General features: G+C 31.5%; 7 protein-coding genes across 15 annotated transcripts in view; 3 read left to right on the top strand and 4 right to left on the bottom strand.

The window, feature by feature from the left end:
* Positions 1–5,151, bottom strand: part of LOC123230015 (probable magnesium transporter NIPA6) — a 5,227-nt gene extending 76 nt beyond the window's left edge. Inside the window, exons 1-10 of one of the 3 annotated variants that reach the window (XR_006505000.1) lie at positions 4,650–5,138; positions 4,332–4,388; positions 4,140–4,230; positions 3,750–3,910; positions 3,542–3,669; positions 2,555–2,692; positions 1,719–1,811; positions 1,522–1,639; positions 319–647; positions 1–160 (exon numbers count right to left, since the gene is read on the bottom strand). The exon at positions 1–160 is cut by the window's left edge and continues 76 nt beyond it. Coding sequence is in view for 1 of the 3 variants with exons in the window: in XM_044656107.1 (XP_044512042.1) it covers positions 517–647; positions 1,522–1,639; positions 1,719–1,811; positions 2,555–2,692; positions 3,542–3,669; positions 3,750–3,910; positions 4,140–4,230; positions 4,332–4,388; positions 4,650–4,878 (1,146 nt within the window). In the remaining 2 variants the exon portion in view is untranslated. Of the gene's footprint in view, positions 648–1,521; positions 1,640–1,718; positions 1,812–2,554; positions 2,693–3,541; positions 3,670–3,749; positions 3,911–4,139; positions 4,231–4,331; positions 4,389–4,649 lie in introns of all 3 variants that reach the window. The other 2 variants (XM_044656107.1, XR_006505001.1) reach the window with 2 other exon arrangements.
* A 2,966-nt stretch (positions 5,152–8,117) lies between these two features.
* On the bottom strand, positions 8,118–10,596 carry LOC123230064 (GDSL esterase/lipase At1g29670-like). Its single transcript, XM_044656164.1, has 4 exons — positions 10,204–10,596; positions 9,102–9,320; positions 8,514–8,769; positions 8,118–8,421 (listed from the first exon to the last, which is right to left on the bottom strand). The coding sequence occupies exons 1-4, from the start codon at positions 10,573–10,575 to the stop codon at positions 8,189–8,191; spliced, it is 1,080 nt and encodes a 359-aa protein (XP_044512099.1). The 5' UTR covers positions 10,576–10,596; the 3' UTR covers positions 8,118–8,188.
* A 13,386-nt stretch (positions 10,597–23,982) lies between these two features.
* LOC123228927 lies at positions 23,983–27,043 on the top strand. 4 transcript variants are annotated; one of them, XR_006504763.1, is made up of 2 exons: positions 23,983–24,428; positions 26,514–27,043. XR_006504763.1 is itself a non-coding variant. In XM_044654432.1 (2 exons), the coding sequence occupies exon 2, from the start codon at positions 26,576–26,578 to the stop codon at positions 26,876–26,878; it is 303 nt and encodes a 100-aa protein (XP_044510367.1). In that variant the 5' UTR covers positions 24,053–24,425; positions 26,512–26,575; the 3' UTR covers positions 26,879–27,043. The 4 variants fall into 4 exon arrangements, 3 of the variants coding, with proteins under 3 accessions (XP_044510367.1, XP_044510366.1, XP_044510365.1); XM_044654432.1 differs by having other exon boundaries at positions 24,053–24,425; positions 26,512–27,043; XM_044654431.1 differs by having other exon boundaries at positions 24,053–24,425; positions 26,508–27,043.
* A 1,025-nt stretch (positions 27,044–28,068) lies between these two features.
* Positions 28,069–30,552, top strand: LOC123228585 (probable arabinosyltransferase ARAD1). The gene is made up of 3 exons (XM_044653993.1): positions 28,069–28,762; positions 29,488–29,741; positions 29,903–30,552. Exons 1-3 carry the CDS (start codon positions 28,147–28,149, stop codon positions 30,452–30,454), a joined length of 1,422 nt encoding a protein of 473 aa, XP_044509928.1. The 5' UTR covers positions 28,069–28,146; the 3' UTR covers positions 30,455–30,552.
* Positions 30,553–31,072: 520 nt separating this feature from the next.
* On the bottom strand, positions 31,073–40,949 carry LOC123229187 (putative 1-phosphatidylinositol-3-phosphate 5-kinase FAB1D). Of its 3 annotated transcripts, XM_044654829.1 has the most exons (14): positions 40,733–40,948; positions 39,596–39,655; positions 39,359–39,499; positions 39,223–39,256; positions 38,438–39,133; positions 37,875–38,019; positions 37,457–37,801; positions 35,871–36,764; positions 35,235–35,569; positions 34,741–34,867; positions 34,450–34,605; positions 32,388–33,896; positions 32,026–32,292; positions 31,073–31,641 (listed from the first exon to the last, which is right to left on the bottom strand). In XM_044654829.1, the coding sequence occupies exons 2-14, from the start codon at positions 39,597–39,599 to the stop codon at positions 31,333–31,335; spliced, it is 4,962 nt and encodes a 1,653-aa protein (XP_044510764.1). In that variant the 5' UTR covers positions 39,600–39,655; positions 40,733–40,948; the 3' UTR covers positions 31,073–31,332. The 3 variants fall into 3 exon arrangements, with proteins under 3 accessions (XP_044510764.1, XP_044510762.1, XP_044510763.1); XM_044654827.1 differs by having other exon boundaries at positions 39,359–39,655; positions 40,733–40,949; XM_044654828.1 differs by having other exon boundaries at positions 37,457–37,798; positions 39,359–39,655; positions 40,733–40,949.
* A 19,738-nt stretch (positions 40,950–60,687) lies between these two features.
* LOC123230071 (protein EPIDERMAL PATTERNING FACTOR 2) lies at positions 60,688–62,082 on the bottom strand. 2 transcript variants are annotated; one of them, XM_044656174.1, is made up of 4 exons: positions 61,672–62,082; positions 61,403–61,557; positions 61,143–61,222; positions 60,688–61,054 (listed from the first exon to the last, which is right to left on the bottom strand). In XM_044656174.1, exons 2-4 carry the CDS (start codon positions 61,503–61,505, stop codon positions 60,860–60,862), a joined length of 378 nt encoding a protein of 125 aa, XP_044512109.1. In that variant the 5' UTR covers positions 61,506–61,557; positions 61,672–62,082; the 3' UTR covers positions 60,688–60,859. The 2 variants fall into 2 exon arrangements, with proteins under 2 accessions (XP_044512109.1, XP_044512108.1); XM_044656173.1 differs by lacking the exon at positions 61,672–62,082 and having other exon boundaries at positions 61,403–61,639.
* A 3,001-nt stretch (positions 62,083–65,083) lies between these two features.
* On the top strand, positions 65,084–67,143 carry LOC123228881 (transcription termination factor MTERF4, chloroplastic). Its single transcript, XM_044654371.1, has one exon. The coding sequence runs from the start codon at positions 65,363–65,365 to the stop codon at positions 66,863–66,865; it is 1,503 nt and encodes a 500-aa protein (XP_044510306.1). The 5' UTR covers positions 65,084–65,362; the 3' UTR covers positions 66,866–67,143.
* Positions 67,144–71,619: the final 4,476 nt, after the last annotated feature.

Genomic DNA, 71,619 nt, shown 5'->3' with positions numbered 1-71,619 from the left:
CCCAACCTGGAAGAATTACACCAGCAGTAGCAAGAAGCTGAGATTTAAAACAGAAAAACCTATAGAACCTCTCTAATTGGAAGCAAAGAAACAGAACTATTCTTACATTTGCTTAATTGGTGATGATTTAGATCACTTTGTACACAGAACACAGATCGACCTGCAGCAGAAATTGACTCGGAAGAAATAAAAAATTGAGCATGGTTATAATCTACTCTTGTAATGCAAAGCTACAGCCAAAATGTTTTGAACTCTATAATACAAAAAGGTGTGGCAAAAAACTGATATTTCATAGACTATAATAAAAGAAATTATTACCGTGGAAACAAGGCCCGCAGTGTATTGAGCTTCAAGGTGTTTGAGGAATCAAACAGTCTCCTGAAACTAAAAATGCCTTCGGTAATTCTACATTGAGAAAATACAATAACGCCTGCTGGTTTTCTTCTTGTGGGCTTTACACTCTTCAGCAAGTTACAAAGAAAGAAAAAATATGGGTATGCCAAGAAATCATCCATCTTATTTGAAATGATCATGTATAAGAATTGTGTCAAAATCTGGAAATAGGTTATCATCGACTTTCTGCTTCCAGGTTTCACCTTTTGCATTGATAAGCCATGATACTTGAGGGGATAGAGATGAATATATATCTGCATGTATTTGAAACAGCCACAAATTATTCAAAGAAAATCTTCCTATGGAAATAAAAATAATTTACCCGTGTCTCATCTGCATAATAAATGAGAAAGCTTTCGAAAACATAGAAAAGAGGGCTGTATGGACATCTCTGACTGTAAATCGCTTTGGTTTCTAAATTGTGACTGATTAAGCTAGGATAACATGCTAACAACTTATTATTTTAAATGTAGGGGTATAAATGGGTCATGCCTGTTGGTAATTTGCTAGGGTACAAATCATTTACTGAGACCATGACAAGGAGATTGTAATGTGCACATAAATATTTTAACAACATGACATGCACGATTGAGAACAACATGGTATCATGCTTTTGTGAGATAGGAATTTCAGACTGTCAGGCCATATTTGAGGATTAAAAGGTCCATTTAACAATTCTACAGTAGTCTAACTCAGAGGGTTAAGAAGGATATCCTACAATGAATTATATACAAAGAGATGTCCTAAATGTGCAACAGTGTTCATTTATATAAACTCTATGAGCAGAAATCAGCAAATGATGCTAATAGAAGAGAATTAGAGTTAGGTGAGTTAGAAGTATGATTCAGAAAAATATGTGGAAAAATATTCAACTTTAAAGAATAAAATAATGATGCTTTGACAAAGCACATGAACAAATCATGATTTTCGAAGAGAATTTTGGTATTAACATGTTACTCAATAAACACTACTTGCTTGGACTCCTTAAATTTTTGGGAAAAATATATTAGTCAAGCCTGTTGTAATGTGTAATTAGTAAGTGGTGAACATCAGGCCAACACAAGCAGTGACAAGCTCACGCAAAGTTGAGAGATGTAAAGTGTTTTCTAAGAGTTACAATGTGCAAACCTGCAACAGGAAGTGGGTCAGGTTCTCTTTGACTATGCAAAACCACAGTACCAGAAAGAACAGTGATGAATCCACAAAGTACAGAAACAATGCTGCTAGCACTCTGGCCAGACCAATCCTACAAATGATAGAAGACAGGTTATGCCACAACTTTGAATAGAAAAGCAAAGAGTTCCAGCTCAGGAATCATAGATTACCTTGAACATTATGGCACTAGCCAGGATAGTAAATGATGTAAACAGAGCATAGTAGATTGGAGAAACGATTGCTGTGTTGAATGTGTCCAAAGCCTGGGTTAGTGATATACATTATTTTCAAAATCCAGGCTAAACAGCAACAAAACAAAGTATTTGTCAAAAGATGCAACCGACATATTGTAAATCTTGCATATCTGATCTTCTTAATCACCTTCAATCACTTGTTTATCATATTCCCGCTATTATGTCTATATAACAGTGCCTGTTATATGAGCTTTAAATGAAAATGCAAAGGTGGGATAAAGCAACTGTCTTTGTTGTATCACAGACTCATCCCAAAGTTCAAGATAAGAATCCAGTGGAGCATATGGTATGCCCACATAATACTGTCTGTTATGAAAGGGATAAATCCTAATGCACTCAAAAAGATATTAACCAAAGGCCAGTTTGAAGTACACAAGACAAATGAAAAATAATGTTCCCCGAACCCTCCATCTAAAATGCACTGATGTTTTAAATCCAAAACTTCCATTGAAGTGTTAGTTCACTAGAATGCATCTTTGGATATCAAACACTGGTAAAACAGTTGAACAGTACACAATGAAATCATAAATTGCGGAAACCAAATCTTAAAATCCTTAAGATTCTAGTTGTGATAAATCAGGAAAAGATGTAGGCGACCAAAAGAGGAGAAATAATATTTTAGATAATGTTAACAGGGTAGAATTTTATTGCTATCTAGAAAATGTGTTTATCTGTGCTTTGGTGAATATAACATATCACACAAAAATATAGAAAGAGTGAGACAGAGAGGGAAAGAAACAGTTGTTGTAAACCTTGTTCAAATAATTCAACTGAATGATTATACATGTAACTGAAACCATAAGAAATATCCATGTCTGGAAGTGTCCCAATTGATTTGAACCCTCAAGCGTGAGTTCTATTGCAATGCCTATGGCTTTAATACTCATAACCTGCAAAAAGAGTGCAACATGTCATATTTCAAAGCTGTCCTCCTCCTTTAAATGCATCAAAAGAGGGAAAAAAAAATTTGGCCTGAAATACCACAGAAAAATGATTAGAGCGGTTACATAATACACACACACACACACACACAAAAAAATATATGTACATATAAAATATAATTTTATTGTGTGTACACACACTATTTCAGAACTTCACAATAGCAATTTTGAAATTGCATTTCGTTTCAGATCAGGCCTTGTAAACATGCTTCTTCTAATCTGTTAGGACCCATGCATATGTCACTGGTAAGAAGGGAAAGATTAGTAGTATAGATGGCACAAGCTCAGGGCAAGGGAGCACACAGATGTCATTTAAACAAGGAAGGCAGGAAAGCAACATGACAAGAATTGAGAATGGTTGTTAGAGAAAGAGGAGGATAAAGCTGAAGGGGGAAGAAAAGGAAGGGCTGAGAATCAAGAAAGAAATCAGTGGAAGGAAAGTGATGGCCTCTTGAATGCCAAGCTTTGGGAGGGGGTTTTAATTCCCTTTGTCTTGTTGGATGTAACAGACTTGAATATTCAGTACACACAATCATCACTAATCAATACAAATCATTATAACAACTTCATTTATTCCATGTTCATTGAACTGTTTGGTTGAGGAACTATGAGTTGCAGGTTAACGACAAAACAACCAGGAAGGAGGGAGAGCTGAATTGCGGTGTTGAGTTGAGGAGAAGTAGAATTGCAGCATGGAGTGCAGGTGCCTAACATATCCCAATCAAACTGTGCATTTGAAATCACTTTTTCACCTTCATATATACCATAGATCATAGATTCAGGGACATGAAACCTAACTGTTAATGACCCGATTACAGAACATATGCCAAGGTAAACCAATATGTTTGTCTGTCCATAGCGTGGTTCACAGTACAAGATCAGCACCAATGCAACAGCTATTGTTGAGGCCACATATAAGAGAAAAGCTGGAGCAAGAACATAAAACAATCAACTTAGAATGATTTAAAAGATACAATGAAAAAGCAATGATTCTTCAGCAGTTAACCTGGTTGGGTGGCCAACTCCCAGACCTGCTCCACCGAAGTCAGACTCTGTTCGCTAGGGGCATGAAGCACAATCAGTACAGACCCTTCTATGCACAAAATGCATCCAAGAATACCCATTTTCTTCAATTTCTCATTCAAGAAGAAGTGTGCTAAAATAGCACTGTAAATGAAATGAACACAATCAAAACCACAAAGTTGATTCATATAAAACACAATATTCCCTACTTTGGTTGCTCCATATACTAACATTTTGATAATCAAATTTTAATTCAGAAGACCAAAAATAGCTAGATCACTAGAAATGCATCTAAACTGAAGTCCATTTGAAATGTGATCCAATTCAACCAAACAAGCCTCACCAAGATCTTAAGTATAAAAATCAAAGTCACCTGACAATTATACTCAGTGCTCCAAGTGGTGTTACAAGCACAGCGGGAGCATAAATGTAAGCCACTAAATTAGCAAATTCCCCAACAATCACTGCCATAAGAGTAACAAGTCCCCAATTGAAATCTCATCCAAACATTCCATAAATCATAAAGACACAAAGCGATCAATATCACTAAAAATGTAATACTTACTAGTAACCATGCCAACCCACCAAAGTGGCTCTAGCAAATAGCCATATCCACCAGTACCTTGAAGTTACAAACCAAGAAATCCACCATTACAATAACTTCAAATAAGTAAAATTGACTTCAGATCCCAACGGACTTCAAAAACATTCTTTAAATTCCATACGAAGGATTTGCAAATTTACTTGATGCTACAAATCCTATTTCCTTAGCATTTATAAAACTCAAATAAAGAAAACATTTTCCCTCAAAATTCTAAACACTACACTAAATGAACATTAAATCTATACAAATAAACTGAGCAAAACAAAAATATAAACTTACTAGCGCGAGCACCAGAAGCGCCGGCTCGTTGGAGGCCGATCTTCTTAATGATGAAGCTGGAGCCAATAAAGGCACCGGAGGCAACTGCAAGGATGAACCCTTTCAAGTTATCAGTGGAAGTAGAAGAGGCAGAGAGCGTCGGTTCTGAAGTCAACCAAGACGGATCCATGACCCATTTCACAGTGATGGCTGGTGAAGTCGAGATCATGTCAAGTGAAACAAGTAACATATAACTTGATTAAGCAGTGAACTCAAGTTTTGCATGAAAAGTAACTGCTTGGAGATGTTGATCGAGATTACAGAGAGACTGTCATGAATTTTTTTTTTTCCTGGAAAGTATTGTTCATCTACCAGTCAACGGTTGCTTTGGACGTCATACTTTTATTGTTATCATAATGCAAATTGTCGTTGAGTGATTGTCCTAGGCGTCTCAGTGGCTGCTTTAACGGCAAGGTAGAATACATGCCAGGGCGGACCAGCAATTTTACCAAGGGTAGGGATCACAATTTTGGTTCAAATTAAGAGTTTTTTTATTGTAATAGATTCTTGGGGAAAAAAGGAAAGGGATGAAAAATAATCGTATAATTGAAAAAGAAAATACATGTCTCCTTTCTACTTTGCCCTGCTCTCCTCTTCATCTCTGTCCTTCTATATTAGTACTTTCACTTAAAATAATAACATAACCTTATAATTATAAATTATTTATGTTCTTTAAATATATTTATATTTATATTTATATTATATATATTAAAATGGTTAATATATGATATTTGTGATATTTTAAATAGTATATTGATTTTACTTTTATTTATTTTGTTTTATATATATATATATATATATATAATATATATATATATATTGTGTTTAAACAGTGTGGGAGGAGATTTTTTTTTTTTACAGAGATGGGGATAGAGATTGGATGGGAAAGAGACTTTTCTTTACAGAGAAGAGACGTGAAATCCTTTTCATCTCAGTTTTAGGGACCGATTGAGGATGAGGATTGATATCCTTTGTAGGGAAAAAAACGAAATTGAGATCCTCTCCTTGTATCGCCCTATTGCCATCACTAACTGAGAGAGGCTTTGTGACTCTACCATTATTAAAGGTGGATATAAATTGAACTGAACTCAAACACTTTTTGAGTCCAGTTCGATTCAATTTCGTTGAGCTGAAGTTAAAAGTAGTTCAAGTTCAATTCAAATAAAAAATAATTTATTAGAGTTTAACTTAAATTTAGGACTTAAATTTATAATTCAAATTCATAGTTCATTCATAAAACGATATTATTTTATTTAATAATAAATAAATTGATATTGTTTTAACAATTACTCGACCAAATTTCAATTGAATCATGAGCTAAATTGAAAACTAATCAAGCCATCCGTCTGGTTTGTAAGTTACATCAAATCGAACTTTTTCTAACTAAAATTTAGTTTAGTTTAAAAATGAGTTGATTCTTTTAACTCGAGCTTAGCTTGAATTCAATCAAAACACATTCAAGTCAACCAACATTATGTTAAAATAGCTTGTGAGACCAAACTAGGGTAGTTTAGGTCCAACCTTAGTCATTGTTTATTAATTAACTAGTGAAAACTTTTTAAAAACCCTTGATCTTGTGTAAAGAAATAATTTAATATTAAGAAAATGAAAGAAAATAATGTAATAACACATGTAATTTTTTATATGGGAAACTCTGTTTATTGTTGATTATTTTAATATGAAAGCAAGTTAAAATGATATATCTAAAGGTCTTCAGTTTCACAATTTTTAATCTTGATATATTTTTAAAGCACTCAATTATATTTTCATTTTGAATTGTATAAAAATTTGGGTAATTTGATATATACAAAATATTAATTCTTATTTTGAATATAAATTGAGTATGTTGTGAAAATCTTATACGCTTTTTTTTTTTTTTTGTATGAAAATATGGATCTAAAATCTTAATTTTTATTTTAAATATAATTTGAGTAATTTTAAGGGATAATAAAATAATTAATTATAAGATACAACTACAAACAATATATAAATTAGATAGTCAGAATCTACATACATACATACATATATAACATTTAATAAAAAAGAAACAATAGATAAAGATATTTTAAAAAATAATAAAACTATAGATATATATATATAAAAATAATATATTATTATGTGATTAAATAGTTATAAATAAAATAATACCTAATAATATAGTAAAATATTATTGTTTGTATATATAATTATATACCTTGTTTGTATCTATAATTTTATTATTTTTTCATTAAGTTAACGAATTCAGACTTGAACAATCAATAGGGTTTGAAACTTCATTATGAGCAAGATTATATTTGTTAGGTTTTTAAACCCACTGAAGAAAATAATACTAATGAAATCTCTAATTATCAATTGATATATGTAAGTTAAACTATGGGTGTAAGGAGATTCGATAAAAGATTCTGATGTTTACAATGATGTGAATCAAATATTAAAACAATAAAAAAGAAGTTCAGCCTAGTAGTAGGAAGACTTACGTTGACAAGATAGTTTTAACATATGTTACAAGATATGTTGAAAATGATGTGTAAAAGGGAGTGTATAAGGTAATTATCTAGGTAACTTGCTTGCCTCCCCTTTCTTCCTATTAATCCTTTATATATATATATATATAACTAAGAGAATGTGTTTCATTTAAATATAAATATTTAATGTTCTTATTTTAAATATGACTATGATAATTTATTCATATTTTAAATAAACTAAAATAGAATTGGGAAGGAGGAGATTAAATTTTCATCTTTATAAAATGGACTACTCCAAGTCTATTTATTTATGTTCATTGCTAGAATAATGTTAGGTAGGAACGAGCTAAAATGATGTCTAATTGTTGGTTAGTGTCTTGCCAAGGTTTCGCTATGTTGGGTTGGGTCCAATTTTAGTTGATTGAGGTAGTTGGTTGCCAGCCATTAATGGGATAAATTAACTTATTTTTATCAAGCGAATTAAAAGCCTTGGTTGCAGCAATGATCTTGTTTACATACAGCTTCTGTTGGATGCAGCCCATCGAAGAAGAATACATCTTGTCCCCGTTATCACATACCTTGCCATCTTTTTTGCTTTTACCTGCTTCCAGTTCGCAACAAGCATTTCTCTCGACTTCAAACCCTATACGCCATTATCAAATGATAATTTCGAGTTCATTAATAATTAGTTCATATATTTATGAGAAAGACACGCATTTAAAAGACGTTATAATTGACTCTATGTTAAGCTAATTATATTTGTCTTTTAAACAAGTCTTTGTAAAGGTATATTAGAGGTGTCAATTGAGTCGTCGAATAACATACATTTTGCACATGAAGATTAGTAGTCATTAACTTCCTTTGAATTTGGGGTGGAAAATGACGAAACTGTTATGGGATTTATATATATTGTGTGTAGCTACAACAGTAGGCAGCAATATATATGGAAGCCAGAATCATCAAATGAGTTAAATTTTGAAGTGCATTATAAATCAGAAACATCTGCTACAACACAATGAATGAGAGTGGAGAGATCTAGAGTTGGGCTAGTGTTCTGATATTAATGGGATAAACTTCATCTCTATTATAAGAACCAAAAGCCTTTTTAGCTATTTGAATATTCACAGCCTCTGTTGGATGCAACCCATCAAAGAAAACATGAATGTTTCTTTCTGCACAAACTTGTCCTCCTCTTTTGCACAAAATCCCATTTCCACCTTCATTCACTGATAAAACTTCACAGCAAGCATTCCTTGTGTCCTTAAATCCTGTAAAAACATTAGTCGAATCAATTAACACATTTTTTTAAAATTAAATATTATCAGTTTTTTTCTGACAACGTCTGTATTTTTCATTTTACCATTGGAGACAGGATCCCTGATGATATCCCTGATAATCTTGTAGGAGTTAACGAAAACAAGAGTGGAGCCAGGCATTTGGGGCCTTATAAAATCAACTGTTAATCTCAACCGAGCATTGAAGAGGTGAGCCGCCTGATTTAAAACCTGTATGCAGTCGTCCTCACCCATCGGCTGAGATGCCCTAGCCACTGGGTTGCAACCAAGTGGATTTACTGACATTAACACGAACTTTCGGCCTCCTAAAGTGTATAACTTCTGTATCAACACAGGATTGTTTTCTGCATTTAGTTTATAATATCTTCAAAGAAAAATTACCAAATTTTCTACTATACACACACGAAAATCAAACATAAAATACAATTAATACATATATAAAATGAATACAGTTAAGGCATATATGTAGGGTGCAACGAGACGTGCCGAGCTGAATATTGTCTGACTTGAACTCAGTTTGATGGAGAAGGCGTAGGGCTCCAGCTTTAAGCTCGAACTCAGTTAGCTCAAGTTTTGCTAGCTAGAGCTCGATCTCAAGAGTGAAAGTGATCAAGGAGTCGACTAAAAAAAATAATTTAACACAAAAAATGTACCTTGAGTTGCTGAGACAATGACTTGATAAGATTATTAGTGAAGGCTTCAACACTAACATTGGCGTTGGCCTGTCTCATGAAGTAGTTGAATGAGTAATCGTTCCCTCCACTTCCCACAACAAACAAATAATTCTGTAGAAAATCCCTGTGAGTTTTTAAATCTGGCAATGTCACCTCCTCAAAGTTCTTGATTTGTTCATTTAGACTCACCACTTTGCCCTGAAAAACGCAGTAATACCCGTGATATTATTAAGTTGTCACCAAATAACCTAAACTATTAAATAAACATCAACATCACTGATACTTAAGTCTTCAGTTTTCTCGTAGTCTTAATACAGAAGAGCAATTATATGCTTATGCACTTTTTACAAATGAGTGTATATATAATATATCATTATGTGATTTAGTGTCATTTTATTCAAAATCATTCAATCATATGATAACATATTATGTGTGTACTATTTGTATATAAAAAAATGTGTATACATATTTTTATTGAATACAGAAACTAGGCACGTGAACATAGACATATTGCAGCTTCAAAACCAGTATAATTTATTATGATGAGAGGCCAAAAGAATTATTCCCGCCCAAGGTCTTAGTGTCATCCTGTCATCGTCTGAGCACAACGAAGTAAGATGTCAATAGAAGCAAGCACAACGAAGCAAGACGTTGACGGAAGCGAGTGCAGCCCATCTTCCTTCTTCGATTCGTCGTGCGTTGGAGGAAGGCAAGATCTGTCGCCCTTCCTTCTTTTTTGGTCGCTGATAGAAGATAGTGGAAAGGCCGACTCTGGTCATCGAAGAAGATACTGGAAAAAATGCAAACTCTGGGGGGGAAATGGACATTTTTCAAACTTTTGGTGGAAAAAAATATTAAATTTTTAAACTAAAAAAGTAAAATGTGATATAATTTTTAGTTTTTTTTTAATATTTTTAGCTAAATGACATTTTTATCTTTAATTCTAACTAAGAATTATAACTGGAGTGTGAATATTTGAGTTTTTAAAACTTCGTGGTTGGGAATTGGGAATACACTAAACCTTGGGTGGGGATAAGTCTTTTGGCCATGATAAAATGATGAATTTATTTTTTTCCCTTACCGCAATTGAGCCTGTATCATTTAATATACCAGAGCCACCAGAAGCATAGTTAACACCATGAACAATATTTCTTCCCTTGGTTGAAGGGTCATAAAATACTGGAATCAGACGAGGAAGCTGAAGCTCCTCTCCGAGAAGATCAATCACATTCTTCCCATTTGTAAATCGACCGGAAGGTCCAACGGGAAAGTCGACGCCATAGGGTGAGAAGTTTGCCTTGGCAAGTGTGAGGAGGAAGTTGTTGTTGCCATTGTCAACAAGAGAGCTTCCAAACACAAACATTCCTTCGATTTGGGAGGCATAAACAATGTTGCATAGAAAGAAAATGGCTAAGCACAAAAGGAGAAATTTTGTAGGAATTTCTTTTGTCATTGTTTAGGAAAGATTGAGCTTAATTGTAGTTTGGTAACAAATGTTTGGTTACATTTATATGTAGAAAGATTTTGTGCATTGAATGGCTCTTTCTCTTCCACACCTACTCCTGACAGAAGATTATTAATGCCATCTACTTGGTTTGTTGTCACTTTTGAATCGATAAGAACTTATTATAGAGGTATTAAATAAATCCCATGTAGCTACATTGTTATAATTGGTCTTAATTTATTTTTCCTTCATTTGGGTTGGTTTGATATATGTTCCTTTTATTTGTTCATTAAATGTTGTTAGGTTTGAATATGGCCAAAGGACTATGTCCCACCAAAAGTATCCTCTTATTTCAAATTCATATCCCTTAACTTTGAAAATTTTATTTATTCACCTATAGACAATTAAAATTAACGGAACTCTCCCCTAAATCCTAAAACTAACAATTTCTCCTATAGGTCAAGTTTAAAAAAATGATATTTTCCTCCCTAAGATTTAGTTTTCAAACTCTGGCACCATTGTCGGTGGCTTCTCCCTCCGATGATCTCTCTCCTTTTAGCTGAATGTCTGATCGGTGTCGAATGAAGTTAGGGAGACAAAAAGCTTCATCGGGAAAATGAAGCTCATTGAATTCCCACAAGAAGACATATGGGAAAATGAAAAGTTTTGTCTCTCAATGAAGCTCTTCGTCTTTCCAGATAAAATTTTCGTCGGTCAACATTCCAGAGGAGGGGAAAGAGACCGTCGGAGTATCGTGATGTGTTGAGGAATTTTCGTCCCAGAAAATGGCTTCGGATTTGACACTGAGAATTAAAAACTAAACCCTAAGAAAAAAAATGTCATTTTTTAAAAATTAACTTAAAAGGTAAACTTTTAGTTTTTAAAGTTTTGGGGAAGAGGAAGAAATAAGATTAAATTTTAATTTATTTTTAATATCACAGATGAAAGAATAATTTTATCCTTGAAATTAATAGGCTTAACCTATATAGGTGGGTGTTTAGAATTTTCATAATTAAAAGGTCAAAATTTGGAATAAGAGGATACTTTGGATGAGAAATAGTACTTTGGCGTTTTAATATTTATTAGATTCAGGATTCCTATTTTTTCAGTCTTCAATTGTGAATTTTCAAGTCTTAATGTTGAAATGACATATTGCTAACTTCGTTTCTTGTGTCACGCTACAAATATTTAATTAGCCAATCTGCCTGTCAATCGTTAAAAGTATTAGATCAATACATATATTATTATACGGATACAGCAAGGATAAAATAATCAAGCAAGAAAATCCGTCAATCTTGAGTCGTGACAGCAACTGTAACAATTTTGTCAAGATCCATTACAATAGTGAAATTACATTGTGACCCTCCTACTTTCGTTTCTTTACATTTCATACTTTTAACATTGCCATTGAAACAAAACATCATTTCTTCCACGTTTTCCTTGATACTTAACATCCTGACCTAAATTAGACTTTCTTTTTCTTGCTTTCTCCTTCACTAAATTGCATTATATTTATTTCCCTGCTTAAGCTAGATTTTCATGAATCATTTAGTAAGCAGAGGAATCTACTTAACTTTTATTAAATCCTCAAAATACTTTTAACTGGGTTTTCAAGAGTCAAGCTCTAAACTCTAAATATGATGCATGGATACTATTACTCATAACTGTATACTTGAGAATCTCTAAAATCTCATATCAATCTCTCTTGAATATTGTAATCTTGTTTGGTCATCAAAGAATCATTTTGGATTCTAAAACCGAGATAACCTTCTATATTCTTATTTATTCGGATGAAAATATTCTTTATACTAAAACTGAATACTATGTCAATCAGATTAGATTGAGATAGGGATTTGACATCTTGATCATGTGAATATCGCTAGACAATCCAAACACCTACACTACTACAAATTGTCAAACTAAATTAGACTTTATTACTAGCAAATGTACCATACTACGAGTACTCTATCCTACTATGAATTATTGTGCCCTACAATGGGTAGTGTAGAGAATATAAACTTAGCCTTAGACTAACATACATGCATCTTGAGCTATTAAAACAGCTCAGACTTGTAATAGCTTTCACCCTAACTTATATCTCATGCCCTAAATATCATTTCTTTCTCAGACACGTTTGGTACTACTGCGTACCTTAAAGGTTTGTACTATCTTTTGGAACTGATTTCAATCACTTAACTCACGATCGTACAAACAGTTTAATGATGAAGATCACGTTCTACTATCATCAGAAACGTGCTTATCTAAATTTTAAATATCATCTGCAACGTATACTTTCTTATTCATGATCACACATCGCAATTAGCTAGCACTATTCATCATTTATCAGGTGTGTGGGCGTGCACCACCATCATACATGATCATACATCTTTCAATACTTAACCACTTCATGCACCATGCACAACTGATCATTTTGCCCTTCTTAACTTATATATGGGGGTACACTCTTGATTTGCATGGTTGTAAAAAACATAAAATAGCAAAAATACCTTTAATGCATACTTGTGAGCGTGACAGTTAAGACAAAGGTTGATTGAGTGAGAAATTTGTGATTGTAGAGTCAACTGAAAACTTAGCCAATGTGGTTTTTGTTTAGCTAAGATCAAAATTTTAGAAAAGAAAATACTTCAATAAAAACATGACTTCCCGGTTTCAATAACGCATCTAATGTCAAAGATGACTAAAAGTTACAAGATGACTAAATGTAGTGCAAAATTATAAGATGACTAAAAGTTATATTAGTTTGTTACATTTAAATATTAAAAACATTAAGATACAATTAAAAGATTGGAACAGTAAAAAATATATGTAATTCCATATATCTTATAACCCTAGTTAGTAAATTTAAGAATGAGAAAAAAATGATATAAAAATTGTATAGATATAATACAATAAATAGTAAAAATTACGGTTATAAAAAAAGAGTCGTAAAATTTGAATATGAAAAAAAATACAAATTATGTATATGTGAGTTTAATATGAAACATCGTCAATAATACTAATATAAAAATACGATAATATCAATTATAATTTTAAGACTTTTCATAAATATTCTAGTTAACAATTTAAATGTAAAATATTTAATTAATTATTAAACCTAATATAACATAATATATAATCAAGATTCAATTATCATAAAAAATTATCAAGACAGATTAAAGATTTGAATGACAAAAAAATTAAGTTTTTTATTTTATATAATTATGATATTATGATAATTAATAAAAAAATATAAGAGACATTTTTATATTTTAAAAAATTATAAAAAAAGAAAAATATCAAAAAATATATATATATATTTAATACGAGAAACATATAAAATACGTATTTAATATATTTTACTTTAAAAAATTTAAATAATATATTTAAAATATAAATTAAACATAAATAATTCGGGTTTTTGCTCTCAAAGCTTATAACATTTATTTGTAGGTTGATTGATTAAGCTAGGGTTATGTGGGCTAGCAGAAGATGCCTCAAATTATTCAACCAAACACTTTTACTAGCAGACCTATAGATACAGCTAGCATTAATTGTAATTAATTAATTGTCTCCTGATCACCATCACTGTGCATGCACGCCCCTTAAACATTAAGTTGGTTGGCTCCCTCTATATATAGGCTTAAGCTTCAACTTTAATTGTATTTAATTAAGATTGAAACCAAGTGCATGAACAATAGGAAGCCAATGGTATTTATTTTGTAATAATATATAGATTTCCGAAGCCGACGGTGCATGCAATTTTTTCTTTCTATATAACGTTAGATTGAACCTATATGTAACATATTATAATATAAATAAGGCCAAATCACTATGTCCCACCCAAGGTTTGTTACAATCTTCACTTTCTACTTGCTAATTATTAAAAATTTAAATATCCACACTTCTGTTAAATTTTATCATTATTATCAGGGATAAAATTATTATTTATTAAAATATTTAAAAAAATTAAAAATTTATCACATTTTTCTCCTCTCACAAGTTTAAAAACTAACAAATTTTTTCTCATATAAAATTTGAAAAATCAATATTTTTCTCTAGGGTTTTTTCAATCACCACTACTAGCAACAACAACATTCTCCCTCCCTCCCAGCTTTTCTCTCAATCCTGCTCCATTTTCAGCATTTACTAACTGAGAAAAGAGACTGATGAAAAAAGGTTTTCTCAGTTGGTGACTATTAGAAATGGAGTGGGACTAAGAGAGAAGCTAGGGGGAGGTGGGGGGAGCTGTCTTTGCTTGCCAGCAGTGGTGGCTGAATGTGTTAATTTTGCAAACTTTTGGTAAGAAAAAATTTGTTAGTTTTATAACTTGGGAGAAAAATATAATAAATTTTGATAAATAACAATTTCACTCGTAATAATAACAGTGAAATTGAATGACGAGTGAATATTTAGATTTTTGATAGTTAGTAGTTGGGAAATGGGTTTGCATCAAACCTTGGGTGGGACAAAATAATTTGGCCTATAAATAAATTGTAACGTCACACATGAATATTATATTTATATAGAATAAAAGTACATAACAAACCCCAGAGATTCTTCCGTCTATCAATTTAACCGGATATTGTTTCATGTATGGACAGTATGGTCCCTAAAACTAACATGCATTATAGAGCTTCAAATGTTTGGAATTGTTAAAGAAACATGCAGATAAAGTAATCTAACTGTAATCCAATCTGATCGCCATTTCCGTCCTTCATGCTTTGAACCAATAAAATCTGAATTTCAGTTTCTTCCTCATTTTCTGCTGCTGAAGGGAAGAAGCTGCCAACTGAACTGATTCCCATTACATTGGCAATGGTGCTTGAGTTGAGGTAAAGTAGGTGCCCTTATTTATGAAGATATTAAGGAGTACTTTCACTGTCGACTGCATGGCCACCCACAAGCACGCAGGAGCAATTTCAATGTGGGTTCTTCTGTATCTGTAGCTTCTGAATCCCTTTGAATCTTTGTTTATAGGTTTCAGGTTAGAATTTTGACCTGGCAGAGATTCAGCCTCCCATAAATTTCTTGCTGAAAATGTTGCAGGGACGTTATTGCATGTCTTGGAAACGAACAGATAATTAAAATTGAGTTGATACGAATTTACTTATCCTCTGGCTTATGTTAACACTCCATTTTAATGACACATTTAACGTATAATGTCATCAATCAATTCGTCTAAACTAACTCACTTCTATTTTTTATATTAGAACAATTCTCTATCCAAACTTCCCCATTTCAATACAATTCATTAATTACATAAACGGAAAAAAGTATTTATACTCACTTAAAAGTATATAATTATATATATATATTTAATATATATTATTATATGATTAAATAATTTTGATTTAAAAATATAGTAATATTTAATTACGTACTAATAGACATAAGTATATATGTATTTATATATTTAAAATGAGTATATATAATATTGTTATTATCATTGAATATTTTTACAAAAAATTTAATTTATATCAACCCAATATGATTTAAAACTAAATCATATTATATCTAGACTAATACGAAATCAATCTGAATTATTCAAATATTTAGAAAAATATTATTATTGGAAGATTTCTTAGGAGCAAATTGAAAAAATGTTAAAGGACATATATCAATATTAGTTGAAATCCTTATATATTACATATAGATATATTTCCATATAGTTGTAGTTACTATGATTTTTTTTATATTCATTTAAAATTTTTATTTTATTTTAGTGCAATAGTTATGAGATTTGGTAACTAAAATTATTGATAAATTCTAATAAGTTTTGGTATGTAATTTTTAGGGCATTTATGAAAAATCAAAATGTTATGTTGCATATCTTGTTAATAGTAGATTTGTGTAATTTGGGAAAAAAATTAAAATAATATAAACAATCAAAAGAATGGAAAAGGTGGACAATTTTGGGTTGAGCTCGGTTTTGTTAGCTCAACCCAAACATAGTTTAAATTGAGTTAAAGTTGAAAGATTTCAGTACAATTTTAATTTGAGTAAAATTAAGGTTGAGGGTCTTTGATCTGAACACAAATTGGCATGATATAAATACAATCCGATGACATAAATTATCAAGTTTAGCTCTAAGAGAGTTTTTTTTTTTTTTAATAACTTCTAGAATTTTTTCTATTTCTTAAAAGTATGTTTAGAAGGATCTTTAAAAATTTCCAGGAGTATTTTAGGGTGTTCAAAATTATTCGAAAACCAAACTAAACCGGTATCCTAACCGTAGACCAATCCAAAAAATAGGATAACTATAAAACCGGTTTGGTTATCGAGTTGAATATTATGTAAACCAAAATTTCAGTTCGGTTTTTGGTATATTAGAATTTGAAAACCAATTACTCGAACTAAACCGATTTTTAAATTATATAAATAATAAAAAAATATCTTATATTAAACATGTATTAAATAAAAGAAACTATATATGTATATATATATTTGTATATTAAAAATAAATACATATAATATTACTCTATTATAAATAGATAAATAATTAAGTTAATGATACATTAAAAGTTTGTTTGGTTAGATTTATCTCAGTGAAAAAAGCTTAATTAATGTTATAAGTGTTTTTGAACCTTTCTTTAAATTATTTGGTTACATCTCAAAAGTGCTTATTAAATTATTTTAAATAAATAATTTTTTCATCCCATAAGCTCCCTTTGACATATCCTTGTGTTAAAACTACCTTAAGTGAATTAATGTTAGAAGACTCCTATATTTTTCTAACCAAAGAACTATCAAATATTTCCCCAAAAATCCACGTATACAATAAACTCTATTCTAATATGCTCTTTTTTTCATATAAGTCTACTTAGAGTTCATTTGTACGGCCAAAAAGACTTATCCTCTCTTAAAGATTAGGATATTTATAGCTTTTCGAAAATGTAAATACTCACTCAATATCCAACTTATGTTAAAATTTTTTGTTAGTTATAAAGTAAAAATATATTTAACTAGTAATATTAAAAAAATATAAAATTTTATTTTTTTTCTATCTTAAATTTGAAAACTGACAATTTTCTTTTAATTTACTTTTTTCTCCTACCATATAAGGTTTTCATATTTTATCAATAACAATTGCCCCCCTCAAATTTTAGAACATTACAATTACATCCCCACAAAATGTATTTTTTCTTTTTTCAACGACTGTTTTTTTCAACGATTTACTCCAGTGTATTATCTCAGTACCCTCTTTTTCTCCAATGGTTTTTTTTTTTTTAATGTGGAAACCACACAAAAATTGACCGATTTTGTGTCATCATTGACCTCTCCTTCGATGATTGATAACATCGCGTTGTGCATGAGATGGGAGGGATCTTCTCATCGACACTTAGTCTACTGTCAACTCATGACAACGAATTGACTTTTCGTTGAATTAAAGAGTTGTTATGCATGAAGACAAATTGGCTTTTCATCTTTGTGCATGATGAAACCACACCAGAAAGATTTCATGGCTGAAAAATGTAGGAAAGAAAAATAAACCTTAGGAGGGGAACTTGCAACTTTTCAAAACTTAGAATGGGGGAAAACTGTGAGTTTATAAAACTAAGGTGGGAAAATGAGATAAAATTTTACTTTTTTAAAGTTTACTAGTTACATGACAATTATACTTTTGGTACTAACATATTTGATTAACTTTAACAATTGATAGATGGACATTTAGACTTTTGAAAAGTTGCAGATATCAATTTACCAATGTACTAAACCTTAGGTGGGAATAAGTCTTTTGGGCTAAGGAAAATTATTATTGAGATGTTCAAAAGGTTGTATTACTCTTGATTATTGAGAAAAAGAGAGGAACAATCATACACTTTCTAGTAATTCCAAGACACAACCTTATATCCATTTTTAAAGGTGTTAACGATAATAACCTTAAAATTTTTAATGATCCATGTGTTATGTTTATGGTGCGTCGGTAACTAGTAGTGTATTAAAAATTTTAAAATCATAGAATAACAAAAACCTAAGTTAGGATACCCATGTTATACATATATTTCATGCACATGCATTGACAGACACATAAGGTGTTTACAAAATTATACCTATGTTAGATAGCTCATTCGTTCTTTATGTGGCTAAAGAATAACACTACCACCCTGGGATGTGATGTCTTGGTATCCATGCGAAATACAAACTCTAGAGGCTTGTTCAATCACAAGAGGTTGATAGGGTTCTGTGATTGAATGCCTATGTGAAAGGAGAAAGGGCAACTAGGGTTTTAGTAAAATAAAAGTGCATATATTTTTTTCTTGAAAAGCATCCTTATATAGTGTCTTGACAACTTGAACGGCCAGGTCCTTAACATGGAATGGACTTTCCATTCCTCACGATGACGCATGGTCAACAAAAAGCCCAGTCTATTTGTGGTCTCACCCTTATCCCTAAACACTCGATTATTACTAAATAGTTCTCACCTCTGAGTTTAAATCAACTTTTATATGTGTGAGATTTATAAGCTCTCTATTGAGTTGATAATTTCTAAATTCGGGTTAAATATGAACACAGACCAAGATTGATCTTTAGCAAGACATTATAACCACCTAGTCCATAAAGTGTCAATAGACATATTTTAAGCCTTTACAACATTACTATTACATGCAATTCAACCCTTTTGTTAATTAATATCTCTCGAGGGTGAGACATAAAAGTGTATCTATCTTAGTAGCTCATCGATATGAACTGATACACATCAATGACTAGTATGGATCAGGCTACGACCTAATTCCACTATGGTCACAAATTCAAGCAGTCATGAATGTCTTTCAGTATTCTCATGTGAAATATTTTCTCCTCTATTTAGGAGTGACAAAATTTTTACTAATCAATTATAGCTTTTATGTACCTCATGATATGATCAATTACTATCTTTTATGGTTATCCCAATTACGATAGTACGTAAGATAATGTCAAACCACATTGGCCTTTACACAAGACGGTCTAACAACCTTAAGTCAAAGGATCACATGCACTTACATTGTTTAGATAATTTATTCCATAAAAATTGGAGCAAATATTCATATGGATATCCTTTAATTAGGTCAATTCAATGAAAATGTTCACAATACACACTCATGTGTTGTTCCAACCTATCTATAAACAGTCTCAACACATGAGAATTGTTGTCATATTTCGATGGAGTTGCTTAACACTATGATAATCTCATTATCATTACTAATGCCCTTGGTCATAGTAATGTCGGGATTACGAACATTTTTAAAATGACTACTTAATGTGTGTATAAAGTTTTTATAATTAGTTATCTGATCTCCTTATTACAGTTCTACTATTCTAAATGTATATTATTGATGCGATTATATAATTAATATACATATGAATTGAATAATAATAAATCTTTTTATCAATAATAATATAAAATGACAATTACAAATGTCAAATGTGATTGGTTATAGGGCATTTACCCTAATAGCATGGATCTTTGGAATTATTATTTAGTGGTAGGAACAAAATAATAGCATGATGAAGTGGGGAGAGATTCTCTCTTTTGCCATCTACTGTACAATTATCCATGATAAAGAAGACAATTCTATTCGAACATCTATCAAACCACTTAAGTCATTCCATAAAAAACAAACAGGCCACACATGCATTTGAATTTGCTCAATACTTGTATATAGTTGAGATATCATGGTTAACATTCTTAAGGTATCTTGGATTAAGAAACTTACTAATGATCCAAAACGAAGGTTTGTCAAATCAATCACTATTACAACAAATAACAATTGTTGTAAACATCTCTTTATTTAGCTTTTGACCCCTCAACTGCATTGTTGCAAGAGAGATATAGACTTGCATGCAATAAAATAAGTCAATTTCATCCATAATATCCTTTTGAGCCTAATTCATCTGTTATTAATGGTAAAATAGCTTCAATTTTCTCAAACTGAACCACCTTTCTCAAAATAGTAGAAGGATTGAAATGTGTGTCATTATTTGAACTTTTCCAATCATCGATTTTGAAATTTCAAATGAGATAGCTTCAAGATAGAGTTTCATTAGAAAAATATTTCCTTTCTATTTTAGCATTTCACCACTCATATTGGCATGTTCTTAATGACGTACAAACCATTCACAGGGGACAAACTCCATTGATGGTTACTTTACCATCTTTGAACACTCTGCATTTAGGTTCAACAATATTCTTTATGAGGAAGTTGGTTGATCATTTAAATGTCTTAGATGTTGCTTTTGATAATCTAAGACCATGAGTATCTTTCAACCATTTCATAAGATTTTTTTTTCTTCTAGTTGAGGCTTGATTCTTTCATTTTGAACAACTCAGTTTGAATACTTTTGATCAGTTGAGTTGTGTATTAACTTTGGGTGGCATGGTTGATTTGCTTTAGGAAGAAGGAAAAGTATCACTAAATTTGTTTGAAGATTGCATGGGTTATGTTATATACAATGTATTTGTAGAATTTACTATCGGTAAACGGGTTCGGGTATCTTATGAAATTTTGAGGAACCAGAATAAAAACCGGAACTAACGGGTTCCTAAAAATAAGAATTGAAACTTGAAATCTATAATTTGGTTCTAGATAGAATCTAAACTTATAGGTTTCGGTTTCTACCCAAAACCTGTACTATATTAAATATTATAAAATTTTGAGTACCTTATTGTCAGCAGAATACATCAAACTAATTTTTTTTTACTGTGAACAAGCATATAAATTCATTTATTTGAGAGTTAATTTTTTCTTGTTGTTGCCAGCAATTGATGCATAGCAATGTTATGAATTAGATCCAAGTAGTAGTTATAATTTCAATAGAGATCCAGTTCTTTTTCTTGTTTGGGTGAATTTCATTTTATGCAAATTTATAAAAACCTGTCCCAAGAAAGAACTTCATATGAAAACATGGCTTCGAATAGCCTCAAAGAAGATGATGAAAGAGAAAAAATAATCTCCACTTCATTATACATTTTCCGATTATCGATCGATAATCTAGATAGGTTTTTTCCAAAAACAAGATAAAGACCGGGAATACAATTTCAACACGTGATAGAGATTTCAAACAACCTCACTTAACAACCTGCAAGTTATCGTCGTAAGTTCTTCTGTTTAGTCCAGGATAATAGCATGCCAATAATAGCAGTAAAAGACTTAAGGTTTATATAAAATGAAGTTTCTTAGTATTAATAAATCATAATTAATTATCGAAGAGCAAACAAACATAAGATTACTAATTTAAAGACCTTTATTAGGATGATGTTCATTGAAATTAAAATCAAACTATCTAAAATAATTTAGTACTTACAAGGTTTCCTTTACATGATATTTATTTATAAAAAAGGTTTCCTTTACAAAATTATTTATTCTTATAATCATAATCCAAAAATCATAAACTATGCTAAATGGACACTTAATCTCTGAAAGTTGTTCGACCAAAGTATATGGTTATACCAGTAGGGCAACTTTCCTGAACATAAGAAATAGGTTATTGGATGTTTGGATGTGCCTCCAATATGTGGTCCTATTAATATCGTTTGGATTTCAATAACCTCTTCATGAGGCTCTTCCCACTCTTTAATTTTCCAGTCTGTTGCCTAGCAAGGCATGGTTTATTCAAGAATTCTCTCAAATACCCTCGTCCGATGTGGTCTTCAATTGCATTCTTTAGAGTTCGACACTAATTTGTGTGGTGCCTAATGTTCAGGCCGCAAGAATATACCTACATTGTCAGACATTGTATCGATGTGTTCGATTGGAGTGACTAAGAGGGTATAGTCGCTATATACCAGATAAGTAGAGCAAGATTCTTTATAGCCTCCTCTGCGCTACTCTTGAAGCTTTTCTATCCGCCCCCATTATCTTTTCTCTAAACCTCTATTTGTTCTCAATCTTTGAGGGGTGTTGGTTGAGGCTTTTAAGCTTGCATTTTTTAAGACAACTGTGGAAATCTCTATCTACAGATGCCCTTTGAACATTTTAAAGGAATGAGCTAATCATGTTCACTCTTCAGCTTGTAGTTCCTTCCAAAACTCTATGTGTGGGCAGACTCTACTTACGATCAGTGCTTAGATTAATTCCTCTAGGATGTATGCCACTTTGGGGAGCTCAACATTGAAGCGCTCCAGATAGGATTTTAAGGTTTCATCTTGTTCTTTTCTCATGTTTCCCAGATGACTTACTGGCATGGAGAACCTCCTGGTCACCTAGAACTATTAGAGGGATTGCACACATAATTGTTTTTAAAATGTGATGGAACCAATAGGTAGCTTCTGTCTTTTGGCTCCTCTAATGAGTGTAGCTGTTAAACAGTGGCATCTATCTAGCTCATAGACTTGGTGGACCTCCATGATGTCATTAAAACCATCCAAGTGATCATGTCTTGTTCTATCAAACGTGACTATGGATGGTGCCTTAAAGTCGCTTGGTAGGGTAGAAGGCGCACTATTGGAGATAATGGAGATTCTTTGACTCTGATATTTGGCTGATCCTCTTCACAGGATATTAAGAGGTTTGTTTGAGCCCTATAACAGGATGCACCCTAAGTTGTTTTCAACCACTTTCTTCGAAGTGGTCATACAAGTTGGGTAATTGGATATGGTCACTTGGGCAACCCAATTTGTCAAATACACAAAATAATTCAATTAAAGTTTGAAAAGTAAACACATATTTATTTATAAAATAAGCATAAATTCATGTCTGATTATATCTTTTAATATATTTTGTGTGTATATATTTTTTTTACTAAATGTTTTTTATTTTAAGAAAATTGTGGGTACCATTTTATTCTGACATGATCTTGAGTTTTCTTACAATTTGTTGATTTCCTTTCCCATTTTGGAGACCAACAACAACTCTGTTAAAATCTTTCCTGAGATGAGAGTATTGGCTTCTGTCTCCAAACCCTGAATTTTCTCTCTATATACTTTTTTATTTGTATCTTCCACCGTGGTAAACTAAGTAATTTACACGAGTAAATGATAATTAGACAAACTGTAAAATAATTTTATACATGTCTAATGTTTAATTATGAAGGAGACAAATTGGATTTGGACATATACAATAATCAACTCAATAACTGTAATTTCTTAAACTGTGTAGTGTAGGTTTTCAATAACTGTAACTGAAAAACCTTTTAAAAAGTTAGATTGGATTAGATCGGACAATTCAATCAATTAGATAAAGTAAAAACTCGGATTTGATCCTATTAACAGAAAAATGAAATTAAAAAAAAAAAAACATAATAACCCAAAATCCCATTGATCAATTTTGTCAAACAAAATTTTATGATTATAAATTACGGTCAATTCAATTGGTCCAATTTTATGATTATAAATTGTTTGTTATTATTTTGATCATTGGCAAAATGGTCTGATCATCGATTAAACTGAACTATCCTCTTTAGCATGTTAACATTCAAAATGGATTTAAAAAAAAAAAAAAAACATGGCTAAAAACTTATTTCAAACGAAAAGGCCAAAATATAGTTTACAGTTTCACTGTTAGACTGTAAGTTTGTAACCTGCCAAGTCCATGTCCAACTCCAACACCAATTTATTTCTTCAACCCGTTAATGTAGGTAAAATCCCACCATCACCACTCATGAAAATCCAAATCCAATTCAAAGCGTAACCCAATTTAGAATACGAATAACCACCTGAACTCCAAGTTTTGCGCGTGCGTGTGACCACCACTTACTAGTCCTTGTTTGCAGATTCTGATCCCCCTTTACACTCTTCTTCTCCCACATTACATACATTACATATGTACATACATATATAAGCTTCTGTTGACACTTAGATCCTTCTCTTTTTAGTTTCACAGGAACCGAAACAATCAACGAACCCATTGACATAAGTTACAGAGGCGAACACACGAGAGTAAAAGGTTTGTTTTCGATGGATCTCAGTGTCATTTTGTTATGAATTTGATGTGGGTTGTTTTGTTTGTTTGTTGTTGCATGTGGGTTTGTGAGGATTTGTATGGTTGTGTGATTGAGTTGGGTTATTTGAGTTCTTGAAGTGAAAGCTTTGTTGGGTTTTGATGATTCTCATTGGCTTTGGTTCGTTTGCTTAATTGCGGAAAAATAGTAGTTTGAGAGATGGGTTTCTTGTTTTAATGGTGAAATGCTTATTAGGTTTCAGTCGATGTTAAGGATTAGTTGGTTGAGAATTTGATTTTAACACCCAGATGTATTAAAAGTGGAATCTTTTATCTCAAGTATAGAAATTACGCCCCTGTTATTGAGTTGGATTTGAGTTTTAGAAAGAAAAAGAACAGTTGATTAGCATTGTTGTCATCATCATCGTCTTTGTTTTTTGATCTTAAGGCCTGTTAAATTGTCAAATTTTCTGACATTCATCCTTGGAGTGCTTTTTTTTCTATTTATTTTATTGATTACATTTTTCTTGCTATCTGTAAAGATTGCTTTTGTTGAACTTTTCGTTGCTCGTAAATATAGCTGGGAAGTTTAGCTTGGAATGTTGTAGCTTTCAAGGAGTTTGTCCTATATTTTCTGGATGTGAAGTATTTACGTTAAATAGGTTAGTATGTGTTAAATATCAAGGTGGGTGGCTTGCTTCTAAATTTTCAATCTAGACCACTTATATTTGAAGTCCGATGCTGAGTATTCATTACTTATTACCTTAGTATAATGGAAAAATATTGCTTCATTCTTGTCAAGATATTTAGCAAAGAGGGATAGTTTGTTTGTTAACATAGTATGCACTCTCAAGTTTTGGAAATGGAGGTAGTAGGTCATGAGGATGCTTGGCTTTGAGTAAATAAGATATATCCCTTTCATTTGATGTTTCTTTTAAGAAATGAGAATTATGTAGCTAGGATTTTAGTTTATTTGAAATGGAGTTTCCTGGATTTCTTGTGTTTCATGTTTAAGCTTATTCTTAAATATAGATTTCATGTCTTGTTTGTTGATATAAGGATAGGAGTAGCTAATCTATTCTGTAACTCGCACTGAAGAAAGTATTCTTGTAACTGTGAGCCCAACTTTTTAATAAGGGATAGATTGGTTATTTTGACACAAAATTATTTCTCACTGTTGATGGAACCTCTGTTGTCAAAGTTCAGAATCCAGTTTTTCTTGCCCTGTGGGAAGACTCTCAAAATTTATTCCTGTCTTTGGCTATGTTCTCGTATGATCTTTTCTGGTGCAGGTGATTCTTTATATTACTCTTAATGAGAGAGAGTTTTTATTATATTTTATTCTTTATGTGATAATGATTTCACATGATAATGATCCACCTAAGTGTCTTGGCATACGGCTGCAAACTTAAGAATTAATGAAATAAATGCCTACATAAATAGTAGAAGTTTATAATAATCCTTAAGATTGATTGTATTTCAGGTTTGTCTGAAAATTTTAAAATGAAGAATGTCCCATTTGATTGAACTTTCTATCAGAAAAAAAAATGTAGTTTTGGATTTTGAATTAATGTTGAAATTGTTGTTGTAGCCTTCACGCTTAGGTTTTGGCTGAAGTTTTAAAGGAAAATGATAGAAAATAATAATATTAAAGTTTAGGTATATAGTGTAGCAATCATCTTCAACTTGATGTATTCTTGGTAGATCCTTGGATATTTGTTGAGCATTGTAATGGAAGTCAAAAGCATTGATTTTGTGGGAGATAGATAAATGAGTTGGCCAGAGTCACAGAATATCAATAGCATTGATTGCTTTTAACTCTAGTCATGCATGCACTCACTATGCCCATCATTTCACCATTTTCTTGTGAACACTATTATAGGAAGAGCCTAAAATTGATATTAATGATTAGCATAGCAACTTCATGTTTGTTAAGTTACTTGTGATTCTACTAAAGGTTATGTTGAACTGCAGTTGGCAAACAATTTCCTAGCTTTTTAGCATCGCCAAAGTAGTCTAAATTTTGCCTTCTTTACAGTTCATGCGATGCATATTTTATCATTCTGATACTGAGTACTCTTTGTTAGATAGTGTCATCTACATTGAAGCGAAAGGGTATCTGTCATTTTTATTAGACTCCTCGGAGACTAATCATGAGTCTAGCATGTCTAGTGTGCCATAACGTCGAAAGTCCATCACACTCCTTCAGGAGTTATTCCGTTTCAAGTTCAGACAATGAAGGGAGATGTTTGGCCATAGCCAACTGCTTAGCCAGGAAAGCTCTTCCAGCTCCAAGATCAGCTTCTTCAATAGGGTCCTCATCCAAAGTCACCCCACAGCCCTGTATTCAAGGCAGCATGGGAATGGAAGGCACTCCACGGCTAGTCCGGAGTTGTGCAGTGAGAAGGGACATTGTTCGAGACTGGAATTTTGATGAGTTGGCAACAGACCGTTAATTATTATCCCTTTTCTTTTTTCTATTAAATCCAAGGTCTAAGAGGGGAGGACTCTCTTCTTTGATCTTGGAATAGTATTAGAGCTTTTGTATTATATTTTCTATTTTAGAATTTGTAATGGTTGGAATTGAACTCACTTTGAATGTGAAACATTGTTTATGTCCATATTTTTCTGCATCATTTAGAGTTCATTTGAATCAACTCATTACCCAAGTGTTGGTTTGTGTGGACCGATCTGTAATCACAGCTATCCCTTAGAAATGTTTACAGTAATTTAGCTATATAGTTTTCCAATAATTGAGCATAAATTTATATACAAATAATGATATGTCATCGCATGATTATATGATTTTGAAACAGATAATGATATATTATCATTTGTATATAAGTTTATGTTTATTATTTTGTATATAGTATTACTCATAATTTTCATATCTTATTAAGTTAATGAAAACAAATTAGTATAAATAAGTGACATTTAAACATCATTCATATTGAATAGTGAGGTGTTACAACAACAAAATGAAACCTTGAATTATTTGATGTACTAGATATGGATTTAATTACTGTGTCTTGGGATTTATCTATTTGACGAAATCGGCTGAGTATGGAATATATTAAATATAATATATGATATTATTCATTATAATACTATACATATTTAATAAAACTGTGTATATTTTTTTGAGTAGATCAAATATACATACAGATAATGTGTTATTATGTGATTGGTGATTTTGAATTAAAAGTAAAGTAATACTTAATCACATAAAAATATAACATTTATATACTTATTTTATATATTCAAAATGTATATACATAGTATTATATATAGTATTATACATTCATATTAATGCAAAATAACTGGTAAATGCATGAATTCAGTAAATTTACTATCATGTTAAGGCTGAAATTATATTAATTTGTTTTAATTATTCATGCAGAATTAATTTTTAATAAAATTATATGCATAAATAATAATATATTATTATATAATTAGATATTATTTTATTTTTAAATTTTTAATAATATAATTATATAACGAAGTATCATTATTTATGCACGAAATTATGAATAAAAACTGTGTCCATAACAATAATCTTTAATTTTTCCTTAATGATTTTGCCGGTGAATGACCTTTTCATCCCTATATTTTTTCTATCAAAAAGGACATCTTCTTCAAAAAGTAACAAATATGACCTCAATGCTACAGAACATTAAACACTCTGAGACTAGAGGGACTTGAGCTTGAAGACAAACGAACCAAAATGTGTGCGAAATCACCCACATACTCATCGTTTCCCTCGATCCCCTGTATCTTCCTCTCCTTCACTCTCCTGTCAATCTTCTCGCTTTCCTTCTTCTTCGTTGCAAACTACCCTAAACCTACCTGCAAACTCGCTGAACTCAACAGCTCTCCACAATCCTCTATCAAAGTCTTCGTCGCCGACCTCCCCAGATCCTTCAACTACGACCTCCTCAACCAATATTGGGCCTCCACGTCACCAGACGCTCGTCTTCCTTTTGACCCAGATCACCAGATCCACCATGAGCGGCTAAAGTTCCCGCCGTTTCCCGAAAACCCGTTGATTAAGCAGTACAGTGCGGAGTATTGGATCTTGGGCGACCTGGAGAGCCCAGAGAACGTGAGGGGGGACTCGTTTGCGAAGAGGGTTTTCAGGGTTGAGGAGGCTGATGTCGTTTTTGTGCCCTTTTTTGCCACGTTGAGTGCGGAGATGGAGCTGGGGAAGGAGAGGAGTTCGTTTAGGAAGAAGAGCGAGGAGAATGAAGATTATAAAAGGCAGAAGGAGGTTGTTGAGATTGTGAAAAAGTCTGAGGCTTGGAGGAGGTCTGGTGGTAGAGATCATGTGTTTGTTCTTACAGGTAAGTTCAAGTTTGGCTTTTGATGAAATTTAGATTCTTTCTTGTTGGGATTTTGAATATTGTGGTTAAAATTCTGTTTAATGATTGTTATACATATTTATGGATAAAATATTGCTAGTAAGCTCAATGTTAGTGAATAAGTAGTTCAGAAGACTCATAAGTTTTGTAAATTTTTTAAAATTTTAAAAAGAATCTATAATTATGTTCAACTTTGAGCTAAATTTTTTTGAAGAGTTAGTTGGAAAACTTTAAGGTTTTAGAAAATTTGTTGGAATCATTCTCTGTGTATTGCTTGTAGAAAAATTTTGTGGGTCAAATACACCAGCTTAGTTGGTCAAAATTCGTTAGAAATCTCCTTACAGATAGATAATTTTTGTAATTTCATTGAATTAGTCAAAAACCTCCAAGATTGTAAACTTTGTTGAAACCTTATAATGATAATTGCAAAACTTAGTGAAATTTTGTTAGGACTATCCAGAATTTGAATTTTTATTCTTTTCTTAAGGTAGTTTGTCTAGATGGAGATTCCGAAATCGTTTTATAACTTTCATAGAAATTGGAAAAATTGGAGGGTACTCAGGATAAGTAAATTGTGTCTGTGTTTTAGTTATATTTTGAAGGGATTTCAATAGAATTATGATTATGCTTATGATTGTGATAATGATGTGGTGAACAAGGTCCTGCTTTGGTATTCTGCAGCTCATGATTGAAGCATTGTTTGGCAGACCCAGTTGCAATGTGGCATGTTCGAGCTGAGATAGCCCCAGCAATTCTACTGGTAGTAGATTTTGGTGGTTGGTACAGACTTGACTCAAAGTCATCCAATGGTAGCTCATCGGAGATGATACAACACATGCAAGTTTCCTTGCTTAAAGATGTCATTGTCCCATACACGCATTTGCTTCCCAGATTGCATTTGTCAAAAAATAAGAAACGCCATATCTTTCTTTATTTTAAAGGGGCTAAACATAGGCACAGGGTCAGTCTCTAATTCATTCATATATTTTTTCATATTCTCTTTCTGATAGCTAGTAAAAATAGCGGTCATCGCTGTTCTAAGATCTAAGACAATGTGAAGTGTCAAGCATCTTTTTTGTAGCTCATGCTCTTATATCAATCAGATGCGTCTTGTATTTACAGGGAGGCTTAGTTCGGGAAAAGTTATGGGACTTGTTGATTAATAAGCCCGGAGTTGTCATGGAAGAGGGCTTCCCTAATGCCACTGGGAGGGAACAATCAATTAAAGGGATGAGATCGTCTGAATTTTGTTTGCACCCAGCTGGGGATACCCCCACATCATGCCGGCTTTTTGATGCCATTCAAAGTCTTTGTATACCTGTCATTGTTAGCGATAATATTGAGCTTCCATTTGAAGGGATGGTGGACTATTCAGAATTCTCTGTTTTTGTGGCAGTAGATGAAGCATTGAGACCAAATTGGCTTCTGGGTCATCTTAGAAGTTTTTCCCAGGAGAAGAGAGATAACTTTCGTCGCAAAATGGCTGAAATTCAATCAATTTTTGTCTATGATAGTGGTCATCCTGGTGGCATCGGGCCACTTCCCCAAAATGGTGCTGTAAATCATATTTGGAGAAAAGTTCACCAAAAAGTGCCCATGATCAAGGAAGCCATTGTACGAGATAGGAGAAGACCACCAGGTGTGTCCATTCCCTTACGTTGCCATTGTACTTAAATGTTGGTGTTTCACAGACGGTATGATTGTTTTTGACACCAGAGGGACTGTTCCCATTGTCCAATTGATTCAATTGTTAGTTCTCCTTTCTACTTAAATATTTCCCACTTTTATTTCTTACTTCATATATTAAGTAAGTTATGAATTATTCAAGTTGCTGAGCCTTATGTACCATTTCACAGAACTAGTCCATACTACTTTTCTAATGTGCTATTAAATCATTGTTTACTTACATCCGGATTGTTACACATTTTGAAATAAAATTCATACTTGTCTTTAAAAAAAATTTATATTAGTCTATGATGTTGTTTTGATAGACAGAGGAAAGCATAGTTTTATAATGCATTATTTTGGATGCAATTATTGTATTATTGGAATATTTGTAATACAATACAATTCTCGATATATAATACAAAAAAATTAGATTTTTAATACACAATATGATATATGATTCATGATTCGGCTAACTAGACATTTTGTCTAAACATGGCTTTAGATTGGTAAACTTCTAAGTCAAACACAATTGTCAACATGTCTAATTCATGACGCATTTGGCTTGAAACACGAGCTTTCCAATAATACAATAATTGCATACAAAATAATGCATACTAAAATATCTTCATGGAATATAGCTGCAACTTTTCATTGATTCTAAGAAATCACCATCTTTCAAACACTGCACACTCTACATTTTCTCGATAGACAAGAAAAAAAAAAATCTATATCAGCCGGACATGACAGACCTATTAATATAAGACTACCCTGGAAAATTCTATTTACAGTATTTCTGTGGCTGTAAAATGGATGAACTAAATAAATAAATGTAGAAACATGATACAAAAGATACAGGATGGAAGACCTATCTCGCTCCTTTCCTTTTAGGACTCCTGGGGAGATATGTCATCATTGGTGCAACAGAGTTTACACGGGTCTTGTGATTCTTCCGAGCACCAATGGTCTGGAACACTCAGGAAGTGTGTAGACATGAACTTTCTGAATCTTTTCTTGTACTCTATCGGAGAAATAACAGTGGGCAGCACATTTTTAGGAGCGAGAGAAGACTTAACCCACGTTTCTAGGTGCTTGTCCCAGGTATACTGCCTCAGATAATCTATGATACCACATACAAGCTCTTGGCGCTCACTATCTACCCCAACAAGTAAAGAATAGTCCATCACATCTATCGACTGCAAAACAAAAGCAAATCAGCGAGTTGCTTATATTACGACAACTATATGTTCAGGAAATCATAACAGGAAACAATATCAGATCTTATGGTTCACAAGGACAATATTACCTGCAGCCAATTAATTCCAGGAAATAGAGAACAGAACTTAATAAGAGGCCAAGAGAAAAAGAGCAAGGATCAGGGGAGAGGAAGAGAACAAATTGCTTCCTCTTATTACGTAATATACCACAAGAGCATCTGGCAATTTTATAACTATAATTTTTACTGTATTTTAAACTGAAATGCCAAACTATATAGTGCCTCAATTGAAAGTGGGTGATCCCATGACTAAGAAATCTACATAGATAAAAAGATCACAGTTATCATGAGCAAGTTCACTTACATTCAGGAAAGTTGTGTCATTCCAAACAGCTCGTTGCAAGATACGCTTCGCTTTATTACTAACATATAAGGGGGAGGAATTCATGTCATTGACAAAATTCTGATCCAAAAGAACATTCCCTGAACCATCAACAACTGAACTATATCGAGCATGTAGAGCCCCTTTCAGATCATACTGGCGAGAAATATTCCGACCGAAGGTAAGATTCTCCATAACCATCACATCATGTCTCGTCTCTTTCCCACTTTTTGTCTGTCTTACAGTTACCTGGAAAGACACCAAGCATTTAGATAAAGAATAAAAGAAATATAAACAACAAAAGGAAATCACCCCACAAAAAAAGAAAAATCAATTTCACAAACCTGATAAATACCAAGAACTTTGGCAAGGCAAGTTTGATTTCCTAATTCAAATGACTCATTCATGTACTTGAAGTAGTGCAGGGCAAACTTGTCAAATGAATCAAATTCAGTCTTCTTAATTTCCTTAATAATGAACCTATCATCAAGTGTTTTCGCAAAGAGGGATTTGCTCTTTCCGCCTTTGGCATCCCAGTTTCTACAACGGCTGAGAGAACCGATATAATCAATCTCAGATGGGCAGCATCGACTCCGTAGATCACGGAACTGGTTTGCATATAGACACTTGACAGAGAATTTACTCTTTCCAAGTGTTTTTGCAACCCCGAAAGAAACCTCTGGGCTAAGGATTTCAGGAGGAATCAAAGATTCCAACAAATTCAATCCATCAAAACTTGAGAAGCGTGAATCATCCGAAGAAATGCTTAGTGCAGGGTGGACTGAATCTGAATCTGTAGTCCCATTTATAGACTGTGGACATTTTATGGTGGGAATTCGTGACAGGCTATAAAAGCGTTCAGTTGTTTTGACAGGCATTTCACTATCTTTCCTATTTTCTGCACCTATTAAAGCTGCTGATACAGGTAGATCTTTCAACAAGGACAGTGCGCAAGCAATTATGCTTGAGAGTTCACCCTCATAGTCTGACACCATATAATTATCAGTTCCCAGAGGGACGTGTAGCCGTGAGCCTTCCTCAGTTATTATATGATTGAGAGCAGGCAAGTTTTCAAGAGTGTATCTACTGACATGTTCAAATTTTGGCACATATCCCTTCTGAAGATCCCTCATGTATATCTGTCGGAGTTCTGAAAATGGCATCCAGACCCACCCATTCACTTTTTCTAAGTTGGATAACCTCTCTGAGATACTGTTCTCAGATGCATTTGAATCAACTGGAGAATGACCATTTGCAGTCTCTGCAAAATTTGAAATGGTTCCATACCCTTTCAAGTTGTCAGGCAAAGGAACTTTCTCTGCTTGAAAATCATTATCACCTGAATGATTTTGAGCAGCACCATTATTTCTCACAGTAAAGTCATCACTGGTCAAACTGTTAGGTCTTAAACAACCAACAGCTGGTGTCCTAACATCCTCTGACACAATAGATGCCTTCTTATACATATCCTCATGTTCTTTGAATTCTGTCACAAGACCATCAATTGGAATTTCCTTGATAACACCTTCATTTGCTTCAGCTGATAAATCCAATTTATCTTTCATATCGCCACAACCATTGGAAAACTTGTCACCGTTTCTAGCATCATTTTCTGATCCTTCATTCCCTACAGTTGGTCCCTCCATCTTTGACTTTGATTGCTCTTGCACCACTTTCTCAGTGGCACCAGTAGTAATGACCACTGTAGGATCAGGCCAGATCAGTGAATGCAGACGCCTATCCCAAATGCATGATTCAAGCAGAATCTCCCATCGTAATCTGTTCAAACTGAGAAGTTTATGGACAGTTTCATCTGGATTCCCATTCTCAGCGACAGCATTTTGAAAATCCACCTGTTACCATATCCAACAAAAACCAAACCAAAGTACAAAACCATCTTAGTTTTTTTGTAAAAAATGGAAGAAAAGAAAATTGTTGCATTTTAAAAAAATGTGATAATACTGGAAGGGTGTAGACCAAACAATTTAAGCAATTTCCAAGCTCTTTAATTTCACAAGTAACGAAAAATTCCCCAAGTAATCATCAATCCCCAGTTTTATCTGCACAGCAGTTCTTTCTTTCTTTTATTTTTTTCCTTTTTAATGAAACAGATGCATTCAATCAGAATTAATTCTATGGCAAGCTTTCTGATTGAACAAGTTTGGCCCATACTTATATCATGTAGTAAAAAAGAATCCTACCAAAACAAATGCTCATGATAAATGGACAATGAAATGAAAAAAAATAAGGGCACTTTCAAAGATGTCTACTATGGAATCTTTAAGGTCAAAGATTGAGCTGGCATAGCTACTCATACATGTGTAACACCGCTAAACAAAAGAAAAAGCAAGCTATAAAATTCCTCAAGAGCTAAAATTCCATAAACAGGCACCAAGAGAAACTAACCTTAAAGGCAGCACATTCCTGCTTCAAAATCTCTAATACAACTGATAATTCTTTCAATGAGCCTCGGATGTTCAGCTTTGAGCCCATCAACCGAGATCCTATCTGCTTTAAAGAACTTTCAACTTCTGTGAACAGCGTCATCCCTTTGGTGTATAACTGAAAGAAAAAAATACTCACAGTTAAATAATATACTAGAAAAGAGCAAAGGTGTGAAGAAAAATAGATAAATTTCTAAACATCCAGGCATTCTCAGAAATCAAGAATTAAGGCAAAATCAGATAAGCCACATACATTCCAAACTTCTTCCTTGAGCCATTCTTTAGTGACTGAATGGCTGAACTCCAGCTTTTGTGGTGGGACAGACACAGTATAAGTTATGACTGGAGAGTAACTGAACATTGCAACCATTGGACCTAATCTGGAGTTCAACAAAATATCATGACTTATAAGTAAATCAAAATTTTAATGTAATTCTTTGCAGAATTAATATAGAGCACACAGCTTCAACAGTTAGAAAAATGCAAGCACAAGAGAGTCAATTCACTTCCCTGACACTGAATCAACATGGCACAACACCTAATTTCCCCATTGCATTGAACTGTGAAATCCTAAACCATTGCCACTATAGGCAACAAGATGGCATAGATTATTATTTTTTCATTTGGAAAGTGAAGATGCCATTGGACTAAAGGCCATGGACAATATGCCATTCCTTTCAATCAAAAAAGAAACCAGAATGCACAACAAATGTTCCATTGAATCAAAGAGGACAGAGGAATCTGTACCCAAAAAAGTACAGGAAGTCCCTGCTCACAGAATGCCCACAGCTTGAGGCACTATCAGATGAAGAATGGTGAGAAAAGCTGAGCTCCAAAAACTTTCCAAACGACAGACTACAGGCAGCAGTGCAAATCAACACTCTCTTAGTTGATTTTGAAACTCCAATCTTAGATTTACATTTACCACAGCGACTCCACATCCAAATTTTTCCTTCCACTTCTCCAGGCGAGCGTTTTCTATCAGGAAGCCGCTTCACTTGTATTGTCAGCTGCTTCTTATGATGCGCATAATAGTAAAAGTGAGCTTCAGGCAATTCACCACATGTGGCACACTGGGTTCTCTGCATAATATTGCAGTTTGTCTAAGTGCACAGTACAAGTTAACAGAACGTAAATCTTAAAAGAATTTGGCAACCTATACATGCAACCCTGTCACTCAACTGATGCAACTTGTGTGACAATACACTAAAAGGCAAAAACTATAAGTTTTCCAATTTATGGTAGGAACACTCTGCAAGAATGAGAAAATTGTCTTTCTTGAATATCACTTTTGTAATGAAACACCAGTAAACTAGATAAATCACATCTAAAATGAAAATTACACATATATAATATTCCTTAATAAAGGGAGATCTGTATAACCTGATTGAGTAAATTATCTTGAAGAAATTTTCCAAGAGGAATATCAAAATTCTTGTAGAACATGATGTGAGAAAAATGGCTTTGCTCACAAATAGTATCCCTGAAAGCATTCCGGCTGGACACCAAAACCAAAATACTCTGAGAATCCAATGCTGCACTTGCATCCTCTTCACTTTTCCCTTGATTTTCATCATTGCCATAATCTTTCCTAGTGTTCACAGAGGCTTTCTCTTTATCAGGCATAGATGGTGACTGCCCAGGTTCCTCTGTTAATATCTGTACACCAGACATAGATGGTGATTGTCCATGTTCTTCGGATAATTTCTCCCCATCAGAGATACTTTTAGCTTCCATTTCATACGGGTGTGTATCATCAACTTTTGAAACCGGATGCAATTCTGTGACCTTACCATTGGGAACCTTTCCATTAAAACCAAATAACGATGATAGGGACTGATAAGAGGCAGCATTGGCAAGAGGGAAATTATCCCCTATGACTTTCTTTAGAGAGGCTGAGAGAGATGAGAAGCCAGAAAATATAGCTGGGTTGTATGGCTCTAAAGACAAGACGGACTGTCCTTCTAATCCACTATCTGCATCGGTAGTATCTTCATGCAACCCATCGGAAATGGGAATATCAATTGCACTTGACCCTTTTTCAACTGTAGTATCTTCAAGACATGGAACACTAGATTTACTATTTTCTGAAGCAGGGTACTGTTGATCTGTTGGCAAGACATCTGCTACTTCAGCAAAAGGAATGGTAGAAAACATTGCTCTCTGATCAACAAGGAAAGATGTTTCAAGAATTAAATGATATGCCAAGACAAAAGCACATTGTACCACATATTTAATCCTCTTCAATTCATCGCTGTTGCTTCCTTTCAACAAAACCTGCAGCATTATGTCATATATTCATTCAGTGAAGGAAGTACTTCATATAAAATTGGAGGAAAACAAAACTGATTTTATATAGTGCAAGGCTAAATTAATTAAAGAACAAATAGCAATTCTTTCAGAGACCAGAAAGGCTATATTGTAGAGGGAATCATAAGTTAGGATGTTATCTAGGTTTGATTACTTTCATGTTTGATTTCTACTAAAGGATAATCAACACGAGATGCTTACTATTTCATTTCCTTTCCTGAAGATGTCACAATATATTATAATATGTGAAACTAATAACATATTATTATGAGGGTGAAGCCCTAAGATCTTGTTCTGGTTTACCCACCCTTGAACAAAGACTAAAGAGAGATGTCCCTTCAGTTCATTCAGCAAGAACAGTTTCTGACCAAATAAGATTTTGACATATTGTAATCAACCAATCGATTAACTTTCTTCATAATTTCAATGTTTGCATTAGCCAGGCACATATGCTGATCCTAATTGTGGCCAGAAATTCTACTTCTCTTTCCTTAAGTACAGCTAGACTAATTTTATGAGTTTCCACATGCTTGAGTCATCTATGCCTGTAAACCTGTCCAACTTTTTCTGTAGGCATAAATTTGCATGCCAGAACAAGCCAGTGTCTCTTAAAACATTCATATTAAAAACCAATAAACAAGAAAAAGTTAGAAACTCACTGTACAGCCCAGTCGTGTTGGACAGCCCTCAATGAACATCAATGTTTTACTTGGCCGCTTTCCACTTTCAGTAAACCCAGCATGTTCTTCTATGAATTTTTCTATGTGAAAAGAATCACAATGCTTTAGCTTTTGACTTGTCAATGTCTCAGCTGATACAATTGGTGCACCAGTACAACGAGCAACTCGCTCTAGTCGATGGAGCTTCATGTCTAAGACTAATGTCATTCCTTTCACAAGAATAGACTCTTGGATATCACGGGAAACTGTTTTTTCAACTAGAACCACATTTGGATTGCAGATTTCTATCATCTCCATCACAGATTTCACTTGACCCTTTTCCTGCTAGAAAGCAAAGATTAGAACAAAATCGTATACATCTATCACATAAAGATTGAGAGCAATCTTATGAATTTACCTGCTCCATTGCATGAAATGATAACAACCCACTTGAAGACTGACCAAGCACGCCCCGGACCAGTAACAGCCTAGGCTTCGTGTATTTGGTTGGCATATGCTTGTGCGCAGCATGCTTTTTGAAAACCAAACCTTTGATTACCTCACTGTAAAAAAATACATTGACTCAAGATCAAGAATAAAATCAGACTTATAACACGTAAAATACGCTAGAAGCCATTTGAAATGACTGTGACCTTACAAGCTCCTTACGACGTTGATAGGGAATAAAAATTAAAGAACATGTATCCTATACTCCTACATGAGGAGAATAAACACAAATACTCTATGAATATTCATTAAGAGAAAGAAAAAGAAAGCATCAGTTTGTTCAAATGTGTTAAGAACTGATAATCTGGGGATAGTACTTCTATGAAATAAACCTGAATCAATACATGTCCAACAATTTTTATTAAATTAATAAATAAACCAAATAAAATATATCAATTTTGTTTCACCTAATTCAGAGATCTATTAGTTTTTCAAAGCAAAATCTAGCATAAATAAATTGTTTTGCTATATCACCTTTGGCTCCGGTAACCAGTTGCAATGCATTTTACTTTTATGTAGTGGTTTGGATCCATTGCTTTATCTATAGCATCAGGCTTCAAAGAGGAAGCAGCTTCCCATGATAACAAGGTAACTATTTCCACCCAACTTTCTCCATCTTTTTCAGAAGAGGCAACACCAACAGATTTGAGAAGTTGATTCACTATGGCCTTGAACTTACCACTCATCACTGCTTCCATTGCTCTTTGTTTTTTCTCTTTAGACTTGTATTTCCCACTGCCTTCTTCTCTGACATCACTTAAAGAACTTGGCTTACCCCACTTTGTGCCATCACCAAATCCATCATCATTATCATCATCATCATCATAACCCACACCACCCTCAGCGTCATCTTCCGGGTTTTCTGCTTCTGGAGGTTCCCAAATACTAGCATCCTTTTCTTGTTCAGATCCATTATTGTCGGATCTACTAATACTTTCAAGACTGTTAACCTTTGGTTCTTGAGCTTTGCTAGGTGACAATATTTCAACATCTCTCATTATGTCAATATCATTGCCACTACTGCTATGTTTTAAACTGTCACAAGCTATTTTGTTTGATCTATCAAGTCCATTCACCGGACCTTCTAAGTGTGAGTTTTGCATCTGGGCATTCAACCTAAAACTAAGATCCTCTTGATTATTGTTTGTTGTAGTTTCCCCTTGTTCACTCCTAACAAAAGTCATACAAACCCATTGATTATTACAAAAGCACAAAGAAAATGGTATATCAACAGGCAACTGAAAGATAGAGATATCTACCGGTCATACGAGTTCCCATCAACAGACAAATCACCTAAAAGTTAAGAGTAAACAAAGCATTAGACTTCAATGACATGGTATAAACACTTTGATCACATTAAATTATGATCTTAGATAAACAAGAATAAAAACTTACTGCAGCTTGAGAAAGAGCGATCACTGCTTGACAAGGAAGTTGTAGGACTGATCATTGGTGTTGAATACAGACTCAATTTATCCTGCTTCATGTATTCTCTTTCTTTCTTCTCCCTACAGAGTCCACAGGACCAAATGGGGCCTTCACCGTTTAATCTCAAAGGATTTCCATTCTCCTGTTTTCTCTGTTCCTCACTCACCTTTCTCAGTTCAGCACCACAATAATGGCACATACAACACATTTCATGAAAATTTCCTCCAAGTAGTCTACTTTTTGAAAAAGTCCAACCTTGATCACCTATTCAGTAAAAGTACAATATTAAAAATTAATACAAAAACAGAAAATAACAATGAAAAACCACTTACTTCAAATGAAAACTCACCAGACAACAGAGATTTACATTGTAGGAAACAAATGATAGTTAAGTAAGATGATTAAAAAACGAACAAAAAGTAAATTAGTAATTCATGAATTCAGAAAACTCTCAGCAAGTCAAATTTTTATAAGGAATCTATTACACACACATTCAGCCAAACCAATTCAACCAAACCAGAACCAAAAAATCCATCCTTTCCAACCAAAGCAAAAATCCTGTCCAACCAAATAATTAGAAAACCATCATCTAATGTCTCTTATCTAAGATTAAGCAAACTCCACAAGTTCTTCTGGATGATGTCTACTTCGAAAAAATTGATGACAATCCTAATGAAATCTAATGGATCTTAAAAAATAAAAAAATAATAATAATAACCATCACAATTATAAGATCAAAATGTAAACAACAAAATAAGTAACTAAACTAAGCCCTGAAAAAACTTGAATTTGTGCTACAGCCAGATCATTACCAACCTAATCCCCAAATAAAAAACAGGAAAAGATCACTGCCAATTCAAAAAAATAATAATAATAAAGATCGGAGCACGCTTATTCACTATAACCCAGACTAAATAATGAAATTCAAAACGAACGAACGAACGAACGAACGAACAACCAACAGCAACAAATTACACTTGCATACATACATGTAAACTTATTCAGAAAATAAATTTAAAAATTATAGAATAAAAAAGAAAGAAAATCGGCACCTTTAACCACATTAAGAACTGAATTTTATTGCAAAATAACAAAAAATGTATTATAAAAGGAAAGAAAGTAAGAAACAGAGAGAGAAAGAGAGAGAACATCATCAACCCACTTCGAATTCATACTTATATATCTGAAAATATATATATATATTCAGGAGAATTTTCGGAATCCAAAGTCAGAACCAAACCAAAATCTTGAAAATCCAACTAAAATTTCACAAAAATAATGAACATACCAATTTAAAACCAATAACAAAAAAAAAAAAAAGGTAGGTAAAGCATGACCTACCGTCGAAGCAATCCAAAGAACAAAGATTTGGGAGCTAGCTCTGTCTCAACTCTCAAGCTCAATCCAAAATAACATGGAAAATTTTCAAAACCGTTTCCGTTTTTCCTGTAAACAAGTTCATTTCTTTTCTTTCTTTTTTGTGTTGAGAAACAGGCAGTCCAACTAGTGTAGAAACAAAGAGAGGAGCAGGAAGAAGATGACTTCAAATCCCAATTTACAAGAAAAGTATTTATTGTAGTATTTAAAGTTTTAAAGCACTTAATTGTTTTTTTTTTTTTTTTTTTTTTTTATTTTTATTTTTTTTGTTAAAAAATATTGGTGGAAGAGGTAGATTTGCAGGGTAACAAATATTGGGCATGTTTAATTTGCAATTATGCCCCTGAGTTTCCTTATAATTGTCACTTGTTAATTTTTTTTTTTCCTCACCTAATTATGCATTTTAATATATTTTCTTTTAACCCTTTCATGACTCGTAGTTGATTTTTTTAATACTATTTCAAATTTGTGGGTGACAGGGGGACATCTCTCTTTACTTTATGGTTTATTTAATTTAGAATTTTATATATAATGGGTTTACAAAATTGAAGAAAATGAAAAAGTTGAAGAGGAATTACATGCATGAATGTAAATTTCAAGGGATGTTCATTGGACTAATGTTAACTATAAATCATTAAGGCTGCCTTTGGCGCGGGTAACCATTTATTACTAAAAATAAAATATTATTTTAAAGATAGATTATTAAAATAATTAAAAGCATATTTGATCTAAATAATATTTTATTATCAAAATTAAAAAATTATCTTTAAAATAAATATAAATTATTATTATATTTAATAAAAATTGATCAATATAAATTATTATTGTGTTTAATTAAAAATAATAAAAAAATATTAATATATTATTTTACTTAAATGTTCTTAAATATAATTATTTTAAAATATTTTATAAATTATTTATTATATTAATTGAAAATAAAATTATTTTTTGTCTTAAAAAGTTAATAATAAAGATATAATTATAATAAAATGAAGATTACCTACTACATTACTATTGGTAATAAAAGATTATTGTAATTTTTTATTATTATAAACTATACAAAATAATATAAATAATAAAAGAAATATTACCGAAGTAATATTTGTTTATCCCCAACCAAACCTCCCTAAATTGTTATAAATTATTACTATATTTAATAAAAATTTATTAGTATAAATAAATATTGTATTTGGTGTAATATAATAAGAAAATATTAATATGTTATTTTACTTAAAGATGATTAGATATAATATAATTTGATATATTCTTTCATTTTATGTGTTTTATTAATTAAAAATATCAGTATTTTTATCTTAAAAAAATAATAAGTAAAGATAAAATTGTAATAAATTAAGGTTATCTTAACTTAGTAATATTTTAATAGTTAATATATAGGTGATAATCATATTATCTCTGTATTATATACCATCCACTATTAGTAATAAAAAATTATTATAATCTCTTATGACCTATCGAACAAATAACATAGATTAATAATAAAATATACATTAATTGTTTTATTATTTTGAAGCAAAGGCCCCCTAGGTAAATGATATGTTCAGTTTGACAAGTTTTTTATTAATTTATACAAGATCGATTCAATAGAATTATATAGTGTATAAATTTGTTTTATTTTTGCCTATATGTAATTACAAAGTTAATCTTCAATTATTTTTTATGTAGTCATTGGGATATCTACAATAATATTAGAAATTTCTTTGAATAAATTTTGTCTACTCCTAAAGAAATCAGTCAATAAATATTCAAAATTTATATATAAATGTTATGTAATTAAAATTTATCTTTAAAATTAACTCACAGATAGAACTTCAGATAATGACTAATAGATAGCGAATAAGTGTTACCCTATCTTGCAAATAAATTATGGGATCAAGTCTCAAGAAGAACAATTTATCTTCTAGAAGCCTCAAAACAGGGTACAAGGACTATCTTCATCACGATTTCAACAATGACCCAATATTACATGAATTTTTCATAATATCAAGGAATCATCTTTCTAAAAATCAATAATCACATTTGAATTATGATTATGCTTCTACCGTTTCAGAACAACAACAGCACTCATCACATCATTAGTTACTATATTATTTTAAAAGCAATATAACTTTACAACTACAAACACAAACGGTGAGTAAAGAAATGGAATGTCTAAAGTTTGCTACAAATACACAATAGTTCATTATTTATTGCTAATATTGTATTCTTGTCTTATCAATTCAATACCAGTATTATAGACACAGACTATCAATCTTTTTAGGTCAAACTACGTAAAAAGTTGTTTACCTCTTATTTACATTATGTGTCTTTTCATATCCTTGCATTTAAGTTTTTCTAATTCGATATACTTCTCATTGGTACTTATTTCCATTCCAATAACTGAGGCTAGAAGGAGAGGCCTTCCAATATAAGCTCTCTTGTTTTCTAGAATACACTATCTTTTAAATACACCAACTTCATGTTTCAATGGCTTCTCACTATATAAGAGTCACTAGATGTATAACTACCATCAATCGCACTAGTGATGAAAGTCGTCATCATAATTCATTACCTCCACCACTCATGGAAAATTAGCTCGTAACTCCTCAAGCCTCCTAAAGCAATGGCACAAATAATTGGTTTGGCGAGCACAATCTAGAAACTCATTCAACAACTTGATAATGTTTCCCTAACAACACATATAGGGGCTCTTATTCCCTACAAAGAGCTAACAAGTGCTAGCACATGAGAAAAAGTGAATGATTTTGTGTGATTTAAGAGCATCAAGAGAGAATAAAATAACTCTTCAAATATTATAAATTTATAGTCTCAACTTAAGTAAATCATAGGTTAAATCTCATAGTTATCATTCCAACCTCTCAACTTTTGAGTCATTAATGTTTAGACTCTCAAGCTTTGACTTCTTTCACTTAGGTCCAATAATGAGTGTTGAATCCATCCAGAATAGATTGAACTTTAATCACTCATTAATATAGATTGAAATCACCGTATTTGGGAAAACCATTCTTAATATATGTAATAATCCAAAAATTTCTCAATCTTGGCAATCAATCTTCTATTCTGTGTGACTCATAGGTTCTCTATTATGTCGGTAGTAAATCAAATCGTGATTAATCTACAATGACAAAGATTGGTTGCTAGTAAAACATCATGACTATTCAAATGATTGATAATCAACAAAAAAAACCTTTTTGTATCTGCCAATGGTATGATCACAATGTAATCAAGTCATTTTATTAACCGATATCTTATCAATGTTAAAACACAAAAATAATATATATCTCAGGTCACCCTTGAATTTTATCATTTGATATTCGAGGTAATGATAAAATACAATTAGATTGGGCAACAACTCAATCCCACATGGCTACAATTCCAATGGTTATAATCTTCAATCAAACAATGTTTCAAGATATCTTCTCCTACATCTGAAAGTGAAGAATATTATGTCGATCTACCATAACTCTGATACACTATTTGACATAATCAAGTACTATTGTATTGATAATCCTAATAAAAAGACTAGGTTAGACTAGTGTCAAATCTGTTTGATAGGTGCACAAGGCGCTCCAGTGATTTTAAGTCAAAAAATTATATGCAACCATTATGTGGTCAAAATTCCTCTTTGAAATTAACTCATGAATACAATTTAAGGTAATGACTAGCGCATAGTGAATAAGCATTCCTACCTTGCAAGTTATGGGATCAAGTCTTGAGAGAACAACTTCATGAAGCCTTGAAACATGATACAAAGATCAACTTCACCACGAGTTCAACAATCACCCAATATCAAATGAATATATCCTATATCAACAAATTATCCTCTTAAAAATCAATAATTTTTGTTAAAGTGTAATTATGCTCTTAACATTTCAGAACTACCACAACACTCATCGCGCCATTAATCTTTGTATTATCTTAAAAGTAATATAACCCTATCACTATAAATACAAAATAATAAGTTGGGAAAAGAAACCATTTGAAGTTAGCAACACAAAACAAATAGTTCAATATTTATTGTTGATATTGTATTCTTGTCTCATTAATTGAATAGTAGTATAATGGACCTTACTTGTAGGCCTTTCGAATTGAATTACGTACAAAAATTATGTCTCAAATTTACTATTTGTGTCTTTTCAAATTTTTTCACCAAAATCTCCCTATTTTTGTGTTTATTTCCACACCAATCATTAAAAATAACTTATAACATTGCGAGTTAAGTTTATTCAAGTTTATCAAGTTTCAAAATGTCTAACAATTATCATAAATTATTAAAAATCCATTAAATATATATAATGCAAAATAAATGTGACTAAAATATTAAAAATCCCTAATGAATATAAAAAAAAAAAAGTTAAAACACATGCTATCTAACAATTTCTCAATAAAGCCGAATAAAATCACATGGTAACATTATTAATGTCATATTTTTTAAATTGTACATCTAGAATTTCGATTTCAATATTCATAAAATATTAACATGAATTATTATATTCTTTGGACATAAACTAAGAAACAAATTGGAGGGGACATAAATAATTAAATCCCAATTAACAAATGAAAATGGAAAAAGAGACCAAACGTTGGTAGAAACAAATAACCATGTCAATAGAAAAACGAGAAATTATACTTGGTAAATGAGCAAGTTAATCTCAATCGACAAAATTATATGTATAATTTTTTAATATACAAATATGTATATATATGAATATATTATGATATGATTAAGTGATTTTGAATTAATAATAATATAATATTTAATCGTATGTTGACAAACACACACACACACACATATATATATATAAGAATGTGTATATCTAGCATTACTCTACTGACAATATTTGTTCTAAAAACAAATATGAAATTCAAGTTTTTAGATTCATTTGGTCTTGCACCCATGGGTATCAAGGTTTTGTACATGGGTCAAGTACGTCGGTAGGCATACTTGTGCATTTAAAAGTAATTATTTTAACTAAAATATGTATTTTCTTTTCACGCTCATCTAGCTGAGACTTCTCAATTTCATTTTCAATTTAACTTTTCTGTCCTTTCCCAAGTCATCGGAACCCCGTTGCAATTAGAAGTCTTGCTAATCAAAGGAAAAACAAGAAGTTGTCCACAACCGAAGAGTTTCTCTCTTTGCTCTCTCTTCCCCTCTCTTCTCTTCTCTCTGTCTCTTTTTTTTTTTTTTTCCTCTTTCCATTTCTTTTCCTCTTCCCTTTCCTTTTCTCATCTTCTTCCTCTACCTATTACTTAATCTCATTTCCTTTTCTTTCTTAGTTCTTGGAGAATGAGGTTTTTTCCTTTTTGTGTACTTTTTTTAGAATGGTTTGAGATGAATTTGATTTGCTAGACATTGGCCAATTGGTGAGTGCACAACTTCTATAAAGTGTTTTTTAATTATTATTTTGGTTTCCTTGTTTTTTTTTTTTAACTTTGATTTGAGTTTTTTTATATTGTATTTGCTTTATATTTTATTTTGTTATTGTAGTTTTATTTGAATTTTGTACATATAAATTTGGATTTGTATATAAATATGTGGGTTAGTATTAGATTTGGGCACTTGTTTTTATAGGTATGGCTTTTATATTAGCTTTCTATTGGTGTTTTAAAATTTTGATTAATCAAATTTCGTAGGTATAAAATGAATGAGAATTTCTCGAGATTGGGTACCCTGGTGAGTCTGTCTATACTCGTAGAGTGAAGTATCAGTCTTCATGCTTCATACTCGTATAATTCAATTCGTTTTTTACTTGTATCCATTTTATTGATACTTATACCAACTCTACCTATGCTCGTATAATTCAATTAATACTTTGCCGGCTTCTAAATACACAAGCATTAGTAAATACATACATTCAACCACTTTTTATGCGGATTTTAACGTGTATTTTATTTAATTTATAGACTACCCAAAAACAATTAATTCTTTGCACTTTAATCCCCAAAATCATCCATCTATAAAATTTAATAGAAACGGGGTTTCACAATTATAGATTCTTTTTAAAATTAGTAAAATTTAAAAAAACATAGATAGAATTGTTTTTAATATTTTAGAAAATTAACATATAAAAAAGAATGTTTTTATAGTATTATTGGATTTATATACATGCTCAATGTCCATTTTTGTTGATATAAAATATTTTTATTTTATTTTACAAATATAACAGTGTTTCATTATTTTCATTCTTCAAGTAATTAAAAATTCATATTTATGAAATGAATTTATACCCTCCGAAAATATAAAATTCTAGGTGAGAATCTGATGACATGTTCATGTGATGTGATGAATATAAATATGTTTTTTCATACTTTTAATTTCATTTGTTCCCAACAAAAATATTAATTGTAAGTATCTCCATACACACTTATAAATGGATGAAATTATTATAAAAACAAACAAAAACTAAGTAAATTCTCTGATTTTTTTTCCTTCAACAGTAGAGATGGCAACGGGAAGTAGCAAGGAGAAGATTTCAATCACCGTCTCCATCCTCGTTCTCGTCTCCGTAAGGGATATCAATCCTCATCTTTGATCCATTCTCGTTATAAGGATGACAAAGATTTTCTATCTCCTCCCTATCTCCTTCCCATTCCTGTAGAAAAAAATCTTCTCCCTATACTCAGGAGAAAAAGTCTCTTCCTCGTATCCCTTAAATACAATATAAATATATTAAATAATAAAATTAAGTAAAATTAAAATTAACTCACTATTTCAAATGTTACAAATATTATATATTAATCATCTTAATATGTACAACGAAACTCTAAATAAATTTAAAAAATATAATTAATCTAAAACTATAAAATTATATTAGTGTTTTAAGTAAATATATTAATATAAAATGGTGGGATGGGGATAGGGGCAGGGCGGGAAAGAGATATATATGTATTTCCATCTTTGGCTCATCCCCAATTAAGGAAATTTTTTTCGTCCCTATCTTCTATCTCATTTCTATCAGAGAATCTCCTCTTTGTTAGGATCAAAGTTTCTAAATTCAGATTAAAATTGTCATCTTTATTTAAAATTTATAAGGGATTTCTAAATCAATAATTTAGATTATTTTTAAGAATTTGCATCTATAATATTAAATCCACTACAACCAATAAATTGGAAATAGGAGAAGTCAACTAGAAAAAAATTTTGTACAACAGCTAAAAACTAACCCACAACATAACTCCAAAGTTAACAAAAATGATAGAATATTAGAACGTTTAAGATAACGATTTGAGTTTGAGTCTCTATCATGCTTATAAAATCTTGACTTACATGATACAGATATAATAGTTGTAGGTTTGATTATTGTGTTCTAGGTTTATTCGTTTAACAAAATGAGCAGAATTCCCAATTACCGAAAAAAAAAACTCACCTACAACATATCTATTAAATTTAAATAATAGAGTAATTTGGCCACCTTGGTTCATACAAATAAATTTGTATAATTTATTTATACATATAATTTTATTTTTTAAAATAAGATTTATGTAATTTTATTATAGATGTTGATAACTCATAGGGGTGTGATATTTTTTTAATAAATACATACATTTTAAATAAATAATTTCACCAAAATAAAATAAATAAACTTTGCAAAAAAAAGAAAAAAGACTTTGTTAATTGATAGCAGGCTTATATCTAATTCTTAGTTACTGTCGACTTGTATTATATAAAAAATTTTAATTTTTTTTATAAAGAAAAGAGTTAGGATTTGAAATAAGCGAAATTTTGGGCAAATGGAAATAAATAAAAGTAGAAGTCCTTGAAAGTGAAAAGGAATAATTGAAAACGGCTGAATTGAAAGTTTTGTTGAACAAAAAGTCGGCTTTGTCTCTTATAGAAAAACGTAGACTTTTTGCGAGGTTTCTTTATTAATTAAACTATAATTCTCCACATTTCCCTTTTTGACCTCCTTCACAATCTTCTTCCGATTAAAATCCATCATATTTTCCAGTATTAACATAATGATTCTTTAAAGATTTTAAATATTATATTTTAATATGCTAAATGTGAAAAATAAAATAAAATAATTTAAAAAAGAAAAAAATATTATAGCTTGACAACCCATGAAACCTTTTAAAAATTAACAAACAAATTTTTTTCAAATAAAAGAGAATTCAAATTTATATTAAATAATTTAAACATTTATCAGAAATTGAAAAAACTAGTACTATTGTATATATAAATCTACAAAATTATTGGTAAAGCTAACCACAAGATGCTGCCACATGGCAAGATTGATGGAACACGCCACGTGTTGAAAACATAGTAACTAAAGTCCTCTCATCTAGGGGGCGCTGATTTGTTTGGACGCTGAATGATTGGAATCTACCGGCCAGACGTCACACGAGGAAGACACGTGGCAAATCAGATGCTGTTCATGTCAATTGCACTACAGTAATTGACCATGCAACCGCTTTCCGTGAAGTGAAGGAAACGCCCATCTGGCCATGAAGTGGCGGATTGTGATTGGCTGGAGAGTGGAAACTCACAAAAATGAGTCCGTGTATTAAACGGAAAGCATTAGTTGTTCTGAATTATATATAAAAAATAAAATTATTTTCGAAAATTTTACTAATTAAAATTTACAAGTTAACACTCTTTAGTTTGGATTCTCTTGCAGTTTAAATTACTAATTAATTTTAATTAAAAAAAGCTTATAATTTGAATTTAAAGTTTGAGCGCTCTTCAAAATTTCAAATTTGATAAAAAAAAAATGAGTTCAAATTTGACATTTAAAAATCAAGCTCCCCTTTGTGGAGTTACTATTAATTAGTTGAAAATTATGGTGCCACTTTTCCAAGGAAATTGTCCAATCAAAGACCCACCAATTATTCCATATGTTTTTCAAATTTACCCCATGACATGAATTCTTTTACCGTCTCAATTTTTACCATGAGATGTAAAATTTGGATCCAACAATTTTAAATCACTTATCCAATTAATATAATATTTAATGACTTAGGGATGCATCAATGTCAAGCTGACATGTTAGGCACGAAATTCAGTTGGTTGACAATGAGACTAATTTAATATAGGTCAAAGGACGAATTTTAGTACAATCTAAAAAAGATATTCATAGATAAAAAATTTAAATACCCATTTATTTCTAAACTATTGTTAACTTTTTCATGAAATACAAAAGTAAAATTATTATTTAATAATAATATTAAAAAATATATAATTTTATCTTATTTTTTCTCAGATTTTAAAAATTAACATTTAACTCTCATACTTAAACTTTGAAAAGTGATTCCCCCCCAACCCCCCCACCCCCCAAATCCCTAATTTTTTTCTTCACCCTCTCTTCGGCTATCAGCGATCGATATGGTTGGAGGTTAAATGGCAAACATCTTTCAGATCTGAATGACATTCGTTGTCCATTCTGGACAACCCTCATCATCCAGATCTGGACGACGGAGAGTTCTTTAGTGAGGACGATGTTGTTGATCAGTCTAGACAACGAAACGTTGTCCAAAAATCTAGAAGATGAAACTTAGTCTAGATCTAAACGATGCTTGTCATTTAGATCTGGAGAATAATCGTCATACTTGGACGATGATCGTCGTCTAGAGGACGACTTCTGGACGAAGACTCTTCCATCGTTGATCAATCATTGTCGGAGAAAATGACTGGATTTTAAGGGGGAAAAGTGAATTTTTTAAAAATTGATTCAAGGAAGAAAATATTAATTTTTTAAATTAAAGGAAAAATGAGATAAAATTTTAATTATTTTAATATCATTGATAAAATCAAAAATTTACCCTTAACCCTAACATAAAATATATGAGTGTGTCTTAACAGAATAAACTTTGGATAGGTATTTGTGTTTTTTGGATAGATATTTGAATTTTTTATTTGTCATAGGTATATATTATCATTTTAATAAAACTTGGGTGGGAAATTGCCCTTTTCCCTTTAATATAATTATTTTTTAAAATAATTAATTAAAATTTAAAATAAATTTGATAATTGATTTTTTTTATTGATAGTATATTAAATTAATTTTTCTGAACTATGGGGACAAAACAATGATGATGTTTGATTTAGATCTATGAGCAAAACACTTCTAATTTTCGATCTTACAACAAGACAAGTTATGTAACATAATTTAACTAGCTTAATCGCCTGCAACCGTCTGCATGTTTGATTCCATTTTTTTATTTGATGGCCACAGATTAAAAATTGGAAAATTTTGGATCTTCAACGTTTGTCTCAATCGAGATCTCTGGATTCTTCTCCTACTTACGAATATACGAAATTTCTCATATTGAACAACTGGATTTCCCTTTTTTTTTTTTTTTTAATTTACATCTATTTAAAAACAAAATTTTACCCAATTTTCCCGTATAATGACTGTTGATATTACGATTTTTTGTCACCTATTAATATAAGTAATTAAGAGTTTTATATAAAATATATTACAATAGTATATAATTTAAAGTCTTACATAAAATATGTTACAGTAACAAACATTAAAGTCTAAAAAAACCTTAAGTAAATTTGTTATAAGTATACAAAATAATTATAAAATTGAATCGAGACAGATAGAGAAAACACTAAAATTTTTATATAATTTAATTTAATAATAATTAAAATATCTGCATTTTTCACTAATTTTTGTATAGTACAATAATTTGCAATATTTCTAATATTTTATATGTTTTCACCTCTCTCTCTCTCTTCTCCCACTCTTCCTTGTCAATTGAAGTTTTCTAGATGGAAATATTAGTTTTAATCTTCCTTTTTCTTTGGGTTTTGACCTATTATTTTAAGTTTAAATAGAAAAAATAATGTTTATATTGATGACATTTTATTTACGTGAAAATTAACATCTTTGTTGGATAATCAATTTGAAAATATCGTGATATGAAATTTGGTTGGACCCCCCTCTCATAATAAAGGCAGAAGATCATTCTTTGCATAAGTTGTAAATTTGATATTGTCTGGTCACTGGTCTTGCTTTTCTAGTCTTAATTCCACTATAAGTTTCAGATTGAGAAATTGAGTAATGGTTATCCTTTATCTATTATGTTTGGTTGTGCTTAAAAGGTTGATTTCAGAGTGTTTAATTTGACCGCATGATATATGCCCTTCAATGACATTTTATTTACGTGAAAATTAACATCTTTGTTGAATAATCGATATGAAAATATCGTGATATGAAATCTGGTTGGACCCCCCTCTCATAATAAAGGCAGAAGATCATTCTTTGTATAAATTGTAAATTTGATATTGTCTGGTCACTGGTCTTGCTTTTCTAGTCTTAATTCCACTATAAGTTTCAGATTGAGAAATTGAGTAATGGTTATCCTTTATCTATTGTGTCTGGTTATGCTTAAAAGGTTGATTTCAGAGTGTTTAATTTGACCGCATGATATATGCCCTTCAATTCTTGAATTGTGGGGAGGACTTTTAAAACTTCAAAAATATCCTGCCATGTGGAGAATTTATCATATCATTCTAGATAACACAAGTTGACGCTATCATGAGTTGCATATCATAGACTTTGGAGTTTATTATTTAACAATATATATAATAAATAACCTAATTACCGAATTTAATTAATTTCATTATTCGATAATATGATCAATTAAAAGATAATTTAATTAATTAATTTTACTATTTGACTACATAAAAAAAAAATCTTAATATAATCTTATAAGTAAATTATTTAACAAAAAATTAAAAAATCCAAAGATAACTCAATAATTTGAAAAAATTTTCATTTAACTTGAATTATCTAACATATTGCCTATTTGGCATGCATGGTGGACAACATCAACCCCCTTGTATGTAAAACATCCGTAAACTCTCATATGGTAAAATATCAAAATTTAGCCTTGGCATTAGAGTGGATTCAGATCGAGTCAAGCTTGAACATCCCTTGAGTCGAGTTCAATTCGAATAAAAAATGCTTCAGCTCGAGTTCAACTTGAGTTTGTTAAGCTAAAATTAAGTCAAACTTGAGTTCGATTCAAATAAAAAATGACTTAGCTCAATTTGGTTCGAATTTGACTTAATTAAATAGGTCGAATCAATTGTTCAAATTTGTAGCTCGATTCGATTTGAATTAATAGTTCGAATTAATAGCTTGAATGTGTGACTCAAAATTGTGGCTCAAGTTTGTGGTTCACTGACAAAAAGATATCGTTTTACAGAAATAATATTCAAAATTTTTTATTCGAGTAATAAATTCAAACCAAATTGAGTTATAAATTCAAACTATCAATTCAAGCTGAATCAAACCACAAATTTTAACTATTGATTCGAGTCGAATATCTCTTAACTCAAATTCGGTTTGAATTAAAAATGAGTCAAATCATCTAGCTCGAGTTTGGTTCGAATTTGAATTAAATGAATTTGAGTTAAGCTAAATTGAATTGAATTAGCTTTCGAGAGTCAGTCAACCCGGATCATATCCAAGCTTACTTTGCATGATCAATTTTCACTTTGGCAACAACCTAACAAAATATCCCTAAACCCCCGTAAAATCTCATATAGGTGCCCACATGAAAAAATAAAATATAAAATCAATGAATTGCAAATATCAATTAGGCCCCTAATGTGTCACAAACTTGATCTCAATTTTCATGCTTAGCAAATGCAATTCAAACTTATAAAATCAAGACAACTCACCAAATAACAATATATAATCATTATATAAATGAAACTAAAAGCTAATGTTCATATAAATATATTTTTTTTAACAAACTTTCTTCCTTAATTTATAATTTTAAAGTTTGAATGTGAATAGTGTGAAAAGTAAATTTATAAAAATGGTGGGGGCTGGTTGGATATTGGTTTATAGAATGCATTAGGGATCTTTGATGGTATTTTAGTGTTTAAATTTACATATGATATTGGTCATATTTGTGTAACCTCTAGAGTGTTAGTCAATTTCATATACACCCCCACTCATCTTGAGCAAGATTCCTTTAAGACAATAATTCAATTGTTACTATAAAAGCATATATAACTTTGAAATACTGTTTTTTTTTTTAAAATTGGACTGAATAATAAAAAAATAATAATTTTTTTAAAAGAATTATTGCTTAAACTAGGAAGAACCACCATGCCACACCAAGTTTGGTTTATTATTTTTTATATTTAAACTATATTTTGTATTTTATTCGAAAATCTACAATTTTGTAACCGCTAGAACTATCAATCAATATAATGTGTATGCTATTATGCAAATTCATTTTTAAGTTAATACAATTTGGATTTTATATTGAATGACTAATTATACATTTTTTTTTTATATCTTTTAGAATATTTATTAAAACAATTCACCAGTTTGACCACTAGTTGACCCATACTGGCCCTTTCACTGGATAACGTCTAATTTAACTCTGAAAATATAGCTAAACAATACAAGAGTAACATTTTATTGTAGGTTGAATGACCATTTCATACTCAAATTTCGATGAAACAAAGATTTCCTACTCTTTAAGTTTAAAAAGTTCATTTGTTCACTTATTATCCACTTTTGTTAATGAAAATTGTTTCGTAAAAGAGTAAGAAAGTCATTTTGAACAAAAATTTTTATTTTCTTTATTTTCTTACTTTTTCTATTTTTTCTTTACCCCTTCTTTTTTCTCCCTTGTCACCACTAGTAATAAACTCAATCAATTTTCTATGTTTGACCATATCCAACTACAATAGATTTGCCAAAGGTTAGGTATGGCTTCTATCAACACTAATACATTTTAAGGCAAGATACAACCTCCATAATACTTTGAGGCTAGCTCTTGCCTCTCTGTCAATGACAACCATGTCAGAGTCTTTCATGTTGTTGTTGGTGTCCCTTTTCTTATCATTATCATGCCTCATCTTTCTCCTTTATCGATTTTTCATTACCATCATGGCCATGCCATCCTACTCTGCTGTGATTTCTTCACCTTTGCTAAAGATGATCCCTTCCTTTTCATGGCTGATTCAATTGCTTCTACCCTAGTCAACACCACTGCTAACACTAGCACTCTTTCTCGATGACTATGATTGACGATGGAGATTAATGATATTTTTGTAATTTCAATAAAATGATATATTGATAATTGAAATTTGTATTAAGTATTTAGGTCAACATCTTAATTTCAGTAAAAATAACAAATTAGAAATTTTTAGTGAAACCAAACCATTTTTATTAACGAAAATGGATGAAGGGTAAATAAATAAATTTTCAAACTCTAAGGGTGGAAGATTAGTTTTTATCAAAGTTTGGCTGGGAAATAAGCTGTTATCAAAGTGTGGGTGGAAAATAGTTGTTTGGCCCTATATTTCATAACTTCTATTATGATTTATGATGTATAAGTCAATTTGCATTGCCTTGTCATTTTATATATATATATATATATATATATATATATATATATATATATATATATATATATATATATATATATGTGTGTGTGTGTGTGTGTGTGTTATATAAATATGATTGAAATTTTGTGATAAAAGGAGAAACGAAAGCGTAAAAGAAATTGGGATAGTGATTATGCTTTTATTGAAAAAGAGAATGATGTGAGAATTGTACCTCTGAAAACAAGTTATATATAATATTTCTTCATTACCCATCATGACCAAAAAATTGACTAACTCCCAATTCCCTTAAATGTGTTCATTTAACACATTAATTGTTTTTATTTTTAATGTAATAAATTTGTGCCTAATTAATTAATGGATTTAATCAATTAGCCACCAAAACCATTATTGAGTTCACATGGTGGGAAACCACATGTTATGTAATACTCTCCTTTGAATTTTTATTACTTACAGGTAATTGCATTAACTTTATTGAGGAAAAACTCAGTAGAATAAAAATTAAAACAAAGGAATGCAATTATTTAATGTCCTGTAAAGTGGGGTTGTACGTGTTTAAATTGTTTTATTAAAAATCTTACTAAAAAAACACAGTGAGACAAAATCTAGTAAAGGGAAAAAGAATACAGTGCACATTTTATCCAATATGTGACATACTTAAATAATTTTCTCTCCCTAATAAGTGCTCATTTTGATGAATGCTACATTTTATTATAGTGGGATTAATTTAGTTATTTGTTAAGCCATCGTATGTCGATGTTGTACACTGACTTTTCAAATATTGATATCGGTAATGTCTTAATGAAACAAACTGTTTCATAAAAAATCTTACTAAAAAAACCTAGTGGATAAAATCTAGTGAAGGGAAAAAGAATACAGTGCACATTTTGTCCCACTGCGTTTTTTTAGTAAGATTTTTAATGAAACAATTTAAGCACGTCTAACCCCACTTTACAGGGCATTAAATAATTGCATTCTTTTGTTTTGATTTTTATCCAATATGTGACATACTTAAATAATTTTCTCTCCCTAATAAGTGCTCCTTTTGATGAATGCTACCTTTTATTATAGTGAGATTAATTTAGTTGTTTGTTAAGCCGTCGTATGTCGATGTTATACACTGACTTTTCAAATATTGATATCAGTAATATCTTAATGAAATAAATTGTTTCATAAAAAATCTTACTAAAAAAACCTAGTGGATAAAATCTAGTGAAGGGAAAAAGAATACAGTGTACATTTTGTCTAATATGTGACATACTTAAACAATTTGCGCTCCCTAATAAGTGCTCCTTTTGATGAATGCTACCTTTGATTGTAGCAGGATTAATTCAATTGCTTGTTAAGCCATTGTATGCCGATGTTATATACTAACTTTTCAAATATTGATTACGGTAATGTCTTGATGAACAAATCTGTAAGGTTGTCACTAGATCGTATTTGTTTGATATCAATCTCTTGGCTCTACTAGAGCTCATGAGTGTAAAAGAAGATATGTTTGGTTTTATCTTCTTTAATGCATTTTCCTCTAATTTGGGCAATAAATGTCGTATTATCTTCATATAATATGGAAATAGTGTTTATTGTATAAGGAAGATTGCATATATTCTGGATATGATAGATGATAGATCGTAACTATATGTATTCTTAACTGGCTCATGGAAAGATAAAATTTCTGAATGATTTGAAGATGTTACAACCAAAACCTATTTGGTGGAGTAAGAAAATTGTTAACGAAAATTGTTTCGTGAAAAAGTAAGAAAGTCATTTTGCACAAAATATTTCTATTTTCTTTTTCTCTTCACTTTTTCTATTTTTTTCTTTTCCCCTTCTTTTTTGTCCCTTATCACCACTAGTAATAGACTCAATCGGTTTTCTATATTTGATCATATCCAACCACAATAGATTTCCTAGATGTTAGATATCACTTCTATCAATACTAATACATTTAAAGGTAAGATATAGCCTCCACAACACTTTGAGGCTAGCTTGCCTCTCTGTCAATGACAACCATGTCAACATCTCTCTTGTTGTTGTTGGTGTCCCTTTTCTCATCAATATTGTGTCTCATCTTTCTCCTTTATTGATCTTTCTTTGCCATCATGACCATGCCCTCTTACTCCACTATGACTTCCCCATCTTTACTAAAGATGATCCCTTCCTTTTCATGGTTGATTCGATTGCTTCTACTTGGTCAACATCACCTCTAAAAACAACACTCTCTCTCAACGACTATTATCAATGATGGGGATTAGTGATATTTTTGTAATTTCAATAAAAAAGATATATTGATAATTGAAATATGTATTAAGTGCTTAGGTCAACATTGTAATTTCACTAAAAATAACAAATTAGAAATTTTTAGTAAAACCAAACCATTTTTATTGACGAAAATGAATAACAGATAAATAAATAGATTTTTCAAACCTTAAGGGTGAAAAATTAGTTTTTATCAAAGTTTGGGTGGGAAATAAGCTTTTATGAAAGTTCGGATGGAAATTAATTTTTTGGGCTTATATTTTATTAACTTCATATATATATATATATATATATAACTTTTATGATTATTTCATGGTTTCCTAGTAGCATTATTATTATAATTATCATTTTTATTGTGAAAACAAGGCAAATCAAAATTTAGTTTCTATTTCAATTTCAATTTCATGATGTGGTTGCTATAGTTTTGGTTAACCTCAGTTGAATTGACATTACAATTTGACCGGCAAGTTTTTAGCTTCATGATAATTTAATAACTCTTTTACAAGTTTTTTTTTTTTTTTTTAGAAAACAAAATGCCATTTTTGACTTTTCCAAGCAAAATTTAGAAACACTTTTTGTTTTGATTTTGCCAACCTATGAAAAGAAAAAAAATTTTTCCACATGTTAAATTGGGTTGACATATGGCAATAGGAACTTCGAGAAATTAAGTACAAAATATTAAGAAAATTTTGATACGATAATTAGGTATTCGTTGTCTAACTTCATTTATAGTATAAGACTTATTTATGAAATAAAAGTATTTTATAATAACAAGAAGGCCAAAAGACTTGTTCTTATCCAAGATATAGTAAAAATCTAAAATGATTTTATCTAACTTTCGAAAATGTAAACACTTATTTAAGAATAAAATCTTATTAAAAAACTCAATTAAAGTTAAGGGGAAAACTGTAATTTAACAAAAAAAAATAAAAACATAAAATTTATTATAATTTCCTCCCATATTTTAAAAAACTAACAATTTTACTATGCCTAAAATTTTCAAACTTTGAAAAGTAGCATTCCCCCCTAAAAATTTGGGTTTTCTTTCTCCCCACTCTGGCGAACGAAGGTCGGTCTTTCTTTCTCTCGATGATGTCTCTTGGGTTGAAGCCCTCGAATGATGTCTACATCGAAAAATCTAGACGTCGTTCATTTGGAAGGGTTTCTTCGTATAGATTTTTTGATCTAGACAAAGGACATCTGGATTTCATTTAAGAGGAAAGGGCTTCGAACAGAGTGGTATTGCCAGGGGGAAGAAAGATCAGTCGTCGTTCACTAAAGATGGCGGCTGAAGTGGGGAGGAAGAAAACCTAAGTTTGGGGGAAATGCTAATTTTCAAAGTTTGAAAACTTTAGACAAGAGTGAAGTTGTTAGTTTTTAAAACTTATGGGAGAAAATATAATAAATTTTATATATTTAAAATATTTTTGTTAAATAACGATTTTATCTTTAATTTTAATTGAGTTATTTAACAAAATTTTATTTATAAATGAGTATTTAGGTTTTCACATGTCGGAAAAAGTCAATTTGAGTTTTCACTATACTTTGGGTGGGAACAAGTTTTTTGGCCTAAGAACAAATAGGATGAAAGTTAGTTTCCAAGAGTTTACAATTTAGTCCTAAGTGGAGAAATTCAACTTTTATCTTTAGGATTATAATTTGACCCTAAAATAGAGCTTCTTCCCATTCTATTTCATATAAAAATTGGAAGTAAAAGTTGTGAAGAAACTTAAAATTAAAGTAGTGGTGGCTCCCTCCTAGGGATGGCAATGGGGAGGGGATATCAATCCCCGTCCCCGTCCCCGTAGGGGATATCAATCCCCGTCCCCGCCCCGTCCCCGTTGCGGGGATAAAAAATAATCCCCATCCCCTCCCCGCAAAGGAAAATCCCCTCCCCGTCCCCGCGGGGAAAAATCCCCTCCCCATCCCCGCCCCGTCCCCGCCCCGTCCCCGCAGGGAAAAATCCCCTCCCCATACCCATAAATATAAATTTTAATTTTTTTATATATTTCAATAAATAAAATAAATCATATTTTTCCAAACTATCATTTGCTACAAGAGCTATAAAATATTCTTTGTTATTTTAGTTCAAATATAAAGTTTTTATAAAATCTAACAATATGCAATAATCAATCTCTTCATTAGTAGCTCTTCATGTATGTGATTTAGGGTAATTTTATAATAACATTAAATTTAATACTTTTCATTCACTTCAATTGATTTTATTAAGTTTATAATTTATTATTTTTTGTGTGTAAAACCTAGTGGATTGACTAACTAAGTTTTGAAGTTGAAATAAAATTAATTTGGTACATTTACATTTTATGATAATGAAATTCTAGGTTTTTTTAATATATTATATTAATAGTTTAGAAATTAGTAAAAACTAATAATTGATAATTCAAAAATTAGTAAAATTAAAGTTATAATTTTAATAAATCATAATGTAAAATTTTCTAAAACTTAATAGTTTATAAATTATTATATTAATATATTAGATTTAGGGGGTGGGGAGGGGATGGGGAGGGGAGGGGCGGGGCGGGGCGGGGCGGGGCGGGGATGGGGAGGGGAGGGGCGGGGCGGGGCGGGGCGGGGAGGGGAGGGGAGGGGAGGGGAGGGGAGGGGAGGGGCGGGGACACATGTATCCCCGTCCCCGACCCGTCCCCGATTACGGGGATTTTTTTTATCCCCATCCCCGCCCCTTTCCCCGTTTTTATCGGGGAATCCCCTCCTCGTTAGGGTCGGGGAGGGTCGGGGCCCCTAAAGTCGGGCCCAAATTGCCATCCCTACTCCCTCCCATATAGAAAAACAAATTTGTAACAAACAATTATAGCAAATCTTGTCAAATGGTAGCATCTACTAGAAATTACTTGAATGTCAACAAATCTAAATATGCTTTTTCATTCCAACTTGCATTTAAATACCAAAGTATTATACTTTCAACTCTTACTTTGCCATGCCTCTATTATTTATTTATTTATTTATTTTGTCCCTTGTCATTTTCATGATTACATCTATGAATGAAATCAAATTATTAATAATAATATATCCCTAATAAAAGCTCCATCAAAGTCTATGTTAAAACTTTTCATCATTTGAATTATGAACAATTTACTTACTCAAAAAATAAATATCTAATAATGGGTTTGCGATTATATTTTCATAAAAATCCTAAAAAAAATTGATTTGTAATAATGGGTTTCAGATTATTCTGTCATAAAAATGTTATCTTGCTAGATTTATGCTTATAACATTATTTTGTTAATTAATAATTAATTAATTAATAGCACCTTGCTTGTATCTCATAACAACACCTTGCTTGTATCTCATAACTCAAGGGGATTAATTGGCGAATTTGTTTAGTGAAATAAAACCAATTAAAATTAATAGAGAAGCGCAGAATACAAAAGCAACAAAATTAAAAGTCCTAATGACACTCGGGAACAAAACTAGTCACTCATTCTACTATACACACAAACTTTATAGTGAAATTAATTGGAGGGAACATGGTAGTATTTGCCTTTGCACATGCATCTGTAAACAATTGGGCAAGACTCTGCAATGGAGCACTTGAAGCTCACCATAACTCTCTTGCATGGAAAGCAAGGTCCACAGGCATGGGAGCAATCTGGCAAGCTTGACCCTGTTGGGTACACTTCCAGTCCTAATTCCTCCCTCACTCTTTCCTGAAAATGAATTACAGCTTTTCATTTAACATTAGTATTTATTACACTTAACAAAATCAAATCTAGTAAAATCAATCCAAGTTCCAACCTTGGGGTACATATGGTTTTGGATTTGATGATCATCATATGTGGAGGCTGCAGCCTTCTCATTCGAGGTGGCAGAAATATCTTGCAAAATAAACAAAAAAGAAAAGTTTGAAGTAATTAACGAAATAACCCAGAAACTATTGGGCCGGGCCAACGGCCCATCTTATTTGTTCATGAAAAAAAAATTATGAACATGATAAACAGAAAAAAAAAAAAGAGAGAGAGAGAGAGCAAAAAAAAGAAAGGTGATGTAATATTTACCATGATGAGGCGACAAGCGGAGGCTCCTACCAATAATAAGCGACATGAAGAGCATCATTACAGCCAAACAACAACGAGCTCCATTGGGCAAAAGCTTCATCATCTTTTCTATGATAAGAACGTTACCAAAGAAATAATGAAGAAGTGGGGATTTTCTGTGAAAGAAATATGTATGAATGTATGCGGTGAGGGAGGATGATGAATGAAGATGTATATATAAACAAAATGCAAGTTAAAACAGAGGAGTTATAAATGAACAAGGAAGGTACAGGTGATAGACGATCACATGATCCACGGCTTCCTTTTCAAAGGTTTTCACAAGTTTTGGCCACTCCTCCTCCGCAGACCCCTATTTTTTCGGAACTTTAAAACTTCAAAGTGCACTGCATTTATTGTGAATATTTCCATCTCTTCACACTCTCCGGTAGAAACAAAGCACCAGTAATAATCTCAGGAGAGGAGGTTCACGAGTGGAGACAGCTTGGCAGGTTATAAATTCGAAATACAAAGCGATCCGGAAGAAGGGCTGACATAAACGTGAAGGGTGAGGTCCTTGGGGTTTAGTCTTAAATGAACTTCAAACTTCAAATTCTCCATTTATTGCATTAACGTTTCAATGCGGCTTCCAAGCTTTTATGAATCTCTCTCTTAATTTACCGCTCTCATCTCATGTTTGTTTGATGTTCCAAACTATCAGCTTGCTTTCATTTCCATCACTAAATCTATACTTGTATACATTCACAATTGATTTTGTTGTGCGGTAAACCTCACTCTTCAATAATTGTATTTTTGGCAACGTCTAGTTGCCACAAGACAAATATCTTGTGAGCGGCCAATATCTTAGGGTTGGCAACGGTTTGTGTCAAGTCAGATCGAAATTAGCATGGTTTATCATGCCACGGATTCTGTCTACCTACAAAATTTAAAGGTCTGAGGCATGACCTACAACATGATGGGACATCTCTTGATTGGTTGACGCTATTACAACACATGATGGGACAACATGTGATTACACATACTAATGAAAATAAAACCAATAAAATAAACGTAATTTATGATTTATATAGAAAAATAAACTGATAAATACAATTATCATACATTTTAACTTTTATCAATATTTAAATTTTTTAAATCTTCCGATACATCAACGGCAATATGATTTTGCATCATGGAATCTCTCATCACCCAGTTTTTTCATGCATATAATACTTTCAACAACACTTGAATATAACCTTGATCTTTTATCGTACAATATATATTCACATGCATTAAAGGTTTATTAGAATGCTATAATATAAATTAGAGACATTAATAAATTTTGTGTCATAGCAGAAAATATATGATAAGTTTTTTAATCTGCTCTTGACCATTCAAGAATATCAAATTTATCATTTTCATTCATAATTTCATATAAATAATTTATAAATTCACCAAATGAAGAGCTTAAATCTAAAACTAATATCCATTATGCATTGTATGATTAATCCATGTATGAATTTTTTGCACTATTAAATTAATCAAAAGGATAAATTTTATTTAAATTTAGATCTATTTTAAGATAAATCTGATGACTGAAATATAATTGACTATATTGAATAAATCTTAAAATAAAATCAAAACAAAAATAAACGAGACATTGGGAGAGATTATGTGAGCTTGAGAGTTGACAGAAACAAGAGAGAATTGAAAATAATGGGGTGTGATGGAAAAAATGAAGAAAAATAATGTGGTATTTATAGAAAAAATTGACAAAAAATTAAATTAATCGTTTTATAATGACTACTTTACTGTTGGAAAATAGTATTTGTAAAACAACTAATTTCTCCTTTCTTATTTTTTTTTTTAAATTTAAATAAGTAGGTTGTGTCGAGTTAATCAATGTGAGTTTTCTTGTGAGGCCACAACATGATTTGCTATTTTTGCAAGCCTTGACATAGTTCACAAATTTACCGGGTACCAAGGTTGGGTAATGCCTAATTGATGCAAGCCATGTTGGCTCATGGGCTAGCACAACCCTTTGCCATATCTATAATATCCTAGCGACTTTTTTGACACAACGTCGTGGGTGTGTAGACAACTCACATTAAAGGCGTGAAAAACTTAGATTGTCTAAATGCATATAGCTGCATAAAGTGAATATGTAGAGTCCTACTTTTATGGGATAGAAAGGATGTATTTCTTTAGATATGAAGAAATTTGAGATAATATTATGACCATGTGTTTACCAAATATTCAAATTGTCAGAGCAAGCAACTAGTTATAATAATCATCTTGTTGACTAAGTGAACTGTTTCTTACGTTTAATACTATATTATTGTATTACTTTGATAGTATATTAAATGTAAAGTGATTAGACTGATCAGATAACGTATATCACATTAATTAGATAACAATAGTGTTAGCCTTGACCATCTCGTGTATGCTGATCTCAACAAGATATATATCTATTTAATTGAATGAACATGCCAACTAAAGGAAGACTTCTAACACCACTTGCTCCTAGATGTTGATAATGCCCACTCTATTTGAGTGTAAAACCAAGAGAGAGACAAGCTAGAAGGATATTTTTGGCTCTAGAAATCTTTTTAGCAATCTTAGATGATCATTCTCTAAACAAAAAACCTAAGCAAACATTCTTTTAATTTTTTACGAGAATTTATTTGATACTCTTAAAAAAAAAATCCTTTATAATTGTTCTTAGTGAACATATTATATGTCTAAAAAACAATGTCATTATAGTGGATATAGGGATTGCATAGATGACCAAACCACCTAAAAAACTTCCCTTTATATTTTTGTTTGCTTGCTTTGTGTTTCACACACACGCAAACACTCTTTATCATAGTCTCATCACATTCATATATAGCATTTCCGGATATTTATATCATTATGGTAGTGCATGTTCACGCATTAACAAATTGTAAGTGTTATTATCAAGTATTCTTTATCCTTACTTTTGTCTTATGAAAATTTTTTCCTTTTTTACAACATCTCTAATTAGAAATCTTGTTACTTACATTAGAAATGCTAAGATTTTCGTTTTGATAAACCCTACAATTTTATACATGAAAGTGTGTTCTTAGAAATATAGTTTGTACCATAAGAAAAAAAGGGTTAAACAATCTAGGAAGTTTAATTACATATTTTTGTCTTTTTTTTTTTCTAATGAATAAAAGATTCTTATCAAATTTATTATTCTTCACATTGGCTAGAAGATTGAATGAGATAAATTTTTTTAGGATGGTGGAAATATGTTTAATTGTTGTTTTAAAATTAAAAAATTTAATTTGTAATATTTTCTTTAATTTTATCCTTTGACATATCATGGAAAAGCAAATTGATATATTTTATTACTACTTTATCCTTTGCTAAAATACGAGACGAGAATATTGAAAAAAATGATGTGATTAAAAGATACAAAAAAATATGTATATCTATTTTTAATACATAAATATATATATCTTTGATGTGTATCAATATGTAATTAGATAATTTTGAATTAAGATAAAATAATATTTAATTAAATAATAATACATATAAATATGTATTTATTGTGTATTCAACATGAATTCGTAATAACCATCCCAAGCTCTCCAGGCCTCTGTCCTGACAGCAGCCCGGTTTTTCTAGGCCCATTGCAAATTGTTTAGGCCTGGTCTAGATTCTCTGAAAATCCCGTCACTATAGACTAATCGTCCCTTCCCTCCGCTGCTCTTCTTTCACAAACCAAAGCTCCATTAAAACTCCTTCCGTTTCCTTTATTATAATATGTCTCTCCTTTAAACTATAACATAATTAATCTTATAACTCTGTATTATTTCAACCCATTTTCTCTGGAAACTGTTGAAGCATCTCTCAGTTCACTACCGAGGTCAGCCATTTTTGTACTTCTGCTTAATTTGGTTCCAGTTTTGTTTATATTATTCATTTTTTTTTTTTAAAATAATACCGTAGAATAGAATGAGTTCAACTTTGATTAATAGAAGAAAACTTTTAACCATATTGAGAAACCCTTATTTATTTTGCACTCAAATCAAAACCCCACAAAAACCTTGTCCCCAAAAACCGTTAACACAAAACCCTTTTAGGATTGATCAGGTTTGTTATTTTTCAACTAAGTTTCCTGAATATGAGATGCCATCTGTCACTTGGGGTGTTATTCAAGGGAAAAAAGAGAAACTTGTTAACCGTGTTAAGATTTGTGATTATCTCAAGAATTTGGGCATAATTCCCGATGAATTAGAGGGTCTTGAGCTACCCTCAACCATTGAGGTTATGGAGGAACGGGTTGTTTTCTTGCAGAAATTGGGATTGACTGTTGATGATCTTAATGAGTACCCATTGATGCTTTGTTGTAGTGTGCGTAAAAATATGATACCGGTGTTGGGGTATTTAGAAAAAATTGGTATTCAGAAGTCGAAATTGGGTGAGTTTATTAAGAATTATCCGCAAGTGTTGCATGCTAGTGTGGTTGTTGAGCTTATGCCTGTTGTGAAGTTTCTTCGTGGGCTTGATGTTGAAAAGCAAGATATTGGTTATGTTTTGATGAAGTATCCTGAGCTATTGGGGTTTAAGCTGGAAGGAACAATGAGTACTTCTGTAGCTTATCTTGTTAGTATTGGTGTTACTCCTAGAGATATTGGTCCCATGGTGACTCAATATCCATATTTTTTGGGAATGAGAGTTGGGACTGTTATTAAGCCACTTGTTGATTATTTGGTTTCTTTGGGTTTGCCAATTAAGATTTTGGCTAGGATGTTGGAGAAACGTGCATATATTCTTGGGTATGATCTTGAAGAGACTGTTAAACCAAATGTGGATTGTTTGGTTAGTTTTGGGATCAGGAGGGAATTGCTCCCTTCAGTCATAGCACAGTTTCCACAAATTCTTGGTTTGCCTCTGAAAGCTAAGATGTCTTCTCAGCAATATTTCTTTAATCTGAAGCTTAAGATTGATCCAGAAGGCTTTGCACGCGTGGTTGAGAAGATGCCGCAAGTTGTTAGCCTTAGCCAACATGTGATTTTGAAGCCTGTTGAGTTTCTTTTGGGGCGGGGAATACCCTCTGTGGATGTGGCAAAGATGGTTGTGAAATGTCCACAGTTAGTTGCATGCCGAGTTGAGCTCATGAAAAATAGTTATTACTTTTATAAGAGTGAGATGGGGAGGCCGCTGAAAGAGCTGGTGGAGTTCCCAGAATACTTTACTTACAGCTTGGAATCAAGGATAAAACCCAGATATCAAAGGTTACAAAGCAAGGGGATCAGATGTTCGTTGAATTGGTTCCTAAACTGCAGTGACCAGAGATTTGAAGAGAGATTGCTGGGTGATTACATTGAATCAGACAGTTTGGGTCTATCATTTTGTATTGGTGGGAAATTAGAGCTACCAGGGAGTGAAATTGTATCAGATGAGGATGATGAGAGTGATGATGAGGTTCTATACAGGCGTACTGTATCTCTTTAGTAAATTTAAATTAATGATAAGAAAAAAAGTTCAATTTCAAATTCTAAATGAAATCAGAGGATTTTGTTTTGTTTGCATCTTTCTTGTTATGTTATTTTTGAATTCTACTTTGTTTAAGTTCTATGATTCAGGTTTCTCTGTACTTATTGTCCATAGTTGCAGCTATAAGTGTGCTGATTCTGTTCAAGGCAGTATGAATTATTTTTGATACATCATAATTTGAATCACTCTGATGAAATACCAATCAGTTTTGTTATCTAGTCATTACATTCTAATTCTTTCAGTCTCCAACATGTGATAATGAACTATTGTCACTTGTTCATGTTGTTATGGATTCAGTCTTTGGTTGGATGATATCAATCGTGCAAAGTGAGATGTCCTGCTTAGACATGCTTCTTACTGTGGAACAGTTTTTTGTGCTTGAAGGCTGCATAAATTTCAAGAGTTATATAATGCAATTGTTTTAACCTTTGTGCCTTGTGGGTATCTGATTTCTTATGCACTGCAGATATTACTATATTTTTTTGCACAAATTTTCATCATACATCTTTTTACCACAAATATAAATTCCTATGTCTTGATTGAAATTGAACACATGAGACAATAAACAGTTTTGATGATTTGAGATTGGCTTGATTGGACATTGAAAATTAGCATTCTCAGTCAGCATTTGTATTGGAGGAGGCATTTTTTTAGGACAGTTGCATGGTCAGCTGAGTGAAGATGCCCATGTTAGACACCGGTGACAGTTGAAATCTGGCATTCCTGTGTTTGCATTTCTGCAAAACTATACTTATAATTATGTACAACTAATATTATTGGTCCAAAAATTGAGTACGAATGCTAGAAACTGCCTTCACATCTTCTTATCTTGTTGGGGAATGAAATCAGGAGCAATGTGCAATTCAAGCAATTAAGGTTGGTAGCTTCCTGCAGGCAGTACAATATGTAAAGCAAACTTTTCTTCTTCTAGCAGAAAGCTTGGACATCCCATCTATTCTTTTATCACTTGTTGATTCTTTATGATATAAATATATGTTGTTGAGCTTGTTCATATCTCTTTGATTAAGTTACAATTATTATTGAATATATGGTTTAATGATAGTGTTAAAGGTGCCATAAGCATTGCAATTATTCTTATTCAACACTTGCAGTGTTGAAGAAATGCAATGCCATGCCATGATTGAAGTTATATAAAAGTTGATATTTTTGTTTATCTTGTCTGTACTGGACAATGAATCTGAGAAATATTCATCTTCACAAGGGAAGGCCTAGATTGGTTCTGCAGACTGGGTTGATACCAGGTTGTGGGTGGCAGAACTATTGCATTGGTACCATAAATTTAAAGTTAGGTTAATGCAGACTCGCTTGAAGGAAAATCATTCTGTGACTTGGCCATGGTTATAAATAAGTAAAATACACTAGCCACAATTGTTTTCAAGTGGTTTTGTCTTTGCCCTAGTCTATAAAATGTTTCTTTTCTCTTTATGTTAAAGGATAAGCAAGAATTTATAGTCCAGAGAAACGTTTGTGTCATGCAGGCAGAAATATACTTAATCTGACAGCTCTAACTGGCCTTACTTACTGGACACTCTGAGCGTGATTAGAACTTCTTGCAGTTAACAAGAAGTTAAATTTGAGTTCCTATTTGACAGAAATCTGGGAGAAAGGCCTGCATTATGTTCATGAGGTGATTTCAGCAACTTTGCATGAAACCAAATTTACAACCAATGATAACAATTAGAATGATTCCAACGTCAATAAATATAGAAAAAGTGGAATCTGGTAGCATTCCAACGACTCTGCATGATTTTATGTGTTTGGGATACGTCTAAGAAAGTCATGTAAACTACCAGCTTTGGCTGCAACGGCACAACATGAAAATGGGGTGTATGGGATCCTTCTGGAGATGTTCATGGAAAGATTAGAATTATGGGATGCTTCACTTGGAGAATCATTAGTTTCCATCTGAACTATGATTGAAGCTTAACAACAATATTTTCCAGTGTCCGTCTACCACCGTTAGTGAAATTAGTTATTCTTTAAAGATATAATGCTGAGAAAATATAATATTTTTTAGAATTTTTAATATTTATAAAAAATAAATAACATGTTACCCCCTCAATCTTTATTAACTATATTTTGCCCTTGTTATATTAAAATAAAATAGTTACTCACCACATAATGTCAACAACAATGACTAGAATTGCACTAGAGCAATGCGTTTCTAACCAAAATTTCATTGAAATTGTGATTCCACTGAAGTGGTCTGAATCTAGTTGGAATCACACCAATATGATGCAACTTTTGACAAAATTGCACCGGAATGCTGAGGTTTTGCTAGAATTGCACAATTCCAATGTGATTTTGACATATTCTAGTACTAATTTATATTATAATTGTTACTATTATGAATTTAGGCCTAGTCGAGAGTTATGATTAGGGGTTTATTTTTTCTCAATTGAAGATACGGGTTTAAGTGATAAATTTTAAATTTGGTGAGAGAAAAATCATTTGATTGTATTTTAGAGGTATAAGTGATATTAATCATATAATATTTATATATTTTATAAACTGATAAAAAATTAATGTTTGATTTTTGACGAAGATAGTAACCGTTATTTTCCAACTTTACGGGTGAGAACTTGTCGTTTTGGCCCAGTTCAAATAAGAAATAGTCATCTTCCCTATTCTGATAATGTAAATTGATTCAGTTACATATAATTGATAAGAATAAAACACCACCACCTATCATCACCCATAAGTAACTGTGGTAGTCGGTGATTGTCATTGGAACTATGCCCATTGCTGCATCACTAGAAGTCCACAACTTGGCTTCGAGAGACTGTCATTTTTTCACCACCATTGTTCTTTGGTTTTCCACATATCACTGTTACCACCTTGATCTCACCCCCACCTAATCTTGTATTCGGCCGTCTAAGATCAAGATTTATTGCACAATTATTTGCAGTTTTTCCTTACCATTTCTCCTTTAAGCCCCATTTTTTATTTCTTGTGGTTTCTCCTTTATCTCCACACCTTGATTTAGTTTAACATATATAAATGTATTTAAATAGAATAATATATATGAATAAATTATTATAATTAACTAAACAAAATAATTATTTATTTATGAAAATTTAATCAAACACAATACGAATTAATTTATAACTATTAATATATGAAATAATTTATATTTATAATAATTTTTCATTTTTTTATAATAAAAAGATTATTCAAACTAAAAACACCTTTACCTTATAATAATTTGCATAGTTCAACAAATGTAAAACATAAACAAGAAAAATTAGCAATGAACAAGATATTAAATCAACAAATACACAAACATTTCCAAATTAATCTACAATATATAATAAATATATTTACAAATTTTATGTAGCTCTCATGTTTTAAGGACTTTATTACAATTTGATATCATATTTGGACTCCTTTAATGTTGACTTTTGAATTATTAACAATTTGAGATATTAATGTTGATCTTGATGTACATATTTATCTTTCATTATGATATTCACCCTTTTAATATGATTTACAATTTTTTTAAGTGAGAAATATTGACATAAAAAATAATTAGTTATAATTTAATTTGACAAAAAAGTTTTATAAAGCATCTTTATTTCATGAAATACATAAAAGAAATTAGACAGACTTTATTCATTTGTGCATTATATAATTAAACAAAAATAATTTAGTATAATTTGTGAAGTTTACTTATAACTTAGGAAGAACAACAATGTCCCTTTCTATTTTTTCCTCATTGACACTTTTATTCCCATAAACTTTATAAATAACACTTTCCCACCTTCTGTCTGATTTTGTGGGTAAATTTCTGTTAGTGTTTAAGATAGACACACCAAAAAGATAAAACTAACCTTTATTATTTTCAGTGTTTACCAAAATTAAAGAATACTTTGCGATTGGAACTTTATTGAGTATATTTTCACCTCTTATATTAATTTTAAGACCAATAATTATAAAAATAAATTTAAGATTTAAAATATTCATTGATGGTGAACATTGTTGATGACAATTACAATTTCACCAAGATGGTGCAATTCTAGCTGAATTGCATTATTTCAATGCGATTTTGATTAAAATTGTACCATTGTAATATGATTTTCATTGAATCACACCGAGATAATGTAATTACAATCAAAATTGTACCATGTCTAAGTGATTCCACTCAAATTGCACCATTTGATGCAACTTAACGAGAATCTTAGTCAAAGTTAGGGTTAGGGTTTTGATTTTTATTTCAATTGAAGATATGAGTTTAACTAATTTGTTTGTATTTTAGGAGTGTAAATGACTATAAAGTTTAAATGTTTTATAAACTAATGAAAATATCTTTTTACTGTTAAAACTAACATTTGAATTTTGATACAATGTGATAAGGTGTTGTTTTAAAGTTTAAGGGTGGAAAAGTGTCATTGGAACAAAGAAAACAAAAAATACTTATTCTTTTATAACTATCCATTTACCAAATAGAGTCTAAATAATTATGTTTAAAAGGAAGTTCATAATACAGAGTGAGTTGATTTTTATAGAAAGAATGATAAAATGAATAAAGCTTGACAAGATATCATTTTGATTGCTTATGTGTCAATATACATACTTGACACATGTTGCATTAGATTGTCACAAACAACCTTAACATGTCAACATTGTCAGTATCTTTCGGTAGAGTTGTTTAACATGATGCAAGTCTTATTATATTATTTGTACCTTTGGTT

This window comes from Mangifera indica, chromosome 11, assembly GCF_011075055.1.
Source record: "Mangifera indica cultivar Alphonso chromosome 11, CATAS_Mindica_2.1, whole genome shotgun sequence".
Lineage (NCBI taxonomy): Eukaryota > Viridiplantae > Streptophyta > Magnoliopsida > Sapindales > Anacardiaceae > Mangifera > Mangifera indica.
Note: the sequence above shows the minus strand (reverse complement) of the source record. Positions and strands in the feature narration are given on the sequence as shown.

Excerpts from the sequence above, each read along its gene's own strand:
- LOC123230064 (XM_044656164.1), bottom strand. The coding sequence starts at position 10,575 with ATGACAAAAGAAATTCCTACAAAATTTCTCCTTTTGTGCTTAGCCATT. Across the intron at positions 9,321-10,203 it reads ATGATACAGGCTCAATTGCG|GGCAAAGTGGTGAGTCTAAA; the intron begins GTAAGGGAAAAA and ends TGCGTTTTTCAG. Across the intron at positions 8,770-9,101 it reads CATTGTCTCAGCAACTCAAG|AAGTTATACACTTTAGGAGG; the intron begins GTACATTTTTTG and ends GTGTTGATACAG.
- LOC123228585 (XM_044653993.1), top strand. The coding sequence starts at position 28,147 with ATGTGTGCGAAATCACCCACATACTCATCGTTTCCCTCGATCCCCTGT. Across the intron at positions 28,763-29,487 it reads TCATGTGTTTGTTCTTACAG|ACCCAGTTGCAATGTGGCAT; the intron begins GTAAGTTCAAGT and ends ATTGTTTGGCAG. Across the intron at positions 29,742-29,902 it reads GGGCTAAACATAGGCACAGG|GGAGGCTTAGTTCGGGAAAA; the intron begins GTCAGTCTCTAA and ends TTGTATTTACAG.
- LOC123228927 (XM_044654432.1), top strand. The coding sequence starts at position 26,576 with ATGAGTCTAGCATGTCTAGTGTGCCATAACGTCGAAAGTCCATCACAC.
- LOC123228881 (XM_044654371.1), top strand. The coding sequence starts at position 65,363 with ATGAGTTCAACTTTGATTAATAGAAGAAAACTTTTAACCATATTGAGA.
- LOC123229187 (XM_044654827.1), bottom strand. The coding sequence starts at position 39,599 with ATGTGTTGTATGTGCCATTATTGTGGTGCTGAACTGAGAAAGGTGAGT. Across the intron at positions 35,570-35,870 it reads AAGATAATTTACTCAATCAG|AGAACCCAGTGTGCCACATG; the intron begins GTTATACAGATC and ends AATATTATGCAG. Across the intron at positions 33,897-34,449 it reads AGGAATGTGCTGCCTTTAAG|GTGGATTTTCAAAATGCTGT; the intron begins GTTAGTTTCTCT and ends ATATGGTAACAG.
- LOC123230071 (XM_044656174.1), bottom strand. The coding sequence starts at position 61,505 with ATGATGAAGCTTTTGCCCAATGGAGCTCGTTGTTGTTTGGCTGTAATG. Across the intron at positions 61,223-61,402 it reads CCGCTTGTCGCCTCATCATG|ATATTTCTGCCACCTCGAAT; the intron begins GTAAATATTACA and ends TTATTTTGCAAG. Across the intron at positions 61,055-61,142 it reads AAAACCATATGTACCCCAAG|GAAAGAGTGAGGGAGGAATT; the intron begins GTTGGAACTTGG and ends ATTCATTTTCAG.